This window comes from Homo sapiens, chromosome 6 (assembly GCF_000001405.40).
Source record: "Homo sapiens chromosome 6, GRCh38.p14 Primary Assembly".
NCBI lineage: Eukaryota > Metazoa > Chordata > Mammalia > Primates > Hominidae > Homo > Homo sapiens.
Window position 1 is genome coordinate 19,441,829 of NC_000006.12, and position 72,089 is coordinate 19,513,917.

Here is a 72,089-nt window from a genome sequence, read left to right on the forward strand (position 1 = left end):
CCTTTGTAAGGAAAATGCATACTCATGCAGTATTGTGAATGGATAAAGGAAGAGAGGAAGGATTCTATGCAGAAGAGAGATGATTTTACTCCTGCCACTTAGATAGATAGGTACAGAGATAGATATTTAAGTGCGTCCTTCAAGCATATAGACAGATATTTAAAATTTTATAGACAAGTTCTTGCCAACCTTTTTTTTTTTTAAGATGGAGTCCCACTCTGTCACCCACGCTGGAGTGCAGTGGTGCGATCTCAGCTCACTGCAACCTCCACCTCCTGGTTCAAGCAATTCCCCCACCTCAGCACCCCCTAGTAGCTGGGATTACAGGCGTGCGTCACCAAGCCTGGCTAATTTTTGTATTTTTTGTAGAGACGGGGTTTCACCACGTTGGCTAGGCTGGTCTCAAACTCCTGACCTCTGATGATCCCCCCCGACTCGGCCTCCCAAAGTGCTGGGATTACAGGCGTGAGCCACCACGCCTGGCCGCCAACCTCTTTTTAATGAAACATATAGTGAGTGTTTATTTGTGATAACACTGTGGCAAACCGCAAGGAGTGTGAAAACAGTTATTTGGAATTTGGTATAAAATATTATTTTATTTTACTGACATTGTAAAATTTTGGTAAGAAAAAGAAAATGCAACATATTAGGAAAGATATAGATTATTTCTAAAATGAAACTTCAAACACTTAAAGAGAAATTTGAGCCTGCTTTTATAATACTAGGTTTTAAGGTTGAAATGGTTCTACATGATTCCTAGCCAAGGTGTCACAATGATGATTTCCTCAGATTTTCAGTATTTGCTCTCTGAAATATTTCCATGTAAGTAAATAGTGTATATTTTAAACATTTCTGAAACCATTCAGTCATTTACAATAATTGATTTTTTTAATCTAATAATTCTTCCTTTTCTTATTTATCAGCTACATTATTGAAATTTTCCTAAGATAATGTATTTGGACTTTAAGCCCAAGTGAATTTTTTTTCATATTAAATGTTCCAGAAATAATGATGAAGTTTCAATCTGCAAAGCATGCATACATTTGCTAGGACAGCCACCTGGCAGCTAGCTCGTATGCTGCTAAAGAGCAGATCCAGCAAATGAACATCAAGTATATAATTTATGTAAAGGTAAGGATTCAGGGGCTGTGTAGCAATACATTCACTGTAGCTCCCCTCCTCTCATCCCTGATTTCCCACCCTCTACCTACAGGATTCCTTTGGGCTGAGTGCCACGTACTCTGTCTGTGCACTTTGTACATGAAATCTAGGAGGCCTTGTACCCTGGTTAATAGTGGGCTACCACAGACACTGCAGCTGGTATGAATACATATGTCCAGGTGCTTAATCATCTCCTTGGCTATGCTCAGCTGTCATGGTAGACTGGAATGATGGATGTTGCTCATGATCTTCTTTACAGTGGGGCTTTTCTGGTGGGCCTGTAAAGTGTTCCATTGGAGGGTCCAAGAATACAAGGAAGAACCTGCATGTGCTTAACCAGACCAGCCCAGGGCTCCATCTATATACTCTAGCTTCTTGACTTCCTAACCAAATGGACCAATGTCTAGCCTTAGAACACCCTTTTCTGTCCACAGACAAACCTGGGACTCTGAGGGTCTAGAAGCCACCTGACAGAGTCTCTGTAGAAGAGATGTGCTTCCAGCCAGTGTTAATGGGAAAGGAAGGGTTTCCTGTGCAGCCCGCAGACCAGGACCTTTTTTTGTGCAGGACAGGTCAACTCCTTTCCAGCAATTACACCTCACACTTACGCCAACTGACCACAATCTCAACCAGCGAAGCTTTAGTTACTTATTCCTGAGATTTCTCACCTGCCTGTCCCAAGCATGAGGCAATTGTAAAAAGAGAAAAACAGAGCTTGGTCAACATCAGATATACAACTCAAAGAACTAAATATTAGTTTTTGCTTTACAGGTAAATACATGTTAATGTTAAAAAATTCTCTTGAAAAAAAATTTTTATCTTACTGTCATAAAAACTGTGATCTTGGTGAAATCACTGAATGATAAAGAACTTTAAAAATGTTTCTGAAATAAATCACATCTCTTGCATAGATTTTGCTTTATCCTGAGATTTTTTTCAAAGAAATTTTACTTTGACCTTGGTTAACATGTTAGGATTGGCATTAAAAATATACGTTTTTCATGAGATAAAAATTAGATCACTAGTACTTCCAATTTTTAGTGTTTTCAAAATAATCATTAATATATGTAAATTACTTGTTAAAATGGTCCCCGTTCCTTAAGTTATCTAAACACCTAAATAGTTTGGTAGTAGAAAATTTAAGGTCATTTGTAAAGTATAAGATTTGAGGTACAATTCTATGAGACCAGGACAATTCACAGGCAACAAATCAAGCATTACAAACCTGATATATTTAGACAGCTACTTGTCATGTCTGGGTAGACATCACAGGTACCGTGGAAAACAGCAGAAAGAGCCACGACTACAAGGCTATGTTCTAGTTATTTGGTTACATAGATACAGCCATGGTCTAGCAATTTAAGCGGTAGTATTTAATAAAAGAGAAAGTAAATTAAAAATAAGTTGTATTGATAAATGTGATTAACTCAATTTAAATTTCAAGGCTTTAATATTTTAATAGGCTTAGTCTTTTGTTCTTAGTCACATGCATAATTACTTTTCCTCATGCTTTTGATTTAGTGACAGAAAAATCTGAATAATCTTTGTAGAAAAATATACAGTGGGAAAAACTGATCTAAATGAGAATAAATGTTGCCAAAGTCTTGTGGTTACATTGTATATGACCAAGTGCAAAAACAAACCATTATAATCTCACTGATTGTGGTTAAAAATAAATATCTCATTTCCTCTAAGTATGATGAAGCAAGAGAATGTTTATCTAGTTAGTTTTTAACTCTAATAGTTTATGTCAAAATTGAAACAGGAAAAAAAATTTCCAGCATATAAATCCCAGGATATAGGCTGGCTGCCACACAACTCTTTGTTTTCTCCCATTTTCTTAAGCACAGGATACGCTCAAATTCCACAGAACAGGCAAAATTCAATGGCTTCATGAGTAGTCTTTGAGAACATACTTCAATGGTTTATCATTGTCAAATTCAAAGTTCTCAAAAAAGCATATCAGAGTCACCAGGAGATGTCAAATTCAAAGGTTCTCAATAAAAGCACATCAGAATTACCAGGACAATAGCTTCCAAATACATATTTCACAAAAGATAAATTATGCAAATCAATAAATAGTAAACTTACCTCCAATCCACTCTAGTTTGGTGACCTATTAAACTCAAAAAGACCAATACAGGAACGCTCTCTATGCAGGTATGTTCTGAGATTGTGTGTGTGTGTGTGTGTCTGTGCACGTGTGATGTGACACACATACATATACCAGCTTCTGCAGAGATCCCAGACCCTGCCTTTATGCAGAAGGCATGGTTAGAATGGGGATTTGCCAAACACACTTTCTTCTGCTTCCTGGTTGTGTGATCATCACTCTGGCCATGTTTCCCTCTCATTCTGCCATGGAGCGTATAAGAGCCCAGATTGGCAAAGACAGAACCAGCACTTGCCCATAATAATTTGGGAAATTCTGTGGCCTCATTCAGAAACCTTCAAACATTCATGGGTTTTGGTAGCCCAGAGGGCGGAGTATAGGAAGGGGCCAAGATTTCTCTGTTTTCCCTGGAAACATGGATGTCTAAATATCAGAAATGGCAATACTGTCTTAATAATACCTCCTGTTCATGGACAAATTCTGTAAATTTTTATTTGTCAGGATAAGTACAGTCTATGAATAATTAATTATTATGCAGTTATTCTTTCCTGTTTTTTTTTTTTTTTTTTCTTTTTCCTTTTCTTCTAACCTAACACTCTCCGCCAGGGAAATCAATCACACTAAACATTTACTAACAGGATCTCCCACTTTGGCTACACATTGGGATCACCTAGAGAGCTTGTTAATATACTGGTAGTTGGGTCCTACTCCTGGAAGTTTTACTTTGATTGGTCTGGGATGGACCTGGGCATCTGGATTTTTTTATATCACCAAGGACCTTTTCTTTAACTTTTATTTTAGGTTCAGGGGTCCAAGTGCAAATTTGAAATACAGGGAAATTGCATGTCACAGGGGTTTGGTGTACAGATTTTATTTTGTCACCCCCTGGTAATAAGCATAATCCCCAATAACCAAGGAGGTGAAAGGCCTCTACAAGGATATTTACAAAACACTATTCAAAGGAATTAAAGATGGCAGGTAGTTTTTCGATCCTTACCCTCCTCCCATGTTCCACCCTCAAGTAGGCCCCAGTGGATGTAGTTCCCTTCTTTGTGTCTATGTGTACTCAAATTTTAGCTCCCACTTATAAGTGAGAACATGCAGTATTTGGTTTTCCGTTCCTGTATTAGTTTGCTTAGGATAATGGCCTCCAGCTCCATCCATGTTGCTGCCAAGGACATGATCTCATTCTTTTTTATGGCTGCATAGTATTCCATGGTATATATGTACCATCTTTTTAAAATCCAGTCTACCATTGATGGGCATTTAGGTTGATTCCATGTCTTTGCTATTGCGAACAGTGCTGCAATGAACATATGTGTGCATGTGTCTTTTTGTGGTAGAATGATTTACATTCTTTTAGGTATATACTCAACAATGGGATTCCTGGGTCCAATAGTAATTCTGTTTTAAGTTCTTTGAGAAATCAACAAACTGCTTTCTACGACAGCTGAACTTTACATTACCACCAGCAGTGTATAAGCATTCCTTTTTCTCTACAACCTCGCCAGCATCTGTTATTTTAATAATCGCCATTCTGACTGATATGAAATTATTTGTATTTCTCTAATAATTAGTGATCTTGAGCATTCTCAACAAACTAGGCATGAAGGAACATACTTCAAAATAATGAGTCATCTATGACAAACCCACAGCCAACCTCATATTGAATGGAAAAAAGCTGGAAGCATTTACCCTGAAAACCAGCTTGAGGCAAGGATGCCCACTCCTGCCACTCCTATCCAACACAGTACTGGAAATACTAACCAGAGCATTCAGGAAAGAGAAAGAAATAAGGGCATCCAAATAGGAAAAGAGAAAGTCAAACTATCCCTGTTTGCGAACAATATGATTCTATGCCTAGAAAGCCCCATAGTCTCAGCTCCCTGATCCGATAAACAACTTCAGCAAAGTTTTAGGATATAAAATCCAGGTACGAAAATCACTAGCATTCCTATACACCAACGTCCAAGCTGACAGCCAAATCAATAATGCAATCCCACTCACAATAACCACAAAAAGAATAAAATACCTAGGAATATAGCTATCCAAGGAGGTGAAAGACCTCTACGACAAGAATTATAAAATACTGCTCAAAGGAATCAGAAATGGCACAAACAAATGCAAAAATATTCCATGCTCACAGATAGGAAGAATCAATATTATTAAAGTGGCCATACTGCCCAAAGCAGTTTACAAATTCAATGCTATTTCTATAAACTATCAATGACATCCTCCAGATAATTAGAAAAAAACTATTTTAAAATTCCAATGGAACAAAAAAAAAAAGAGCCCAAAAGCCAAGCCAATCCTAAGCAAAAAGAACAGAGCTGGAGGCATCACATTATCCCACATCGAACTATACTACAAGACTACAGTCACCAAAACAGCATGGTACTGGTACAAAAACAGACTCATAGACCAATAAAATAGAATAGAGAGTCCAGAAACAAAGCCATACACCTACAGCCATCTGATCTTCAACAAAATTAACAAAAATAAACAATGAGGAAAGACTCCCTATTCAAAAAATGGTTCTGGGATAACTGGCTAGCCATACGCAGAAGACTGAAACTGGATTTCTTTCTTACACCATATACAGAAATCAACTCAAGATGGATTAAAGACTTAAATGTAAAATCTAAAAACTATATTAAAAAAACCCTGAAAGACAACCATTCTGGACATAAGACCTGGCAAAGATTTTATGATGAAGATGCCAAAGCAATTGCAACAAAAATTGACAAATGGGATCTAACTAAATTATAGAGCTTCTGCACAGCAAAGAGTAAACAGACAACCTAAACACAGGAGAAAATATTTGCAAACTATGCATCCAACAAAGGTTTAGTGTCCAGAAGGAACTTAAATTTACAAGCAAAAAAAAATTATTAAAAAGTGGGCAGGAGACATGAACAGACATTTTTCAAAAGAAACATGTATGTGGCCAACAGCATATTTAAGAAAGCACCTGAATTTTAAAAAGCTTTCTAAGTAATTCTACTGCAAAGCCAAGATTGAGAATCACTGTGCTACAGAGAAAATATTCTGTCTGGGAGTGCAACAAGTTTTTTTTTTTTTTTAAGTGAGTAAATCAACATGATCCTGCATTCTATTTCTGAAAAAAAAAAAAAAAAAAAGACACCTATTGCTCTAGGGGTAAATGATGGCCTAGTCACCTTAATTTAGAATTTGCAGCTTTGTTCACTGTTTTACAGTCTCCATGTTATTAATTTTCTGTTTCATAAACCTGACAAACATAATTGTTAATTACATACCTTACACTCCACCCTCACAGCAATGGTTTCTCTCAGAACCCTCATCTGATATAAAGCTATAGTACAATGCCCCACTATATTAAATTTCAATTTAATTATCTTTATTACAGCATCACCTCCTTGGAGGAAATTATTAACTCTGAGATGAGCTTATAATAACAGAGAAAGGTAATGCAGGGAGCCTTGCCCTAAAGCCTTGTGCTATATATAGGCTACAGTTACAGGCTCAAGAGCAACAATAAAATGGTTGAAAAAGAAGCTACTCTGCCATATCCTCGGCTCCCTGTGATGTGATCCCTCAAAGGTCCCTAGTGGCACACACAAAGCGAATGGCATGAGAAATAGGTCACACACACACACACACACACACACACACACACACAAATGCACAAGTCATTTGTGTGTGTGTGCGTGCACACTTTAGTTGAAAGCAGAGAATAATTCGCAAATAATTAGCCCAGGTGAGACCAGGAAGCTGTCCATGGACAGTACACATTCATTACACCATAGTTAATCTTTTAAGAGTTAAACTTTACTTAGCACCATGTACTTTAAAAAAAAAAAAAGCTTAGGGTGTTTTGCCTTAAAACATTACTTGAAGTGACTTTCAATGACTCTCTTTAAACTTGGTTTGAAAATTAAAAGAGCTAGAAGCCAGCAAGCTTCCCAAAAGTAATTAAGTCCCTAAATTAACACTAAGGGGCTTGAATCCCATGCAACTATGGTATTAGGTGACTGAGAAAAAATGAACTAGAAAATGGGATCACAGAGCTTTGAGACTGTGTTATTGAAGCAAAATAATAAAATAAACTTTATTATCACTTATTCGGCATTTAAATAACAAGTATTTACAAAAAGTACTTTGGGGTCAACCACTGTCAGGAGTGAAGTGTCACCATGCCACATACATGCCTCACCACTCCCGTTTTTGTTCTTTTTAAACATGTCAGGAAGTTTAGGCACAGAAAAATTCATTTGTCCAAACTTCAGACAATAGAGTCCAACATAAACACAGACAATAACAGTGACACTTGAAATAGTCAGTGAATTGGGCGATCAGTATGTAGCTAGGACACCAGCTTCAGCCTAAGTTGAACTTACCATAGGATATTGACATCTTTTGGGGTCCTGGAGACGTGGCGGGGAGAGGGTTCAAACTAAGAATGCTCCTTGATAAAGAGAACATATTGAGGGAGAACATGTTGAGATGCTTAAGTGAACAGCCAAAGGGGAAAGGGTTTTTTGAGTATGTGCTGTGCCTATTATTTGCATAACCCCACCCTCTGCTTAGGGAGAGAGGGTTGTAATAAAGAGCAAAACTTGAGTTAGACATGACACTAAAATTTCTGTGACAGACTGGGGCAAAAGCGCCTTATCTATTGGGGGTTCTAACAAGTAGAAATGACCAGAAAGGACTCTTTCCAGAATTAGTAAATATTGGAAGCTAGAGGAGGTAGGAAGTGGCTTCATGGCAACACTGCAGCTGTGCTTTTCATGATCATTAATGGATCTGATGGAATAAGACAGTGGAAAATGGTGAGTATTGGGCAGTAGCTGAGAGTTCTGTGTTAATGGGGGAAATGTGAGGGTATGAGAGGTGCTTGTTCTTATGATCAAATTGGTGTGAACTGAGTAAAGACAGCTGATTATTTAATATTTAGAATCCAAGGAAGATTCTCCCTGAATTGTAAATTGGCAGCCTCACTGGGCACACTGGCTGATGCCTATAATCCTAGCATTTTGGGAGGCCCAGGTAGGCAGGTGGCTTAAGCTCAAGAATTTGAAACCAGCCTGGGGAACATGGTGAAACCTCATCTCTACAAAAAATACCAAAAAATACCCAGGCATGGTGGTGCATGTCTGTAGTCCCAGCTACCCAGGAGGCTGAGGTGGGAGGATCATCTGAGCCCAGGAGGTTGAGGCTGCAGTGAGCCATGATTACACCACTGCACTCCAGCCTGGGTTACAGAGTAACACCCTGTCTCAAAAAAATAAAATTAAATTAATGAATAAATAAGTAAACTGGCAACCTACTTAGCCAAAATATACAATCTTTCTATTCTTTATTATTATTACAACTTTGTGTAACATGTTGCCTGTAGACATTTAATAATCTTGCTCATTAATTGAGACCTAGATGAACAAATAGTATCAAGTTCCCATGGTTCCTTATTTGGGCTTTCCCCTGCTGTGTGCAAAGGTTCTATATGGTTTTACTAGATCCATCAGTCAGAGCTCAGCCAGGAAGATTGAAACAACTTGAGGAATTTCTAATGCAGGTAACAATGTAGAAAATTGGTTACTTAATATTGGAGGATCTAAAAGAGCAAAAAGGAGAGGGTTTGATCAGTAACTGCAAGATGATACTTCTATCCTGTCAGTGACAAGACTGAAAGGGAAAATACTATTCAAGAGCCCATAATCTCTGCCATTAAAGCTGCTGGATAATCTCCGGCTGCTGTCAGAGCCACCATTGCCACTACTTGGCAAGACCATAGAAGTAACCTGCTTCTTCTGCTACTCTGCCTATACACTGCCTGAAGCCAAGAGAGGAAAAAATGCCCACAATCCTTAAAAAAAAAACAACAAAAAAAACTTTATTTTAAGATCAGGGGTATATGTGCAGAATGTGCAGGTTTGTTACACAGGTAAACCTGTATCATGAGGGTCTGTTGTACAGATGATTTCATCACCCAGTTATTAAGCCTAATACCCATTCGTTATTTTTCCTGACCTTCTCCCTCCTCCCACCCACCACCCTGAGAGGCCCCAGTGTGTGTTGTTCCCCTCTATGTGTCCATGTGTTCTCATCATTTAGCTCTCACTTATAAGTGAGAACTTGCGGTTCCTGTGTTGGCTTGCTGAGGATAATGGCCTCCAGCTCCTTCCATGTCCCTGCAAAAGACATGATCTCGTTCTTTTTTATAAAATGCTCTCAAGCTTATTCCCACCGTCCAATTTCCTGGTAGGACCTCCCGCTAGGAGAGTATAAGAAAGCTGCTTGGTAAGGAGGGAATCTTGTTAAAAATAAAGTTCGCAGACTTTCAGCTTGCTTATAAGAGAGAAACACAGATGCATGAGCCTGGAGCTGATAGCCAACAGACAAGCAATCAGCCCTTTGGGTTACCCAACTCAAAGTTAAGCAGGAAGCCAACAATATTGCAATAGTCCTGTTAGATTAAATTCCATTGCCAAATAGAATTTGTTTCATAAAAATTATAAGTGATTGCTACATAGTGTAACAGGTAACCACCAATTTTCTCCTCTTGTTTTGGGATCCATAGATATAGCTGTGAAAGGCTTGCTTCTATTTACAAAAATTTTAGTTGAAAAACATTTATAAAAACAAGAAAATATACATAGTATATTACAACCAATAATATACAGTCAGTATACATAACATATGTTTTATTAGATTAAGAAAAAGTGCAAGAAAGGAAATCTAATGTTTGTCACAGGGCCAAATACAATATCTGAGGATAAAATTTGATGAAAATAGCATTATGAAAATTCACTCCTATTAGATGATGGCTTTTTCATGTCAGCTTGATAACTTCCAGGAAATAAATGAAGGCATTTTAAAAATCAAAGTGATATAATCATATAAGTGGTGCCTTATAAAAATTCTTAATGGTACAGTATACCAGCTCCAAACTATGACAACATTAACCACATCAGGAGAAAGTAATGAATTATAATAAGTCTGGAGACAAGCAAAGAAATAATTAACATCTCTGAATCAATTTTACGGAGCTATTATCTTAATTTTGTGGTATTTTGAATAGAATACAAAATATTGAGTAATAAAAGCAAGATATTAATTAAACAGGGGTGATTTCTGAGACTTGTTAGTACACATGCTACCTTTTTTTGTTTCGTTGGAGACTGGAGTGTTACACTTCATTTTCGGACAAAGTAATCATCTACTTTTCCAAAGCAAGTTAGCAGTCAGGTAGAATCTAAATGACAAATACCATCTCTCCTCACAGGTGATATCTACAGACCACACATTTTACGAAAGAAGGATCAAGTCCAAATTATTACAATTTATTTATTCACACTGATAGACTATGCCACACACTAATAGGTGGTTCAAAGCAAAAGCTATATAATTGGTTTTGGATTTCCCAATCTCCTTTATTTCTAATCAGTATCTACTGTTCCTAGGCCAAGGATCCTGTCCTGTGAGGAAGCTAGTAGTATCACTCCTCCAAGCCCCAGAGATGACTCTGGTTTGGTGGAGACAGTGGATAAAATGTCTGAGCAGACAAGAGAGGCAGCCTCTAGACACACTCCCCCTGCAGGAGTTTAAGGGCCTGAGGCTGGGGAACAGCTACCAGCACCAGCAGCAATGCCCTGGAGTCAATCTTATGAAGCTTAGGAACTTTGAGCAATCACTATCATTCAGGTGATCCCTTGCAACAAACAACCATGATGTGCAGAGAGGGAAGGCACTGTAACTAGAAGAGAATATTGGATACGCTTGCCTTATTATGTAGTCTATTAGTAATCCCAGGACAGCCTCTAGCCAAAAAAAAAAAAAAAAAAAAAAAAAAAAAAAAAATGTCTTAAAGCTTAGTATACTTGATTTGGTATTTCACCTTTCCTGTGCCTGCCTCCCCAGTCAATCTAAGTGTTTATCCTGATTTCCTCTTAGAGAAGACATGTGCTTACTCTTTGCAATATTTGCTATGTTTATGAAATACAGGGTGCAAATTATATATTTCATAAAGGAGAGATACGTTTGTATTAACAGCATGATCTTATGCTTATAATCTCTCTTTAATCTGGATGTGAGTGATTATATGAAAGTGAGTGCATAATTTAAGTTGGTAATTTTTTTCTGTCTTATCGGTACACAAAGTGATGGCATATTTTACAATCTTTGGTGTTATAGATTAGATAAAATATGTAATTCACTTAGTAAATGTGAAATATTGCACAAATTTCAGACCCCTACTGCATAAAATGTGGAGGTCAACACTTAACTAAAATGATTTTTTAAAGTTTCTTCCGCTTTCAAAACCTGTCGAACTATTTACTAGATCTTCAGCAAAAAAAGGTACTTGGTAAAGAAATTGAGATACCAATGACAAATAATCTATCAAGCAAACTTAAGTTATTGTTCAAAATTAGTAGGCAGGAAATAGTTTAGTTGAGGACAAGACCAGGCTGCCAAAGACAGAGAGAGAGTGACCGAGAGAGAGAGAGAGAGAGAGAGAGAGAGAGAGAGAGAGAAAGCTTAAAAGCCCAGAATAAAACTGCATATACAATATTTAACATGTTTTAATATTTCTTGAAATGCACACACTGTATTACCTGAGCTGCTGAAGTGAGTAGTAGCCAACACAACCCTTCTCCATATCTCATATTTTAAAGAACTGAGAAGTTACATTCATAATTTATAAATCAAATTAGAAATTTTCTGATTGGAAAAAAGAAGAAATTTGGTGCCCCCCAAAAATGCCTGAGAATGTATCCCTGTGGATGTTGACCTGGGGAAAGCCATTTAGTCATTTCATCTATTGAAGATAAAATTATTTTGATCCTCTAAGCTATCTCAAAATTTGAATGTCTTCTGTGTTATGATAAAATGCCCTTTCCCTTTAGCCTTCTGCAACAGAGTGCACTCAGAAAGCCTGCTAGATGCATTACAGAGACACATCAGGCATTCTGCAAGCTGAAGATTCTCCACTTTGATCTCCCAGCAAGCTGACTGTGGCACAGTGTCCCCACAGAGTTGAATGCACTGCACAGGAGGGTCTTTTAACTAAAGTGCACACAGGGAAAATTTCATGAGGTTCTTATGAAGTGGTTTGTTTTAGCTCTGAATGGAGGAAAAGAAGTAGAGAGGAAAAGGGAAAATGGTCTTATGACATAAAGATCCAGTTGGACCTGGTGTGATTTTTATCATCTTAAAGCCTGTTTGAGAAGACTAACCTCAAAGTATGAGACTGTCTCAATACAGCACATAAAAAATGGAAGGCAAAAAGTAGCTGGTCTGTAAACAACCCACAAAGCAAATTGCCAGTTGATATTTTCTGAACTAGAATTCTTTGAGTTACAATGGGAACAGCTTCTCGGTATATACAGAGCATGAGTCTTCTCTTTGGTTCCAACGGAGCTTTGTTATGACTTGTAATGAGCTGAACATTGTAATGCATGTTCTAAAAAAAAAAAATTGACTGTGACTGTGTGTGCAAAAATACAATGCACATGCACCAGGATGTTAACAAAACAGCACCTGCACAAACTAAGATTGCAACTCTATTCTCAGCTTATCTTTGCTTTTCACTCACTGGGATCATTTCTCTTTCAATGGGAAGGAAAGCCGCACATGCAAGCAGAATTCCTACATTAAACTGGAGCTACCACTTTTATATGAATCAGAGCTCAGTAAACACAACAAAAATCTGAAAAATTTTAAGTCCAAATATTGTCTGTCACATAAATACAATAAGCTTCCACAATGTTAATAGCAATAGATGATAAGTAACACAGGCTTTTAAACCTGAGGTTGGAATTTAAGAGAGGTACTACACAATTATAGGCTATTTAAAATTGTTTTAAGTTGACTATACACATAAGAAGTATTTGTTCAAACTTTAAAGCTGTCCTTAAAAATAACATCATTAATAGAGTTATAGAAATTAATGTACAGATGAGTGAAAATACATAAATAGCAAAAAATGATCATGTTTATTTGTCCTTTAAAAATGCCAATAGTTAACACAGTTCTCTAAATCTAATCCATCATCTGTTCATGGTACACAAGTGACAGATTTGCTGATTGAGAACAGATAACCCAGGTAAACAATAAAAACCACCACAACAAATAGTGAATGCTCATATTCCTAGAAGTACTATGCCTTGTGCTAAATACTTTAAATTTTTATTTAGTCCTTCAGCGCTCTGTTGGGGAGGTACTTGTTGTGCTTTGAATTTAGCAGATGACCAACCTCAGGGTTCAGGTTTATGAACCTTGCCCCTGTCGCATAGCTAGTAAGCAGCAGAGCTGGGCAGTGTGGCATCCCACTCCTCCCCTAGATCTAGTCATCACATATTTCTCAGTCGCTATACCTATAATAGGAAAAGGGCAAAACGACGTTGAGGATGCCGTTATTTGGGCAAATGTACATTTTTTAATTGTGGGAAGTGAGAGTGCTTTCTATAGTAAGGCCAGTTGGAAGTGAAGAGTGAGTATCCCTAATCTGAATCATTACAGTATTACAAAATGAAGACTTGAAACAACCAAAGAACTTCATATTGCAAAGAGTATTAGAGGGCATCATATCCTACCCAACATAGTGGTTCTGTCCAGTGCATTCCTGACAGATGGCTGCACTTGAACACTTCCAGTGATGGGGCATTCACCACCCACTAGGCAGCTTATTCCAATTTTGAATGACTTGAATTTTTAGAAAGGGCATCACTACATGGAGCCAAAAATCAGAGCTACTATCACTTCAAGTAATTACTACATGCTGTATCACTTGATCATTGAAGAAACTATTGTCTCACTGTAAAATATGGGAGGTAAAGTATATACAAGGGGCAGCATATTTAATTGCATAAGTGGCATGTCCAGGTTTGGATTTCTTCCTCAGTTGTGTCGATGCCAGTGAAATCCAACAGCAAGCCTGGATTATACTGCATAACCCCAAATAAAATTTACCAGCAAACCAAGGGCATCCCACATCACATAATTATTGTACTTCGTTGTATCAGCTTAATGTCTATTGTGTTGGTAAAGACATATCAAATATCTGATTGAAGCCAGATTCAGAACTGGGCATGGTAGCAGCAAACATGCAGTAGGTCTGTGAACAGGTAATTGCCACTATAAACCCTCTAAGTGAGGCACGAAGGAGGACATGAGCTATAATTTATACATGTAGTGTGTAATGGAGGACACACAGACAGCTGATGGGTGACTGTGGCTCCTCACACTGCCAGCTTGCCTTAGAGGGCAGGGCTGCTGATGGAGCAAGGCATGGTGCCCATTGCACGTGCCCATTCCGTACATCCAACCAAAGAGACTAAAATTCAGGGAAAATATTTGCTCTCAAAGCAAACAGAATCAGCATACACTTTAATCTGTTCTATAGATACGCAGTGCCGCCTCTTAACCAAATGCCTTACTCTTGAGCAGTTCACTGCACTCTGTAACCAAACGTCAGACAGGACAGGAGAATGTAACTCCTTCATTTCTAGAGAGAAGTGCAAAGTTTGCTCATATTGCCCAATATTTTACATCCCTTGTGTCTAAAATTAAAATCCCAGCAGTGACCCAGGCTTGACTGTATTCTAAATAGAAGCTACATCAAAAGAGCTTAGGAGTCTGGCTTCCTAAGCCAGGGTCATGAATTGATACTTCACTGCTGACTTCTTCTGCCCCAATCTCTAAGAGAAGCTCTAGCTGGCCTCCAGAATTGGCAAAATTCTGTGATGTCTCTCTAAATCGAAAATCTATTGTTAAAAACAAACTTCTTTTAAGAGGTTGACTAATTTTTGTGAGTATCCATAGTTTTTATCAGCATCCATAGACATCCAATGTCTTCTGACATTAATTTTATTGAGTTTTTAACTCAAAAGTTATGTTAAATGCATGTTCTTGTCTTTTTGCATTTCAATCTATTTTTTAAAATATTTGAAAGTATTTGAATTTCAAAATAAGCTGTCACCTATTACAGGTTATCCCAGAAGTCTTAGTGGAGTTTTGAGCTTTCATAACTTAGGCAGAAACAAATGCTACAAACTTCCGAAGACCATTTGTCATATTTCTGGTTACCTTTCCTCTAGGCTCATGCAGTTTTGTGAATTTTTCAAAATCTGTTTTTAACTTTTTCCAGTTTCTCTTACTGAAAATGGTACACACTGACTAGAAAAATAAAATAAAAAAATCAGTTAAGATTCCCAAAATTGCATACATATTAAAAATATAAATAATTACTATTTTAAGAGACACTTGAACAAGACAGTACATTCATACTTCTGAAATAATTAAAGCTCAAAAGTGAATTAAGGGTTTTTGAAGACTCTGTATAATGTTCCAGTTCTGGAGCCCTGCAGAGACAGCGTATGTCAGGTGGGAATATAGCAACCCAAAAGCCATCTCTGTATTTACGCTTCTTTACTCACTGCCTGAAAATGAAGAAGCATAACATAGAAAGAGGACCCCCATCTTTAAGACGTCATTTCCACTTTGTGAATGCATAAATTAATGGTGGAGAAGTTTCAAAAAGAGCATCTTCCCCAGGTCAAACCCTGGGCTCTGCCCCACGGCACATGATTCAGATTTAGAGAGCAACATTTCACCCACCATATCGCTATCGAATCTAATCATAATGAAGACAGAAGAGATTTTCTTACTTGAGCACATAAAGTCAAAGCTTACAAAGAGTCTGCTTGGAGAGATTTGGGCATATATGCAGACTTGATTCATTCCTTCTACTCTCAAGACTAGAAAAATCTAAGAAAGTTGAGGGTTGCGCTCAAGTTTGTATTCCCCTTCTTTAGGCCCCTTTTCTGCCTCCTGCCTTCCCAGCTCCTCAAAGAGACACTGAATGTCACCACCACAGAAAAATCAAACCAGACTGTGAGAAGGCCAAAGAACTCTTTACCACTCAGTTTATATGAAATAGTCAAGCAGAAAACAATCTTTCAGCCTAGTCGCATTGACTCATTTCATGAATGAGAAAAAGGGAAGAACATTTTTATCATACTGTGTTTTATCAATCTTGGGATAAAAGTCTGAGCCGGAACTTAAGCATTCCCCTCTCAAAAGGGTACGGTGTCAAAGACACCACAGAGATAGCTTATGTTAACCACATAGACTGTCATCTAGCTGCAGGTAGGGACCATTCTATTCATTGTCCAATCACTACCACAGAGCTGGTACATGGACTACGATCAGCAGATGTTTGTTTCACAAAATGTAGCTCTCGGGACAATATAAATTTTTTTTTTGAGACGGAGTCTCGCTTTTTCGCCCAGGCCGGACTGCAGTGGCGCTAACTGGGCTCACTGCACTCTCCACCTCCCGGGTTCACGCCATTCTCCTGCCTCAGCCTCCCGAGTAGCCGGGACCACAGGCGCCCGCCACCGCGCCCGGCTAATTTTTTGTATTTTTAGTAGAGACGGGGTTTCACCGTGTTAGCCAGGACGGTCTCGATCTCCTGACCTCGTGATCCACCCGCCTCGGCCTCCCAAAGTGCTGGGATTACAGGAGTGTGCCACCGCGCCCGGCCAATATAAATTTTTATGTTATAAAAAGCTATTAGAGTATGTTAATCTTTTGCTTCCACATATTCTGGGTTGGATAAAAAAACAAGAATGTTTTTAGAGTAAAGGGATAATACTGTATTCTAATTTTGATGGAAAGAACAAATTCCAGGAAAGAATTGCAATCATTCTGGTTTAAATTTTTAAAGGAGGAGGAGGAAGGGGCACACAGGAAGACAAAGTGCGCTGAAAGAAGAAAGAAGCCTAGAAAATAGCACAGAATACTGAGAGACACAGAAGAGAACACGAAGAGATTGCAATGGGACTGGGACTTGGAACCACTTTCTGTACATGTTGTTTTAAGTATTAATTTTTGTGTAAATGGCATATAAGATCCTCATCCACCATCTACATAAAAGATTGTGGTGCCAAACAGGACTGCCCCGTGTGGGCTTTGTTTCCAAGTCAGCTTTCTCACAAGCATCTCTCCATTTTCTGACAAATGAACGGAACAAGTTCATTGGAACAAGGAGGGTGTATTGTCTCTATTTGCCGTTGGCTGGTTTGCTTCCTTGGGGGACTTAATGAAGGAGCAGCATTTGGACAGGAGGGAAAGAGCTTTGGAGTTGTCAAAAAGCACTAGTTAAAAAGCTTCAAACTGGGTCTTGCCAGTGTGTAACTGCTGTGGAAGAAAACATTTGAAAACAAAACATGCATTTTTAATAAATGGAGACATAAAAGTTATTTTTATTTGATCTGAGCCTGACATTATTCTGTGCTTCTAAATTCCTTTGGATACACTAGAAGTTTCAATTCCCATGTCATCTTCAGAGTGCTTTGAGGAATGTGAATATTGTGCAATTATCTTTTGGATGAATGGAAAGAAAAGGTAATCTTTCCTTGAATGATAACCTTTACTCAGCCTTAAATATACAAGAAATGCTTCATTTCTCACTTTCTTTATCTGACACACTGAAACAACACCAATAATTGTTTAGGCCTCTTGCAGAGATTCTCTGCTCCCTATTTTGTATCAGAAGTTTTTATAAATGTTTCTCACGTGAAGTTTAAATTGATCAGCATTTAACTAGGTAAATTGGAGACTTCTTTGTTTGCAATTCTTTCTCAGTCTTTTGCCCATAAATCAAGGAACTGAATGGACTTAAAGACCTCCCATCATTTTGTAGATGATGAAACTGAGACCCAGAATGTCTGATATTTGTGCAAGACCACCTTGCTAGTTCTGCAGACCCAAAACACACCCATTCTTCAAGACTTCCACTGTTTCTTCTGCTTAATAATAAAACATACACCATAAAAAGCAGTTGCTGTTTTTTGAGGCACAGTGCTAATGCTTTAAATATATTAAGATATTTTTCTTCATTATCTCCTCACAAGATAATTATTATTCTCTTCACTTAGATAAGAAAGCTGGTAAGAATCCAAAAAGGTAGCATAACTCACCCAATGTTACAAAGCTGGACAGTGGCAAAACCTGAACTAGAACACAGCTCAGACTGACCCCAAAACCAGAATAGCTAAGCTAACATATCCCTGAAATTCAAAATAGAATGAAAACCTGAATATGAAAATAGAAACAGAGGCACACGTCTCCTTGGGTACCGTAACAACAACAACAACAAAAGTGAAAATCAGGCTGTTTCTTGAACTAATGGGAAGAAATCCAATCTAGATATTAGAGTCCTTGCCAGTTCCATAAATCACCTAACTGAGGAATATTGGGAAAATTCAGCCTCACTGAGCCTTGGAGTCATGCTCTCTAAGGCCAGTGTTAATGCTACCTGCTCCACCTCCTTCACCAGACCACCGAGAGGTTCAAATGAGAAAGATAAATATGAAGACGTTTCCAAATAATTATCAGATAATTATAATTTTAAATTCTAAGACCCACTGGAAAGGGTCTCAAAATTATGCACTTCTTATTAATTGCAGAAATAAATAGATAGATGAATTAATACAAAAATTAAAAAATGAACATTTCTCCACCATGTTGCTTCGGGGAAAAATTACCTAAAAGATTTGCTTCTCTGATTTGAGAATCCTCTTGCTATTTATATGACGCCAAGAAATACTGAAAGCAAATGAGGGTGTACTTGGTTGATTAGTGTGCTCCCCGAATCATAGCTACCCAGAACCCCAGAATGTGACTTTATTAGGAAATAGTATCTTTATAGATGTAATTACTTAGAGATCTCGAGATGAAATCATTATTGGATTTAGGGGGATGATTTCCCTAAAACCAGTGACTGGTGTCCTTATAAGAGGATAGGACACAGAGACATACAAAAGAAGGCCGTGTGAAGGTGGAGGCAGGGATGGGAATGATGTTGCCATAAGTCAGGGAACACCAAGAGCCACCAGAAGCTGGAAGAGGCAAAAGATTCTCTCCTAGAAACCTCAGAACACATGTGGCTCTGCTACCACCTTGATTTCAGACTTCTGGCCTCTAGAACTGTGAGAGAACAAATGTCTGTTGTCTTAAGCCACCTAGATTGTAGCTGTTTGTTCCAGCCCTAGGAAACATATAGAAAAGGTAACGAGCCTTCATCAGTTATGTTCTCAAGTCACCAGGGAGGTGGCTTCTCCTCCATGCCCATCCTCGGATGCTCCCCTGAATGGGTGAGGCTCTTTGGACAGTACTGTACCAGTTGTTTATAGGCAATTTCCACTCCAATTGATCAGGGCTCAGCTGCTAAATAGGATAAATATCTTAAATATCCCCTCAGCTCACAGGTATTATAGGGAAGCAGTATTCAGTTGTAAATATATGATTCACTCTAGCTGCTTATCTATTATTATGTTTGATATAATTTTGTGTTCAGAGCTTTTCATGAATAGACATGCTGGATGGAGCTAGAAGCTCATCTGAGTCAAGAATGAAAATGTTGGTGATAAAAATTGCACATTTTAGATTTGAGCACATCTTATGGTCTCAACAGAAAAGGTCCCCGGGATGATAATTACTTTTACTTTTCACCTTTGCTACAAAAATAATATAAAAGATAGGAAATGGGAAAGAGCTGCTTCAGCTTATTAAAAAAGAGACGGTGGGCATATTTTTTAAACTGTTTACATATTAAGGGGCTTGAGATCACCACCATGGTCAAAGGGTACTGGGACTCTGCACAGAAGACCCTCAATTAATATTTGATGGAAGGACAAAGAATAAATGATTTTTACATATATCTTACCTTAGTAAAATTACTATAGGATCTGCTACAGTATGTGATCATACAGACTGAAATATTTGGCAAATTATAAAACATTTATTTGCATATAGGGCAGTAGGAGGTGGACATTTCTTAGGCAGGGTCAGTTCCGGGAATACCCTGCTCTTCTTCCCTTTTCTTCCTAAAAAAGTGAGTTCATGTTCTTTGCAGGGACATGAATGAAGCTGGAAACCATCATTCTCAGCAAACTAACACAGGAACAGAAAACCAAACACCGCATGTTCTCACTCATAAGTAGGAGTTGAACAATGAGAACACATGGACACAGGGAGGGGAACAACACACACCGGGGCCTGTCAGGGGGTGGAGGGCAAGGGGAGGGAGAACATTAGGAGAAACACCTAATGTAGATGAGGGGTTGATGGGTGCAGCAAACCACCATGGCACGTGTATACCTATGTAACAAACCTGCACGTTCTGCACATGTAGCCCAGAACTTAAAGTATAATTTTTTTTAAAAAAAGCATTTATTTGTATATAGGGCAGTGGGAGGTGGATATTTCTTAGGCAGGGTCAGCTCCGGGAATACCCTGCTCTTTTTCCCTTTTCTTCCTAATTCCTCCTATGTCACCAGTATTAAGGACATCTTAACCAGACAGATTAAAAGGCTAAATAACCATGAGGGGCTGTTGGGGAGAAGCATACAGCTTAACTGTAATGAAATTATAATGTTTAACACTCTTTACCTCACTGATCCTGTGACTATACCCTAAGGCCCCACCCCACGTATGTCTTCCCCAACAATAATGAAGGCAAAAGAATAGAAACAGGTGTTCCCCATGAATGCCTGGACCCCGAGGGCACCACCTGTGTCCGCATAAATCCAACGCAAACAGTATCCAGCACAGTTGTGAGCAAGGTTATAGGACTCATCATGGTCCCCTGCCAAGGCAGGAAAATGAGGACAGGTAATCTGGCTCTTTTAAGCATCAGAGATACACTGCCAAATACATGGAAGGGGACAAAATTCTCTTCCTTCTTGAAATTCTTAGCGAAAGAAGTAGAACTCAGCCAATACAAAATGAAACTTCTAAAAGTGGATTAAAAATATCAGGCTGGGCACGTGGCTCATGCCTATAGTCCCAGCACTTCGGAAGGTCGAGGCAGGAGGATCACTTGAGCCCTGGGCAACATGGTGAGACTACTTCTCTACAAAAAATTAAAAATATTAGCTGGGTGTGGTGGTACATGGCTGTTGTCCCACCTCCCCCAGAGGGTGAGGTAGGAGGATGACTTGATCCTGGGAGGTTGAGGCTACAGTGAGCCGTGATGGTGCCACTGCATTGCAGCCTGGGCGACAGAGCAAGACCCTGTCTCAAATATACATATATCAAACAGTTCTCAGAGTACACATGGCTTTATTTTACCATGTGGTTCATTCACAAGAATATGCCAAATTATACTCACCAGGAATTGAGGATACTATCAGCTCCAGAAATGGACATAGCAAGTTGCTGGTTGGGAGTCCTGTATTTCACAGGGCCCTTTTGTCCCCAGGTTTGGTGATAAAGCTCCCTTTCCTTGGCAACAGAACTACAGGAGAAGTGGCTGGACAAGTGTAGCTTGTATTTCTACCTTCAGTAAGGGAACCCCATATGAAGATGTGCCAGATCTTTTTTTAACACAGCTGGCAGCCTGAAGCAGCAATGCACGTGGATATCTAAGAGCGGGGAGACATTCAGGGAAGACAGGGCTAATGGAGCCACAGGGTGAAGTGTCTGATCTGCTCTAACAACCTTCTCAGTACCAACCAAAGCTATTTCTCCTCCCAAAGCAATCACACATGATTAAAATGCCATGTTCTTCACAATATTCTGGGGGAGTCACATTTACTGTGACTCTCAGACATTTTGCCTTTATTGGGCAAAAGTGAGACCCATTGTACCCCAGGCCGCCTGTTGAGTGGATGCTTGGGGGCTACAAATCTGATAGCCTACTGGGGGGATGGTTACCGTACTTTCATATGTTGAAAGTACGCTGCCAAGCTAGATGTGCCGAAAGAGCCATTTGGAAATGACACGCTAAGAACCAGAGAGCCTCCTTGATAACAGTCAGTCTCAGCATTGCCGGATTCAGGCTACTAGGAGTTACAGTTACAATTTCCCCAGGACAATGTTTCTTAGGAAATGTGTCCGATCTTTGGTATTTTTGCATGATGGATTTTCTTGACATAATGCTGGACCCAACACCTGGGCCTCATCAGCCCCACTGTTAATGATTTGTGAATGCTTTATGGTCTTTGGGCATATAAAGGTGTGCCCTCAGATACACCGTCTCTGTACACATCACGTCTTCCGTGCACAATCGTCAGTGTGTGGGAAGTTCCTGGGGCCTCTCCCCCAAATGCTGTGTGAGAAAATGAGATCTAGTATCATAAAAATTTTTTTAAAAGAACTCCCAAACTGTAGATCCCTTTTAAAACTTCATCATAGTGGTTCAAATCTGTGCTAGTGTATACAGTACTTAATATACTTTGTTCATTAAATTGGCTTAATTGAAAAATATTTAATTCATTTAGATACTGGCAAAGATCCATTTTTTTAATTTACAAAATCCCCTTAAAATATGAATCGTCTCAGTCTGTTTTGTTCCTACAGGTTTACCTTAACAGTTAAAATATCTTTTGTCATTTCTCCTGGTTTTAAGATATTTCTTTCCCATAACCAGGGTGTCAGCACACAGAACAAGCAGGTCAATGGTTTTCAAAGTGATTTCTAGCTGCACTTTTTTTTTGAGGCGGAGTTTCGCTCTTGTCGCCCAGGCTGGAGTGCAATAGTGTGATCTCGGCTCACTGCCACCTCTGCCTCCCGGGTTCAAGCGATTCTCCTGCCTCAGCCCCCCAAGTAGCTGGGATTACAGGCACCTGCCACCACATCCAGTTACTTTTTTTTTATATTTATAGTACAGACAGGGTTTCATCATGTTGGCCAGCCTGGTTTCGAACTCCTGACCTCAAGTGATCTGCCTGCCTCAGCCTCCCAAAGTGCTGGGATTACAGGCGTGAGCCACCGGGCCCGGCCTAGCAGTACTTTTATAGCAAATGGGACCCTTGGATGATAATTCCAATTGCACTGGAATGTTACCTTGCAAAATGTGTACAGATTAAAAAACTAAAAGGGGAAAAAAATGCTTGCCAAATGGTCACTGAAAATTGCAGAAATTAAATGCTCAAGACAAAATTCCAAGCATTTAATATAATCAAGTGGCAGCGGGGTTTGTCTACCGCACTGCCACAGACTAATGGCTCAAGTTCCTGCTTTGCAAATCTGATTTCTTGCTCAGAATGTTGCTCATAATTGGCTTCTAGGCCAGGATGCCCATTGAGATGTAGGAAATAGCTGTTGTTGATATTTTGATGCCGAAAAGGGTCAGATTTTTCTTTCCTGTAACCACTCACTTTCTCTTTGCCTCTTGTCACATTTCCCCCCATCTCCTGCTCATTTTACCCACATTAAAGCTGTAAGTAAATAAATGACAGGCTGTGGCCTATCATCAGGTGACAGATCATCCTGCCTGGGCTCTGAAGAACGGAGACGTTGTCATCTGTCTGGTCCCCCTCACATTCCCTGTCAGCCTCACCGCATCCGGGTGGCATGTCACAGTCATCGGAGCAAGAGGAATACAGCCGTGTAAACATCAGCTTGGGAGCCGAGTCAATCAAACACGGGACTCTAACTGCACAGAAGCCCTTTGCTGCCGGAAAAGAAAAGCACTCAGAGAGAAAGAAATGCCTTTCAGTGGCCTGTTTCTGCTTCCGCTGCTGCTACTTATTTCTTAATTGAATTTAACAGGTTGTGGGTTTTGTTGAAAGGGAAAAGTCATAATTTTTCCCCATCAAGAGTAGGGGACTTAACACAAATCTCGCTGTTTTAGAGCTGATCAATAGTTATTGGATTTGCCCAATCAGCCAAAGGAGAGGAGAGGCAAATCAAAGCCATAGGCCACAAGGACTCTTACAGAGCTTTACAGCCTCCACCAAGATGAAAGTTAGGCAAGTTGCAAGAAACGACAACAAAGGAGATGATGAAACATCTCCTCGGCTGAGCTCAAGTGGCATTTGGAAGAATAATTTGGAGGGTTGTTCCAAAACAAATAATGAACCATGTATTAAAATAAACAAAGTCATAAAAATGTCAGGAGGAATGCCAGAATAATAATGACTTCCCAGTGAGAGAGAAAAGTCAAAGGAGGATAATGCAACCTCTTCCTGAATGAAAACAGCCAGTGCTCTCTGTCCCCATGGACTTTCCATCTCCTTCTGGATACGGCTTAAGAAGCTTTTGGAGCTGCCATTTTAGAAGCTGTCTTTCATGGTACATAAGGAGAAAAAGTGGATGGATCCTTCCCTTGTTCTGTTAAAAAAGTAACTGTCCACCATCACATAGCTTTCTCATGTATCTGCAGTGCATGTGGAAAGACTCTTATGAGGAAGGTACCTTCTGCTGAGATTTCCTGAATACCCTGACCCTCACCTTGGGAGCAGCCATTGACAAAACTTGTACTATGGGAGGCCCTTTGGCTAAGCATTGATGATTTCTGAAAATGGGGTCGCTTTGTTATTTCTCTGTCAAAAGGACTTATGTAACTATCCAGCAGTATAAAGCATCAGAGTAATAGTACCGATGAGTCCAGAATTATCCCAAACCATAGGGATTCTGAGGCAACAACAATTGCAGAGTTCATATGTAGCATTAAACTAAAAGCCACTGAACACTGAGTTGATATCCTATCCCTAGGTTCCTTGATCTACCACTGAAGACCCTGAAAGTCCTGGTCCCAGCCTAAATTTTCAGCCACATTTCTTTTTCTTTTCTTTCTTTCTTTCTTTTTTTTTTAGATGAAGTTTCACTCTTGTTGCCCAGTCTGGAGTACAATGGCACAATCTTGTCTCACTGCAACCTCCACCTCCCGGGTTCAAGCGATTCTCCTGTCTCAGCCTCCCAAGTAGCTGGGATTATAGGCACCCACCACCACGCCTGGCTAATTTTTGTATTTTCAGTAGAGATGGGGTTTCACCATGTTGGACAGGCTGGTCTTGAACTCCTGGCCTCAGGTGATCCACCTGCCTCAGCCTCCCAAAGTACTGGGATTACAGGCCTGAGCCACCACAGGTGGCCTACACTATTTTTAGGAAACTATATTACTATCAGTGGCCTGTACTTTCCTGTATTTGGGATATTGCTTTTATTACCCCCACCCCTGGAATATGTCTCATCTTTCCATGTATCCATCAAACATACACACTGGCCTAGAAATTCCATTTCTAGACATTCATCAGCAAGGAAACAAATTTCCTTCAAGATTCTCTTTTCAGTATGTTTACAATAAAAAAAAGATAGCAACCCCAAATTCTCAACATTATATAATACTTAAATAAATTATAATACATCCATATGTAATAATGTAGTATTCAGGCAATAAAAAATGATACCATAGATTAATATTGATTCTCATGGAATAATATTCATGATATATATTTTTGATGGAGAAAAATAAGCTACAGAACCAACCTGTACAAATGGTTTTGCTTTTATAAAAAGCAACATATCTATATATGTATATATTCATTTATATCCATATTCATAATTTTATTGAGAGTGTAGAAATACACACCAATGTATACATGTGTTATTTATGGATCAAGAAATTGTTTTGTGTGTATGCATGTCATTTAATTTTACAACCTTTCAAAAGTAAACATGAATTACCTCGATATAGAAAATAATTTTAATGTAAACTATCCTTCAAACTCTAGCTCAAATGCCTTTCTTCCCACACAAAGCTTTACCTAAAACTTCATCAGTAAGCTCTTCTTTTTCTGAACTCTATCTGTATCTATTTTATGCCGTTTAAATTTCATCTTGGGTTAAATACATTCGTGTATTATTAAAATATAAACTGCATGAGAGTAGCAGTCCTTTCTAATTTATTCTTGCATGTAAACTTGTAGCAAATGTTTACAAATATCCATTGTATGAATAAATATTGTGTGCCTAATCAGTAATTCTAAAATTTAGCTGCATATCAGAATTACTTTGAAAGTGTTTTAAAAGCACAGAGTCCTGGGCCTATCAATGCTTTTAGGTCAGAGGTGGAGAATTACGGTCCTACCGTTCCTCCTAGACAATTCCAGTTTAATCTAGGAAATTATCCTTCCACCTGGCATGCTCATACTACCTGTCCACATACTTGAGCTTTGGGTCGTTAACGCCCTGAATTAATTCCTGCCCTTGCAAAAAGTATATAAGCAATCATTAACTGATCAGACTTAATAATCAAAGTGCCCGGAATATTACAAGTGTTTTAACAAATGTTTGTTAAATGAATAGTTATATTCTTCTGCCATGTTCCTAAGAGCTTGTACTTGTGACTTCCTCCAGAGTTCTCTCTCTGATTGCCTTGATTTGCCCCTTTTCTGTCTCCCCGATACTCCTCTAATTGTCTTCTTGAGAGCTGATTCACCTCTTAGCCTGATCATAATATTTTTGTAAGTACAGATTTTTCAGCCAGGTTGGCACAGGAAAATTAGCTGTGCACATGAAGGAAGCTTCAAGATCAACATCAAAAGTTCTTCGGTGGGTAATGGGATCTGGGGTTGAGTACTTAGTAATGGGATTAATCCATGATCTGAGAGGTGAGTCAGGGGCAGTTGGGAGCAGTGAAAATCATTATCTGGTGGTAGAGAGATGGGAAGAGAAGGAAATCTAAAAAAGGATATTCCAACAGCATTAATTCAGGGAGAGAGCTGCACATTGGGTACATGGCAATTCCATCAAGAACATTTAAGTAGGGAGACAGTTCAAAGAATTTGTCCGTATACTTTCTCTGCCCATTTGTCATTGTCACTTATTGTCACTGTTGTTTATAAGCTTTGCTCTTCACTCATCATTTCTCCTAACCTTTCACTTGCCTGGTCCTAAATCCCAGGATCCTTTCAATTCTCTGGCATGTCTTAGTCAGTCCAGTCCTAGGAGTCATTGTATGTATCTGACCATAGAAAAGATTGAGGTAGAAGGTGCTGATGGGAAGATAAACAAAATATGAAATTGAACATGAATTGGTCTTTAGACCATTGCATTGCTATAAATCACCCTTCACCTGTGTAATCATTATATTGAAACAATATAGCACATACAGTGTCATCTATTGCAACGTTATCTAACTGCAAATCCTTCTCTGTAGAGGTCAAATTTACCTTTTCTGGGTACTCATGAATTGTAGGTTTTTAAAAGCCCATTAGCAAGCACTGAGATCTGTCGTCTCAAGTTTTCTATTTGAAACCAATATATGTGGCAAAAATATGTTCCAATTTTTATTTTTAGTAACAATGAAGAAGATAATTTGGTAGTTAGAATGTGTGTGGATGTGCATTAATATCATTACCGCACTTTTGACTTTCCAAATGTGCCCTGTTTTTAATTGAAATAAAACCACTATCAGACACTTCGGAAATCATTTTAGAATAATTTTGAAGACATTTGTTCATAGAAAAAAATGAGTCTTACTATCATATGATTTAAGTATTTAAAAACAAAGTCTAGTAACTTTTAAGGAAATTAAGTAATTTTAGCTTCGAGAGCATCTTTCTCCAAAAGCTAGTTATCTGGGAAATAAAATTGCATAAACCACCATTCTGGATACTTCTTTTGCATGCTTAATTGACTGAAGGATGTAAGATTTTCCCTAAAAAATATGTATATTTACCTTGAATTATCATTTGATGCCTCTTACTCCAGACCTCTCTCTTTTTGAGCATCTGGTCTGTGGTCCTTGGTCTCAATTTTGTTTCTGGATTCTCTGTAGAGACCTGTCACTCAGATTTTCATAGTAAACATACTAATACCTTTTTTTCTCTTTATGAATTATATTTTATAAAAATCTTAAATTTTCTCAAATTTGTCTACCACCCTTCCCTTTTCTTTACCAAGATAGAAAATATGATGAATCCATAGAAACAACATCCACATTAATTATAAATTTATTATTTTCCTCCTTCTCAGGTGAAAAGACAGGCACACAGAAAAGCACCCTTTTAACCTTTACTGCATGCACGACGAGGGTCAAATGCAGAGAGACTATGTACACACATCCAAGGCAAAGGGAGGGAGAGTGAGAGGGAGATAGAGACAGAGACAGAGAGACGGGGGGGAGAGAGAGAGAGAAAAGAGAGAAAGAGAATGAGAACAATGAAGAAAAAGAATGTAGCATACCTACGAACACTAAACCAGAAGTGAAAAAATATGCCATTTAAGAGTGTAAACTCTGAGGTCTGAAGTCCAAAAGAAGGAAGTCCAAGGGGCTTTGACGGTCAGTGAGATCATATCTGTGCTATTACTGAGGGTCCACCTCTAATCAGTTTACGAATGTTTTTCTTTCTCCTGCCTACTCCTGCCCATTCACACACACACACACACACTCTCCCACAGACACACACAGACTCACACATACACACAAATTCACACATACACACACTCACACAGAGATGCATACAGTCACACATATGCACACATTGACAATCACACATATATACGCATACACTCACACATACACACCCTGGCACACACATTTGCACGCTCACAATGCACATTCACACACTAACACATACACACACACATACACAGACACACACACATACACGTTCACACACATACACACATATACACATTCACAGTCACACGTACATACACAAACATACCCCGACTCACACATACACACACATTTGCATGCTCACACATATATACACGTTCACATACACATTCACATATACACAGACTCACACATCCACACACTCCCACACACATACATGCATACACACATTCACACATATGCACATTTACACACACATACACACTCACACATTCGATTCACTCACACACATACATGCATACACACACTCATACATACACACACTCACAAACAGAGGTGACCATTTCAGAGGAGCAGAGTGCACCCCCTGCGCCTGGCCCACTTCTCCCAAGATAGAGAACAATTTGGCATGAGGAAACATTTAGGTCTAAGAGTCTCCTGCTTTGAGAAAATCTATTTTACAAAAATACAACCACACAGCACATATACATGGGAGTATCTGATGACTTCACCCAAGAATCCTTCATATTTTAGAAGGATCTGCCGCAAGATTTTTCTAAGTAGCAAATATCATTAAATCATTTATTTAAAATAACATATAATTTATAAATAAATGTTACAAAAGCAATTCCAACATCATAAATTCAGGCATGGCTCTCCAGATTTTGGAGGTACCTTCACTTTTGAACCATATTTCTTTGTAATTTTATACAAAACTATGAAAAAATAACTCCCATGGGAGTCACACATAGCCTTATAAAGATTCTCAAATGTCGGTTCTGGATAAGTACTTTGGCTCTAATCTGTTATATTTCTCTTCCACTTTCAGCTAGTGTAAAGTTATAAAAGTTTACTCTAAAAACTAAAATAGTTAATAGAGAAAATTTCAAGGAACTTTCATAAGGAACGGCATACATATCTCTACAATAAACCCCTTAATGAATAACGTTATCAGAGTTATTTAGGCTAAAATTAATTAACCTAAATTTTCAAATTGAATCCCAAAAACTGTGGATGCTGCCTTTCGTGTTGGCATGCAAAATTAAGCCTGCATCTGTTTCCATTCAAAAGTTCCATCAATGGGCACTTTCAATTGGCTTGCTCCATAAGTAATTCAGAAGGTGGAACAGCAAAAAGATAAGAGGGTTCATTAAGTGATTAAAGTCACTGGAATTGATAATTTTTTTATATCAAAAGATTTCACAAAGAAAATGCGACTGTAGGGAAGTTTGGATTAATTTTTTTTTTTTTAACCTTGGGGGAAAGGGAGAGAGTACAATTAAATTAAGGGAGGTTCACGAATAGTGTGGAAAGTCAAGATTCTAATTTACATGAAGCTCTTCAGGGCCTCATAGGGGTCATAATAAACATGATTTGGGGGATAATCATTTGACTTGAGTTGACCAGAATTAACTTGCTAGAATAAAGGGAGACTGAGGCTTTCCCAGCTTCCGCTTGGGTGGGGAGCTTGTACCATTATTTGAATGAGTTATGCATAGCCTGAGAGTGCTTTTTGAATTTGACAAAAGGCATCTTCACACAAGTGCCCACCCAGTCAACTTTTCCATGCTTCCAAAGTCTTATAATCACTAGTGAAAGAGAACGCTTCTGCACCAGCACTGCAAGGGATGAGGACAGCACGTGTTCAGGGGAGAGAAGTAGTCAGTGGCTCCTGCACCAAGAGGCAAAGGACAAACATGCACCTCAGCATCTCAATCTTCACCAAACCATGAGAAAATTCTCAGTGCCTCAGAGCTTCCACTTTCTTTTCTTAAAGAAGGCTATCGCTTTACAGATATTTCCTAATGTATTTCTAGGAACCCTTCAGGGGGGTCTATGAGTCATGCATCAGACCTGTCTTTTGCACACATCTGTGGTTGGCCAAGTCAGGGCTCTGCTGCCTTAGAATGCAAGAGTTTCCCAAGGAACCTGGGCTGCACTAGAATTCTTCCCTCACTGCCTGAGGCATTGTCATGACCTTTGAGTAAGTGAAGAGAGACTAGAACGTTATTACCTCTGTATGCGATGAACCTCACCTCATAATACACTCCATGGCCATGGTGAGTCAGAACACCACTGCAGCTTGGCGCTAGTGAGCTTAATGATACAGGTCCATATCACTACTTTTGTAAAATAAGAAGTACATTTCCTCCATTGCAATTAGGAATTAGGATAAGGGAACCAGAAAACACTGGTTTGGGGGCTCAAGCTCCCAAACTTTACAGAAAACTTACTAATAAAATAATTTTGTCCATAGGGTGTAAAATGCTGTTAGAATGGCTGATCCAGAAAAATTTTATTTTTCAGTTGCGACACTGTACCTACTACTATCACTTTCCTCCATTTGGAGAGGGATGGGATGAGATATATATATATTTTTTTTTTTTTCCATATTTCCATCCCTGGGGATAAACTCAGTAGGCTAGAGTATAGAAATAATATTCAATATTTACATTGATATACATTTTTAAAAAATAATATCAACCACACAGAAATTATATGAAAGGAGTTTGGGCAGAGAAGTGACACAATAGACACAATTTGATTCAGGCTTTGTTTTTAGTCCAGCCCTGCAGTTCCCAAACTGTGCGCTGAGGGCGCCCTGGTGCTGCGGTGATTCATATGGGCACTGCAGGATGGACTACATTTTAGAGGAAAACATAGTGACATTTGTCAAATACCACATGAGCTATTATTACCACGACTTTTCTTGGACATAAATCAACTTAATAAGCAGGCTTGGACCTAAACTCAATTAATAAATGGAACTATTAGGTTTAGGGTGTTTTTGTTTTTGTTTTGTTTTGCTTTAGCTAGATGCACTTTGAAAAAGAGCTAAGACATTAAAGATGCTGTGAATGGAGTAAGTTTGGGAACCCATGGTCTAGCCAAGTGATGATGGCTGGCATTCCTGTGCTCAATCTCTGGCAAGAAAAACAAATATGGCCAAGTCCTATTGCTTGGAATGGTTTGGAAATAACATAATACTTTCGCAAAAACTAGTTTTCCTAAAATATGGGAAATTTTGACTTACTTGCATATTGATATGGTTAGGCTTTGTATCTCCACCCAAATCTCATCTTGAACTGTAATTCTCATAATCCCCATAATCCCCATGAGTCAAGGGAGAGACCAGGTGGAGATAATTGAATCATGGGGGTAGTTTCCCCCATGCTGTTCTCATCATAGTGAACTCTCACGAGATCTGATGGTTTTATAAGGGACTCTTCTCCATTTGCTGGGCACTTCTCCTTCCTGACGCCTTGTGAAGAAGGTACCTTGCTTCCCCTTCGCCTTCTGCCATGATTATAAGTTTCCTGAGGCCTCCCCAGCCATGCTGAACTGTGAGTCAATTAAACCTCCTTCCTTTATAAATTACCCACACTCCAGCAGTTCTTTATAGCAGTATGAAAGCAGACTAATACACATACTTACATTGTAAAAGTAGTTTAATATAGATGAAAAATACAGTCAACTAGCACTTCTTCCTTGTTTTCTTATTCAATAAGTTAGGACTTAGAAAAAGTTTCGAGTTCACAGATTGCCTAAATATCTTCTTCACTCATCATTCAAAAACTGGTGGCTCGTGAAAATGGTAGTATGAACGAGACATGCCCACCCGTGAGAAATCATGTTTCTTCGTATGATAGGTCATGGTAGGAAACTAATCCTAAGCAGGAAGACATGTTCCTGGATATATAATACAGGCTTCTCAGAACCATTCACATGAAATTTGACCCTAAAGCAGCAGTCCTCAACCTTTTTGGCACAGAGATTGGTTTTGTGAAAGACAATTCTATGAACCAGGGTGGATGGGTGTGTTAGCCTATTTTCACACTGCTGATAAAGAGATAACTGAAACTGGGAAGAAAAAGAGGTTTATTAATTGGACTTACAGTTCCACATGACTGAGGAGGCCTCAGAATCATGGCAGGAGGTGAAAGGCACTTCTTACATGACATGAGAAAAAAAAATGAGGAAGATGCAAAAGCAGAAACTCCTGATAAAACCATCAGATCTCGTGAGACTAATTCACTATCATGAGAATAGCATGGGAAAAACTGGCCCCCATGATTCAATTACCTCCCCCGGGTCCTCCCACAACACATGGGAATTCTGGGAGATATAATTCAAATTGAGATTTTGGTGGAGACACAGCCAAATCATATCATTATGCCTCTGGCCCCTCCAGATCTCATGTCCTCACATTTCAAAACCAATCATGCCTTCCCAACAGTCCCCCAAAGTCTTAACTCATTTCAGCATGAACCCAAAAGTCCACAGTCCAAAGTCTCATCTGAGACAAGCCAAGTCCCTTTTGCCTATGAGCCTGTAAAATCAAAAGCAAGTTAGTTACTTCCTAAACACAGTGAGGGTCCAGGTATTGGCTAAATACAGCCACTCCAAATGGGAGAAATTGGCCAAAACGAAGGGGTTAAAGGGCCCATGCAAGTCCCAAATCCAGCAGGGCAGTCAAATTGTAATGCTCCAAAATGATCTCCTTTGACTCCAGGTCTCACATCCAGGTCACGCCGATGCAAGAAGGTGGGTTCCCATGGTCTTGAGCGGCTCCACCTCTGTGGCTTTGCAGGGTACAGCCTCCCTCCCGGTTTCTTCCACGGGCTGGCATTGAGTGTCTGTGGCTTTTCCAGGTGCACTGTGCAAGCCATCAGTGGATCTCCCATTCTGGGGTCTGTAGGACGGTGGCCCTCTTCTCATGGCTTCCATTAGGTGCTGTCCCATTAGGGACTCTGTGTGGGGGCTGTGGACCCACATTTCCCTTCTGCACTGCCCTAGCAGAGGTTCTCCATGAGGGCCCAGCCCCTGCAGCACACTTTTGCCTGGGCATCCTGGTGTTTCCATACATCTTCTGAAATCTAGGTGGAAGTTCCCAAACCTCAATTCTTGATTTCTGCATACCTGAAGGCTCAATACCATGTGGAAGTTGCCAAGATTTGAGGCTTGCACCCTCTGAAACCATGGGCCAAGCTGTTCCTTGGCCCCTTTTAGCAATGGCTAGAGTAGCTGGGATGCAGGGCACCAAGTCCCTAGGCTGCGCACAGCATGAGGACCCTGGGCCCAGCCCATGAAACCATTTTTTCCTCCTAGACTTCCAGGTCTGTGATGGGAGAGGCTGCCATGAGACCTATGACATGCCCTGGAGACATTTTCCCCATTGTCTTGAGGATTAACATTAGGATCCTTGTTACTTATGCAAATTTCTGCAGCCAGCTTAAATTTCTCCTCAAAAAAATGGGTTTTTCTTTTCTACTGAATTGTCAGACTGCAAATTTTCTGAACTTTTATGTTCTGTTTCCCTTTTAAAATGGAATGCTTTTAACAGCGCCCAAGTCACCTTTTGAATGCTTTGCTGCTTAGAAATTTCTTCCACCAGATACCCTAAATCATCTCTCTCAAGTTCAAAGTTCCACAAATCTCTAGGGAAGGGGCAAAATGCAGCCAGTCTCTTTGCTAAAACATAACAAGAATCACCGTTGCTCCAGTTCCCAACCAATTCCTCATCTCCATCTGGGACCACCTCAGCCTGGACCTTATTCTTAGTATCACTATCAGCATTTTTGTCAAAGCCATTCAACAAGTCTCTAGGAAGTTTCAAGCTCTCCCACATTTTCCTGTCTTCTTCTGAGCCCTTCAAACTGTACCAACCTCTGCTTGATACCCAGTTCCAAAGCTACTTCCACATTTTCAGGTATCTTTTCAGCAACACCCCACTGTATTAGTACCAATTTACTGTATTTGTCCATTTTCACACTACTGATAAAGATATACCCAAAACTGGGAAGAAAAAAAGGTTTAATTGGCTGGGCACGGTGGCTCACGTCCGTAATTTCAGCACTTTGGGAGGTCGGGGTGGGCGAATCATGAGGTCAGGAGATCGAGACCATCCTGGATAACACAGTGAAACCCCATCTCTACTAAAAAATACAAAAAATTAGCCAGGCCTGGTGCCTGTAGTCTCAGCTACTCAGGAGGCTGAGGCAGGAGAATGGTGTGAACCTGGGAGGCGGAGCTTGCAGTGAGCCAGGATTGCACCACTGCACTCCAGCCTGGGTGACAGAGCAAGACTCCATCTTAAAAAAAAAAAAAAAAAAAAAAGAGAGAGAGAGAGAGAGAAAGGGGTTTAATTGGACTTACAGTTCCACGTGGCTGGGAAGACCTCAGAATCATAGCAGGAGTTGAAAGGCACTTCTTACATGGCAGCAGCAAGAGAAAAAGTGAGGAAAATGCAAAAGCAGAAACCCCTGATAAACCCATCAGATCTCGTGAGACTTACTCACTATCACAAGAATAGCATGGGAAAAACTGGCCCCCATGATTCAATTACCTCCCCCTGGGTCCTTTCACAACATGTGGGAATTCTGGGAGATACAATTCAAGTTGAGATTTGAGTGAGGACACAGCCAAACCTATCAGAGGGGGTATAGAGGAGGAATGGTTTCAGGATGATCCAAGTGCATTACATTTATTTTGCACTTTAGTTCTATTATTATTACATTGTAAAATATAATGAAATAATTATACAACTCACCATAATGTAGAAACCTTGGGATCCCTGAGCTTGTGTTGCTGCAACTAGAAAGTCTCATCTGGGGGTGATGGGAGACAGTGACAGATCATCAGGCATTAGATTCTCATAAGGAGTGCACAACATCGATCCCTCCTGTGCACAGTTCAAAATAAGGTTTATGCTCCTATGAGAATCTAATGCCACTGCTGATCTGACAGAAGGTGGAGCTCAGGCAGTAATGAGAGTGATGGGGAGTGACTGTAAATACAGATGAAGTTTTGCTCACTTGCCTGCCACTCACCTCCTGCTATGCAGCCTGGTTCCTAACAGGCTACAAAACTGGTACTGGTCTGTGGACCAGGGGCTGGGGACCGCTGTGCTAAAGTATTTACTTCACTACAGTTTTTGATACTGGATGGCCTTGGAGAGCAATGCCCCAAAATGAAGGCTGCAGAAGCAGCTCTCTCTGACCTCCTGCCCTCCTGTCTCTGACCTCTCATTCTCCCCTGAGGCTAGCAATAGAAACTAGAATCCCTCTTCCCCAAGTCAGGTCATAGAATCTAGAACCCCTTTTTCCCAAAGCCGGCCACATAACCTAAAAATGTTGTTCTAACTTTTCCTTTATCTTTCTGTGTAAAAACTGACGGTAAATAAATTAATCTGACTTACCTTATTTGACTGTAGGTCATAAGACTCTCATTCTAGAGAGGGTTATGCCCCATACCCAGAAGGAAGGAATGCTGCTTAGAGAGGCCAAGAAGAATCTAGACAGACAGGACTTGCTGCATTTTCCCACTCAGTCTATTGGTATTAGATGACACCCTTGTTGTCCAATCACAGTTCTACATGGCAGTTCATACTTTATTGAACCTAAGCATATAAATGGACAGTTTCCTCTGTACCTTTGGGTATTCATTTTGAAGGCACTCATGGCATGTAAAACTATGACCAAGTAAATTTCTATGCCTTTGCTCCTATTAATATGCCTTTTGTCAATTGAGAACCTTTAGAGGTTGAAGTGGAAGATCTTCCCGTGGCTCCTTTAATACTTTGAGTACCATTTGTCAAAAAAGTAAATATGTATAATATTGTGAGCTACACGGTTTCTGTTAAGAAGCTATTTAAAGACTGTTGAAAATATCTAAAACCTTACTTACCATTATTTCTTCCCAAGACAAATCTTTCCAAGGCATTTTTTGCAGGGAGGAGTTACTAATACAGAGTAGAAATAACCCTTTTCTATAGGATGTCTCCGTTGTCTCAGTTAAGTTCTGCTGGAGTTTGTGGTGGGTCAACTTGAGGAAGATAACACCACATAGACTTGAATCCCCTTCCCTGTATAATTCTAGTTTCAAGTAGACTCCAAAGAGGATATGGAGCAGAAGTGAGGCAGCGGCCAGTACACTCTGAATGAAGTGGTGAGAAGTAGATGCTGGTGTTCCCAGCTCATCTTCACTCTTCTCTATTCTGTGTCCAGTTCCTCTGTCCCAGTGGACACTGTTGACCAACGGCAGCCTGGGGCCCGCCAGCAAATGTTTGGCAGCAAACTCACAGAAGCAGCTGCCACACAGAGGCACGCTCCCCAAGGCCCTGCATGGCCTCCCCTTCCCATCCACCTCAGACTTCCTGACCACTGACTCTTCTGATGCCCCCACTCCTGCCTTCCCCCACTCCCCCAGCTCCTTCTACACTGGAAAAGCTCTCATTCCTGTAATAAACCCCTGGTCCCGTGGCTCACAGTGGTTCCCTGACTGATACAGGTACATACTGTAGACACTCCAAGTGACGAAGAAAACTTGAAAAATGATTCTCCAGTAAATGTGATTTTTCTTGTAAGTAATTTCCTTATGGGAACATTGAACTGGAATACAAAGTATCTGTCATTAATTAGTTCTGTTTTTTAAAAACATCCTAGACCATTGCTCCTTAAATCCTTTTATTAATACTAAAGAAGACTTGGGGGTGGGGAAACAACACATATATGCATAGATTGTCTAAAATGCATTAAAGTTACTCAAATTTCTTATGGACTTTTCCCCCTGAGGAAGAAGAAAATGTTTCTATAGTCAGGGAAGTAGTCCTATTTGGTGTAGCTTTCTCTTTCAGTCAAGCAGTTTCTTTCCAGATTTAATAAACAGCTTTCAAAAGGGGTATAAAAGTGTCTGCTCAAAAGCCTGCAGTCTGTTATTTGTGGAAGTGCCTGTGGATTCACAGACCTGTTTCCAGAGGGTTGGATTATCATCTTGTGATAACTCATTGCTCAGCACTGAGTAATACAGTTCTGTGGGCAAACAAAAAAGCCATTCTTTTTTGGTGACAAAAGATGAAGCTAGTTATTAACAATTTGATACAAAAGAAGTAAAAAGGACTGGAAATGAGGAGTCAAGCCAGGTTTGGCATCTATTATTCACACAAAACCTTCTAGTAATGACAACTACCCCAATCATAGAAAACTCCTATTCAGAGGACTCATTATCTTGCTTCACTGTCAAAAGTATAGATGATAGATAACATCCAATGACTGTCAAAATTAAAATCAAATCAATTTTAATGAAAGAAAATAGACCATTTCTGTCTGTTGATTCCAGGGAAAATGTAGGATGATGAATTTCTGAAACCCTTAATTTATCATTTCACCCTAAAAAGTACCTGTTTTTGCAAATACTTTCTATATTGTCAACATCCTTTAAGAAAAAAAAAAAAGAAGTATATCTGCTTAAATACTAAGCACTATTTCTCTGAATTCCAGTCTACTGAGTTTATTCCCAGAGACATTTTTTTCTATATTATCTCAGAGTTGCAGGCTTCATCAAAGGTCATCAGATCCACTGATTTTTGTCAAATATCCCCATGTTATTTCATCTGATAAACTATAATTTGCTATTGGCCTTTTGAAATTTTAAAGAATGGGAAACAATAGCTGTTTTTTTCTAAAATAAACAACAACCTCCACTAAAAATTAAACAAAACTCAAACAAATAAAAATCAAAGGAAAAATATGAGAAGCTCACAATTCAGAAGGCTTAATCTCATTTAATAGTTAATCTGTATTTCTTTTTATTTATTTTCCACGTGAATACGGGGCCAAATTCTCCATAAACGTTAACATAATGAGAACAAAGGAACACATGTGACAATTTCCTTCTGAAGTTAATATTTTAAAAATGAATTTATCTCATATCGCAAAGATCATACACTATTTACAAACAGTGGAAGGCTGAAGCCAACCATGTCTATTAGCCAGATGTTATTTTACTATTCTTTTAAAGGAATACTTAATTTTATGACACCACTGTGGCCCTTCAGAACTGTGGAGGACATGAATGTATTAATATAATGCATTTTTCTGTTTCTTGAAATATGTAGAAAACAAAACACCAAAATAAGTGAGTATCAGATGGCTGGGCCCACGGTTCCATGTGCCTTACCACAGCAGATCTGAACCCTAAGCAGCATTTTATTTATTAGTGTCATTACTTTATTTATCCCTAGTATGGCTCAGGAACAAATACTTTGATGTTTTCACATTTCCACAGCAGATAAGTGACCAGCATGGTTCTTGTCGAATGAAAGGCAGTCAGTATATACTGGCAAAAAAAAATGGATCTGAGAGAGAAAGCAACCAAAATAAACTAATTTGAATAACACCCTACATTGCTCCCAGTCATCTCAATGTCTTCGTTTTTAAAAGGGCTAGTACCCCATGTTTGGTGATTGCAGCCTATGTCTCGATACCCTCTGTCCCTGAAGGTTCAGACAACCTCTGAAGCTACTATTTACTGCGAGCACTTGGCTTAAAGATGTAGCAAAAGGTTTGGCTAAAAGTTTATCTGAATCAGCTATTTTAGAAATAATTTATGAGTAAATACCTACTCTAATGTTTGTGTAATAAAATGTATATATATATTTTCCATGTTAGAAGCCTACCAAGGGGATCAATGCTAGTGATTTAAAGACACTGAGTTTCAGGAAGCTCCTATAAATCTGTTACTATGACACTAGTACTTCAGTAGGAAAATAAGGAAAGGGCATTAATGGACTGGTTACTGAGGAGTAAAAAAAAGTACAGTGTAGTTCCCATATTACTTTTCTGTGCAGATGCTACATATAAAATGAAATAGTCAGTTTTGCCAGTAATAAAAATCATAAATAAAAGCAAAATACAATTTTTGGATAACAGAATAGCAAGTGATTATTTTCTTTTTCCCTTATTTTTCCTCCTTTCTTCCTTCTTCCTTCCTTCCTTTTTCCCTGCTATATTTTTCTTGCTTTTTGTTGATAGATGGAAACTAAGTTGGTTCAAACTTTTTGAATAGTCATTTAACATCTTCCAAAAGCTTTTAAATGTTCATCATTACAGGTGAAAATGGGCATTCGAATACTCTATTCATCAGAGTATAACATTAAAAAAAACTTCAAAAATGAAAATTTAGAAATATATTTTAGTACTTCAAATGTTTACATCTATTGAACATTTCCACTTACATTAGTTTTTTCTAAAAGAAAATAGTCTCGCAAATGTGCAAGGGTACATAATGGAGAGAATCTGATAACAATCCCAACATCTATCAATCAGTAAAGGAAGTGTTAAATGAAACTCTAGTTCATCCGTAAAATGTAATAGTAGGCAGGGATTATGAAACTAACACATCTGAGTATATTGATGGAAACATTGTTCAATATATAATGGCAAATTGAAAAATAAAAAGTAAATTGCAAAACAGTATCCTAAAGGTAGTCTAATTTTTAAATTTTAATATTAAGAATAATAGGGGGAGGTTTCAAGATGGTCGAATAGGAACAGCTCCAGTCTACAGCTCCCAGCATGAGTGATGCAGAAGATGGGTGATTTCTGCATTTCCAACTGAGGTTCCAAGTTCATCTCACTGGGGCTTGTCAGACAGTGGGTGCAGGACAGTCGGTGCAGCCCACAGACCATGAGCCAAAGCAGGACGAGGAGTCGCCTCACCCAGGAAGTGCAAGGGGTAGGGGAATTCCCTTTCCTAGCCAAGGGAAGCCGTGACAGACGGCACCTGGAAAATTGGGTCACTCCCACCCTAATACTGCGCTTTTCCAATGGTCTTAGCAAACGGCATACCAGATTATATCCCGTGCCTGGCTTGGAGGGTCCCATGCCCACGGAGGCTTGCTCACTGCTAGCACAGCAGTCTGGGATCAAACTGCAAGGCCGCAGTGAGGCTGGGGGAGGGGTGCCCGCAATTGCTGAGGCTTGAGTAGGTAAACAAAATGGCCAGGAAGCTCGAACTGCATGGAGCCCACTGCAGCTCAAGGAGGCCTACCTGCCTCTGTAGACTCCACCTCTGGGGGCAGGGCATAGCTGAACAAAAGGCAGCAGAAATTTCTGCAGACTTAAATGTTCCTGTCTGACAGCTTTGAAGAGAGTAGTGGTTCTCCCAGCATGGAGTTTGAGATCTCAGAACAGACAGACTGCCTCCTCAAGTGGGTCCCTGACCCCTGAGTAGCCTAACTGGGAGACACCTCCCAGTAGGGGCCGACTGACATCTCATATGGTCAGGTGCCCCTCTGAGTTGAAGCTTCCAGAGCAACAATCAGACAGCAACATTTGCCACTCTGCAATATTTGCAGTTCTGCAGCTTCCGCTGGTGATACCCAGGCAAACAGGGCCTGGAGTGGACCTCCAGCAAACTCCAACAGACATGCACCTGAGGGTCCTGACTGTTAGAAGGAAAACTAACAAACAGAAAGGACATCCACACCAAAAACCCATCTGTATGTCACCATTATCAAAGACCAAAGGTAGATAAAACCACAAAGATGGGGAGAAACCAGAGAAGAAAACCTGAAAATTCTAGAAATCAGAGCGCCTCTTCTCCTCCAAAGGAACGCACCTCCTCATCAGCAATGGAACAAAGCTGGACAGAGAATGACTTTGACGAGTTGAGAGAAGAAGGCTTCAGATGATCAAACTTCTCTGAGCTAAAGGAGGAAGTTCAAACCCATTGCAAAGAAGTTAAAAACCTTGAAAAAAAATTAGACGAATGGCTAACTAGAATAACCAATGCAGAGAAGTCCTTAAAGGACCTGATGGAGGTGAAAACTATTGCACGAGAACTACGTGAAGAATGCACAAGCCGCAGTGGCCGATGTGATCAACTGAAAGAAAGGGTATCAGTGATGGAAGATGAAATGAATGAAATGAAGTGAGAAGAGAAATTTAGAGAAAAAAGAATAAAAAGAAATGATCAAAGCCTCCAAGAAATATGGGACTATGTGAAAAGACCAAATCTACATCTGATTGGTGTACCTGAAAGTGACGGGGAGAATGGAACCAAGCTGAAAAGCACTCTGCAGGATACTATCCAGAAGAACTTCCCCAACCTAGCAAGGCAGGCCAACATTCAAATTCAGGAAATACAGAGAAAGCCACAGAGATACTCTTCGAGAAGAGCAACTCCAAGACACATAATTGTCAGATTCACCAAAGTTGAAATGAAGGAAAAAATGTTAAGGGCAGCCAGAGAGAAAGGTCAGGTTACCCACAAAGGGAAGCCCATCAGACTAACAGGAGATCTCTCAGCAGAAACTCTACAAGCCAGAACAGAGTGGGGGCCAATATTCAACATTCTTAGAGAAAAGAATTTTCAAACCAGAATTTCATATCCAGCCAAACTAAGCTTCATAAGTGAAGGAGAAATAAAATACTTTACAGACAAGCAAATGCTCAGAGATTTTGTCACCACCAGGCCTGCCCTAAAAGAGCTCCTGAAGGAAGCACTAAACATGGAAAGGAACAACCAGTACCAGCCACTGCAAAAACATGTCAAATTGTAAAGACCACTGATGCTAGGAAGAAACTGCATCAACTAATGAGCAAAATAACCAGCTAACATCATAATGACAGGATCAAATTCAAAAATAACAATATTAACCTTAAATGTAAATGGGCTAAATGCTCCGATTAAAAGACACAGACTGGCAAATTGGGTAAAGAGTGAAAACCCATCAGTGTGCTGTATTCAGGAAACCCATCTCACGTGCAGACACACACATAGGCTCAAAATAAAGGAATGGAGGAAGATCTACCAAGCAAATGGAAAACAAACAAAAGCAGGGGTTGCAATCCTAGTCTCTGATAAAACAGACTTTAAACCAAACAAGATCAGAAGAGACAAAGAAGGCCATTACATAATGGTAAAGGGATCAATTCAACAAGAAGAGCTAACTATCCTAAATATATATGCACCCAATACAGGAGCACCCAGATTCATAAAGCAAGTCCTGAGAGACCTAAAAAGAGACTTAGACTCCCGCACAATAATAATAGGAGACTTTAACACCCCATTGTCAACATTAGACAGATCCACAAGACAGAAAGTTAACAAGGATATCCAGGAAATGACCTCAGCTCTGCACCAAGCAGACCTAATAGACATCTGCAGAACTCTCCACCCCAAATCAACAGAATATACATTCTTCTCAGTGCCACATCACACTTATTCCAAAATTGACCACATAGTCGGAAGTAAAGCACTCCTCAGCAAATGTAAAAGAACAGAAATTATAACAAACTGTCTCTCAGACCACAGTGCAATCAAATTAGAACTCAGGATTAAGAAACTCACTCAAAACCGCTCAACTACATGGAAACTGAACAACCTGCTCCTGAATGACTACTGGGTACATAACAAAATGAAGGCAGAAATAAGGATGTTCTTTGAAACCAACAAGAACAAAGACACAACATACCAGAATCTCTGGGACACATTCAAAGCAGTGTGTAGAGGGAAATTTATAGCACTAAATGCCCACAAGAGAAAGCAGGAAAGATCCAAAATTGACACCCTAACATCACAATTAAAAGAACTAGAGAAGCAAGAGCAAACACATTCAAAAGCTAGCAGAAGACAAGAAATAACTAAGATCAGAGCAGAACTGAAGGAAATAGAGACACAAAAAACCCTTCAAAAAATTAATGAATCCAGGAGCTTGTTTTTTGAAAACATTAACAAAATTGATAGACTGCTAGCAAGAGTAATAAAGAAGAAAAGAGAGAAGAATCAAATAGATGCAATAAAAAATGATAAAGGGGATATCACCACCAATCCCACAGAGACACAAACTACCATCAAAGAATACTATAAGCACCTCTATGCAAATAAACTACAAAATCTAGAAGAAATGGATAAATTCCTGGACACATACACCCTCCCAAGACTAAACCAGGAAGAAGTTGAATCCCTGAATAGAACAATAACAGGCTCTGAAATTGAGTCAATAATTAAGAGCTTACCAACCAAAAAAAAGTCCAGGACCAGATGGATTCACAGCCAAATTCTACCAGAGGTACAAGGAGGAGCTGGTACCATTCCTTCTGAAACTATTCCAATCAATAGAAAAAGAGGGAATCCTCCCTAACTCATTTTATGAGGCCAGCATCATCCTGATACCAAAGCCTGGCAGAGACACAACAAAAAAAGAGAATTTTAGACCAATATCCCTGATGAACATTGATGCAAAAATCCTCAATAAAATACTGGCAAACCGAATCCAGCAGCACATCAAAAAGCTTATCCACCATGATCAAGTGGGCTTCATCCCTGGGATGCAAGGCTGGTTCAACATATGCAAATCAATAAACATAATCCATCATATAAACAGAAGCAAAGACAAAAAGAACATTATCATCTCCATAGATGCAGAAAAGGCCTTTGACAAAATTCAACAACCCTTCATGCTAAAAACTCTCAATAAATTAGGTATTGATGGGATGTATCTCAAAATAATAAGAGCTATGTATGACAAACCCACAGCCAATATCATACTGAATGGGCAAAAACTGGAAGCATTCCCTTTGAAAACTGGCACAAGACAGGGATGCCCTCTCTCACCACTCCTATTCAACATAGTGTTGGAAGTTCTGGCCAGGGCAATCAGGCAGGAGAAAGAAATAAAGGGTATTCAATTAGGAAAAGAGGAAGTCAAATTCTCCCTGTTTGCAGACGACATGATTGTATATTTAGAAAACCCCATCGTCTTAGCCCAAAATCTCCTTAAGCTGATAAGCAACTTCAGCAAAGTCTCAGGATACAAAATCAATGTGCAAAAATCACAAGCATTCTTATACACCAATAACAGACAAACAGAGAGCCAAATCATGAGTGAACTCCCATTCACAGTTGCTTCAAAGAGAATAAAATACCTAGGAATCCAACTTACAAGGGATGTGAAGGACCTCTTCAAGGAGAACTGCAACCCATTGCTCAATGAAATAAAAGAAGACACAAACAAATGGAAGAACATGCCATGCTCATGGATAGGAAGAATCAATATCGTGAAAATGGCCATACTGCCCAAGGTAATTTATAGATTCAATGACATCCCCATCAAGCTACCAATGACTTTCTTCACAGGATTGGAAAAAACTACTTTAAAATTCATATGGAACCAAAAAAGATCCCACGTTGCCAAGACAATCCTAAGCCAAAAGAACAAAGCTGGAAGCATCACACTACCTGACTTCAACCTATACTACAAGGCTACAGTAACCAAAACAGCATGGTACTGGTACCAAAATGGAGACATAGAAAAATGAAACAGAACAGAACCCTGAGAAATAATACCACACATCTACAACCATCTGATCTTTGACAAACCTGACAAAAACAAGCAATGGGGAAAGGATTCCCTGTTTAATAAATGGTGCTGGGAAAACTGGCTAGCCATATGTAGAAAACTGAAACTGGACCCCTTCCTTACACCTTATACAAAAATTAATTCAAGATGGATTAAAGACTTAAATGTCAGACCTAAAACCATAAAAACCCTAGAAGAAAACCTAGGCAATACCATTCAGGACACAGGCATGGGCAAGGACTTCATGTCTAAAACACCAAAAGCAATGGCAACAAACGTCAAAATTGAGAAATGGAATCTAATTAAACTAAAGAGCTTCTGCACAGCAAAAGAAACTACCAACAGAGTGAACAGGCAACCTACAAAATGGGAGAAAATTTTTGCAATCTACTCATCTGACAAAGTGCTAATATCTAGAATCTACAAAGAACTTAAACAAATTTACAAGAAAAAATCAAACAACCTCATCAAAAAGTGGGTGAAGGATATGAACAGACACTTCTCGAAAGAAGACATTTATGCAGCCAACAGACACATGAAAAAATGCTCATCATCACTGGCCATCAGAGAAATGCAAATCAAAACCACAAGGAGATACCATCTCACACCAGTTAGAATGGCGATCATTAAAAAGTCAGGAAAGAACAGGTGCTGGAGAGGATGTGGAGAAACAGGAACACTTTTACACTGTTGGTGGGACTGTAAACTAGTTCAACCATCGTGGAAGTCAGTGTGGCGATTCCTCAAGGATCTAGAACTACAAATACCATTTGACCCAGCCATCCCATTACTGGGTATATACCCAAAGCATTATAAATCATGCTGCTATAAAGACACATGCACACGTATGTTTATTGTGGCACTATTCACAATAGCAAAGACTTGGAACCAACCCAAATGTCCATCAATGATAGACTGGATTACGAAAATGTGGCACATATACACCATGGAATACTATGATCCATAAAAAAGGATGAGTTCATGTCCTTTGTAGGGAAATGGATGAAACTGGAAACCATCATTCTCAGCAAACTCTCACAAGGACTGAAAATCAAACACCGCATGTTCTTACTCACAGGTGGGCATTGAACAATGAGAACACATGGACACAGGGTGGGGAACACCACACACTGGGGCCTGTCGTGGGGTTGGGGGAGGGGAGAAGGATAGCATTAGGAGATATACCTAATGTAAATGACGAGTTAATGGGTGCAGCACACCAACATGCTACATGTATACATATGTAACAAACCTGCATGTTGTGCACATGTACCCTAGAAGTTAAAGTATAAGAATAAAAAAGAATAAATTTAAAACAGAATAATACATAGTAGCATGTCTATTTCTGAAACATTTAGATTTTTAGAAATTTATATTTCATTTATAATTGGGGAAAATGTGTGTGTGTGTGTGTGTGTGTGTGTGTGTGTGTGTGTGGGTGCGCTGAAGAATTTGACTCAGAAATTCCATTTCTAGAAATTTTTTCCTAATAATGAATAATATGCTTCTTACAAGAACTTATTTAAGTGGAGAATGAGTTGAATATTGCATGCATATACTCAAATTCTATTCAGTAAATTTCAGTGATGTTTTAAGATTTTTTGAAATTAAAATTATATATATATTTATTTATATATATATATTTATTTATATATATATATATATATTTTTTTTTTTTTGACATGGAGTCTCCCTCTGCAGCCAGGCTGGACTGCAGTGGTGCGATCTCGGCTCACTGCAACCTCCATCTCCCGGGTTCAAGAGATTCTCCTGCCTCAGCCTGCCGAATAACTGGGACTACAAGCACGTGCCACCAAGTCCAGCTAATTTTTGTATTTTTAGTAGAGACGGGGTTTCACATGTTGGCCAGGATGATCTCTATCTCCTGTCCTCATGATCCACCCACCTTGGCCTCCCAAAGTGCTGAGATTGCAGGTGTGAGCCACCGTGCCCAGCCTGATATATTTTTAATTTAGATGGGTTATAAGGTTTACGTCTACTGTGACATCCTTTTTGCAGACAACTTCTATAAATGTTCCTTATGTTTGTAAGCAAAATACATACGTGAACATAGATAAATGTATATACACATGCAAATAAAAACATCTGGCAGAATGTGAATGGTGGTTAATTTTTTTGTTGTTCCAGTTATGAATACTTTTTTCCATCTTTGTTTAATGATAATTTCATTTTTTCCTCAGAAGGCATATACAAATTTAAAATTTTTTAAACACATGGATAGAAACTGACAATGACAGTAATAGAAATACATGTCTAATAAATAAGGTATATGTATTAGGATAATCAAAGAAATATAAATTAAAGCAATAATGACATGCAAATTTCCACTATAACACTGGCAAAGATTTCTGAGAGGACTCACTGGTGGCACGAGTTGAGAGACTGCCCTTGCATTGCGCTTGAAGGATAGATTGGTCTAGACCTTCTGGAAAGCAATTCAGCAATAGTTACGAACCTTCAAAATGCTCACAAGTTGGGCCATTAACTTTGCTTCTGAGAATATAACCTAAGAAAGTAACGAGTTAAGGGTAAAGATGTATGACATTTGGCCATTTAAAATTGTGAAAAATAAGAAATAAATGAAGTACTCAATCATGGGGGACATAGCTAAATCATAATCATATCTGACCTACTCATAATTAGGAGAAAAATTATGTATGTATGTGTGTTAAACCACTTAACATGATTTCAAATAAGTTGGATAATGATCATGTTATAATAATGTGAAGTGGAAAATAAAGAGCCAGGACTACAAATTATACACGTAGCATAATTTTTAAAAATGCAAGAAAATACATTAACATGTAATATTTTTCTCACTCACTATTTGTGGAATAATTGAAAGTAGTTTGCATGTCTATCTTTTTACTCTGTATGTTTTAAAAAAAATGTGTCTTTAAGAATTATTTGAAAATTCATTGAGTGAAAGGCAAGGGCAAACACAAAAATTTATACATGATGCAGGCTCCAGGAAACATATGGGCAAAGGGTTTTCACGATACACACTGGGCCAGGCTCTTGCCATCCCACGTACAGCAGCCCTGGGCCAGGTATGGCTGCATACACCATGCTTTGTGCTCCTCTAGAGCAACCCTAAACCCTTGTGTGATATAGAAAAACAGATATTTGATCTTCATTTCTTGGCCCACGATTCCTAAAATCCTTGTAATCTTCAAAGCGACAAGTGGCTTTTTGTATACTAGTGAGTTGACCAGTGGCTGGCCCTAGGTATCTTTAGGATGGTGGCTTTTCACTGGAAAGACCAAGACAGGATTTGAGGGTTGGGACTTTCAGCCCCACTCCCCAATTTCTGGGGTGATCACCAATGGTTTGATCACCAATGGTTTAATCAATCATGCCTACATAATGAAGCTTCCATAAAAACACAAAAGGACTATTCAGAGAGCTTCCAGATAGCTGAACACATGGAGGTTCCTGGAGCAGGAAGCCTGGGGAGGACATGGAAGCTCTTCATCCCTTCCCATATACCTCACCCTATGCATCTCTTCATCTGTATCCTTTGTAATATCCTCTGCAATAAACCAGTAAATGTAAGTAAGTATTCACCTGAGGTCTAGGAGCCACTCTAACAAATTAATCAAACCCTGGGAGGCATTATGGGAATCCCAATTTATACCTGGTCAGTCAGAAAAACAGGTGAAACAACCTAAAGCTTTAAATGGGCAGCAGAAGTGAGGATTAGTCTTGTGAGACTGTAGCTCAACCTGTGGGGTCTGAATGCTATCTCTATTGGAATTGAACTGGAGGACACCCCGCTGGTGACTACTGCAGAATTGATTGCTTACTTGATATAGAGGGTGAAAATCCCCACACATTTGGTCATGGAAGTCTTCTGTGTTGATTATTTTAGTAAGGGTATAGGAGAAACTGAGTTTCGTTTTTTCCCTGTATCCTCAGACCTTGCCACCTCACATATTTATACAGGAGTTGTGAGAGGCAGCAGCAACCAATCAATGAAGAAGAACCGGAGGTTTACCATTAAGGTTTCTGCGATCAGAAGTGTGGTCCCTGCATCAGCAGCATCAGAATCACCTAAGGACTTATACATGTAAATTCTCAGGCCCCACCCCAGACCTATGGAATCAGACACTCTGGAGGTGGAACCCAGCAATCTATGTTTTGAAAAGTCTCACAGAGATTTGGTGCGTACTGAAGTCTGGGAACCACTGGCTTTGCTGATGTGAGAAACCTTCTGTCCTCAGGAGGACAGGGCTGAAATTATGCATATCTGTGCTGGTTTTGGCTGCAAGCATTGAAGCTAGAGGATCTGAAGGAGAGTCTGGGATCTTTCACTGGGCAAATTGCTGGTCTTGCCACAAACGTCATGGCTTCAAATGGCTTTAAAACCAAAGGCAGAATGTTGCTTATTGTGTTTGCTTTGGTTCTGAAAAGGAATTGGGAAATGGTCTGATTTCTACATTTTTAAAGAAGAGAAAAAGACATTCAGCAAGGTGAAGTGATTTGATGGGGCCTCATCATCAGACAGAATCTGTACTGAAGTCAGCTATCAGTTTTAAATCACACATTGTTGTCTACCAAGCAAAAAATCATAATGGGAGTCTTTCACATTTATTCTTCTAAAAAGTCAATATTCTTTTATACCCCAAACAAATGAATAGAAACATTTATTTTATTTAATAATATCCCCAGTGTATCTTCCAGTCATGCTGTCGAACATCTGTCTATTTTGAACGGCCCTGTGATATTATCTATTCAAAACATAGCTAAAGAGATGCTGTGAGTTGGAAAAAAAAAAACTGGGAGGCCAAATAATTCATAGTTGAGGAAGCTAAAATACATAGAGATTATTAAATTATGTTAATATTTTAAAATTGTGAGTCCACTAGGATCTTGTTATTCTTAGTCTGGTCAGTGGTGCAGATAGCATTGACATCCTATTTAGGATGGTAAAAAGGCAAGAAATAGCCATTGTGTATGCAACTGACAATGTTGGTTTTTTTTTTTTTTTTTTGAGACGGAGTCTTGCTCTGATGCCCAGGCTGGAGTGCAGTGGCACAATCTCGGCTCACTGCAAGCTCCGCCTCCCGGGTGACAGTGTTGATCTTAAAAGGCATTGGTAGAATTTACCAGCCCTGCAGGTCCAGGGAATGTTGATGATTAGTAACCACAGTCCCTAAGCCAGGAACTCTCAGCCACATCATGAAGACCTGTGTTCATGATTAACACCTTGGTTACCTCTGATGCTTTAGTAAATATAATTGTTCAGTGTCAAAATGGTCTTTCTTCTTAAAATGATGGTGATAATAGATGATAGATGCAGCTTCCCCCCTTCCTTGCAAATGTAAAAGCTAGCCACCCAATGTCAGCCCCTCATATTTTCATTAATAATTTCACTGGCCAGTGAAATTTCAAAATCAGTTTGTAAGGCTCAGTTATGGCATTGACCATCTCTCAACTAAAGTGTTTATTATTAACATGATTATGAAACTTTCAGAATGGAAGAAACATTTTGAGAGCAATATTAAGGAGGTTTTAAAGGTGAAAAATAAATCATGTCAACTTTCTGCACCTAACATAATAAATATTTTCACATGGGGGATATTCCTTTCCAGTCTTTGTTCACATGATTACATATTTTAACACAAATATAATCATGGCATAACTGTAATTTTGAGTCCTGTTTTATCACTTTAGTGCCATATTGTAAACATTCTCATTAGAATGCCATTTGAACAAGAAGTGTTCAGGTGAAAGATATTAAAGCAATGAACCCCCTGAAAAACTGACAACCACGTGAAAAGTTTCTGTTAAAGTCCATATATTTTAAACCACTCAGGAATTGAAGAAAGTGTTTCTTTTGCTTTAAATTTAGCTTTTATTGACAATCCAAAATCAGTAATCATGCACTAAAGCCCCTAAAAAATATGGCGCTGATTTTCAAAGAGAAGATATGCATTGCAAGAGGCAAAAGGGCCTTTTGGATAAAGAAAAAATACTCTCCATTCTTTGCTCTTATTAGGGATTTTGTGATTATGCACATTCTGGTATTTGATGACGTTTCATGGATCTGCAGTGTTAAAAAAATTAAAATGGAGGCAACAGTTTAAATGTACCCCAAGTCCAACCACCCATAACCACATAGGCAAAATTTGTCATCCTGAAAAGCCAGCTCTAATTATAAACAAAACACAAAGCATAAGCTTTACACCCTTGTCAGAATGATTCAGTGAAATGAAACCAATCAGCTAGAAACAAATCAGCTTACACAGCTCTGCTTGCCTTACAAAGAATGTTAATGTATAATAGCCAATTGCAAAAAAGGTCAAAACACTTCCTCCTTTATGCTTTATAAACTGGCTGTAACTGCCATAAGGAGAGCTTCTAACCATCTACACTTCAAAGTCTCCCAGTTGGCAAACAGCTCTTTTGTATACACAATAAAATTTTCTAACTTGATCAGATTTTATTTTTGACAGTAGAAATACTTGACACATTAGGCTAAAATGAGATGTGTGTCTGTGTTCTAAATGGAAAAAATGCTAACTATGTCCAGTCATTCCAACTGATGGTCAAGAGTGAGAAAGATAAACAGATAGCAAGGGACTTGTGGCAAATGACATTTCCCTTTCTTTCTGTTCTCAGAAGCGCACAGGTCATTGTTCCACCAGGATGCTGTATGTAGAGGAAAAAGCCTCACATATGCAGTGTGGATTCTGCTGCCCAGTTCCTGAGCTTCCTCAGGCTATCATCCTTCACACCTTATTCTCCCACTAGACCATGAGCTCCTAAGTCACATATGAGTGCTTTCTTCTTCCTTCTACTCTAAGCTCTAACCATAGTTGTGAACAATGTGGTGCTCACTAGATACTGACTGAATTTCTAAATTAATCATGAAACAAATTCCATGACATTTTTTAAGACAACAGTACAGTTGGCCCTCTGTATTTGTGGGTTCCACATGCAGGGATTCAACCAACTGCAGATCGAAAATATTTGGGAAAAGACAATAAAAAATAATATAACATTTTTAAAAATACAAATAAAAGCAATAAAGTATAACAACTATTTACACAGCAATTTCATTGTATTAGATGTTGTGTATAATCTAGAGATGATTTAAAGTATACGAGAGGATATGTGTACATTATTTGCAAATACTACACCATTTTATGTAAGGGACTAGAACATTTATAGATTTTGGTATCCTTGGGGTCCTGGAAACGATCTTCCGTGGATACCAAGGAACCACAGTATTCATTGACTGTTTTTTAAACCTGTGTTTTCTATCTATGGACCCTCTCCAAGATGCTTCCTTCATCAAAGGGCATATCTAATAAATTGCCTCTCTGATTCAATGTGGCAATTTGTTAAAACAGAAGAACACTTTGAGACCACAAGAGCACCATTTCATCAATTGCCCCTTTGCTCCCACTGTGAAAGCTTCAATGAGCATACTTACAGGCATCATAAAATACCAACTGTGTGGCTTCACTGGGGAGCTGTGCCATTGTCTCAAAACTAACTAGTCTGGATTAATTGTTGTGTGATAGGAATGGAGGAAACATTTTCAGAGGAGCAGTCACTCACAAACACCAATGATGAGAGTATTGACTGGCACAACCTTTCTAGGGGAGCAGGCAACACGTCCGAAAACATCTTGGCACACACAAAAAAATGCACTTCCAGGAATTTGGTCTCAAGGAGTATTTGGGGAAATACACAAAATCTTTTAGTAATATTTATGGTAGTAAAATTTACAGATCTTTTACGAGAATGCTGATCATTTTAATATGTGCATGACACTGAGTTTCCTAAAATCACAGAAATTCAGTGGGGTGGAGCCTGTACCTTTTCCTTCCTGAAGAGGTGTTTTCTATGCAAAGGGGGAATCTGATACATGACAGAGCCCTCATGAATCAGGATGTATCAAATGCTGCATTTGGGAAAAATGAGGGAACACTGGGGTTTCAATTACCAAAGCAACAACTTTTTCTCCTCTAAATTTCCAGACATCTACTTTTACCTAATAGCCAGGAAAAATCAACAGTTAGAAGTTACATGTTAATAGGATATTTGTTTGTTGCCATTGGACAAATACATACTAAGCATTATAAATCAACATAAATATATATGTGTGTGTGCATGTGTTACTATATGTGTGTGTGTGTATACACACACATACAAATATATATAAAACACTTCTTGTTTTTTGTTTGAGATGGAGTCTCACTCTGTGGCCACGCTGCAGTGCAGTGGCATGATCTCGGCTCACTGCAACCTCTACCTCCTGGGCTCAAGCAATTCTCCTGCCTCAGCCTCCTAAGTAGCTGGGATAACAGGCGTGCACCACCACACCTGCGTAATTTTTGTATTTTGTAAATTTTGTATTTTTAGTAGAGACAGGGTTTCACCATGTTGGCCAGCCTGGTCTCCAACTCTTGACTTTAGGTGATCTGCCCACCTCAGCCTCCCAAAGTGCTGGGATTATGGGTGTGAGTCACAGCACCCACCCTATATACAGCACTTCTGCAGGCAATTAAAAATAACTTAAAAGGAGGGTGGAGCCAAGATGGCCAAATAGGAACAGCTCCGGTCTACAGCTCCCAGTGTGAGCAATGCAGAAGATGGGTGATTGCTGCATTTCCATCTGAGGTACCGGGTTCATCTTGCTAGGGAGTGCCAGACAGTGGGTGCAGGTCAGTGGGTGCAGCGCACCGTGTGCGAGCCGAAGCAGGGCGAGGCATTGCCTCACTTGGGAAGCACAAGGGGTCACGGAGTTCCCCTTCCTAGTCAAAGAAAGGGGTGACAGACGGCACCTGGAAAATCGGGACACTCCCACCCTAATACTGCGCTTTTCCAATGGGCTTAAAAAACTGCACACCAGGAGATTATATCCCACACATGGCTCGGAGGGTCCTACGCCCACAGTCTCGCTGATTGCTAGCACAGCAGCTGGAGATCAAACTGCAAGGTGGCAGCGAGGCTAGGAGAGAGGCGCCTGCCATTGCCCAGGCTTGCTTAGGTAAACAAAGCAGCTGGGAAGCTCGAACTGGGTGGAGCCCACAACAGCTCAAGGAGGCCTGCCTGCCTCTGTGGGCTCCACCTCTGGGGGCAGGGCACAGACAAACAAAAAGACAGCAGTAACCTCTGCAGACTTAAATGTCCCTGTCTGACACCTTTGAAGAGAGTATTGGTTCTCCCAGCACGCAGCTGGAGATCTGAGAATGGGCAGACTGCGGTTCATGAAAATCTGCTGTTCTACAGCCACCGCTGTTCTGCAGTCACCGCTGCTGATACCCAGGCAAAAAGGGTCTGGAGTGGACCTCTAGCAAACTCCAACAGACCTGCAGCTGAGGGTCCTGTCTGTTAGAAGGAAAACTAATAAACAGAAAGGACATCCACACCAAAAACCCATCTGTACGTCACCATCATCAAAGACCAAAAGTAGATAAAACTACAAAGATGGGGAAAAAACAGAGCAGAAAAACTGGAAACTCTTAAAAAGCAGAGCGCCTCTCCTCCTCCAAAGGAACGCAGTTCCTCACCAGCAATGGAACAAAGCTGGACGGAGAATGACTTTGACGAGTTGAGAGAAGAAGCCTTCAGACGATCAAACTACTCCGAGCTACAAGAGGAAATTCAAACCAATGGCAAAGAAGTTAAAAACTTTGAAAAAAAAATTAGATGAATGTATAACTAGAATAACCAATGCAGAGAAGTGCTTAAAGGAGATGTTGGAGCTGAAAGCCAAGGCTCGAGAACTACGTGAAGAATGCAGAAGCCTCAGGAGCCGAAGCGATCAACTGGAAGAAAGGGTATCAGTAATGGAAGATGAAATGAATGGAATGAAGCGAGAAGGGGAGTTTAGAGAAAAAAGAATAAAAAGAAATGAACAAAGCCTCCAAGAAATATGGGACTATGTGAAAAGACCAAATCTACGTCTGATTGGTGTGCCTGAAAGTGACGGGGAGAATGGAACCAAGTTGAAAAGCACTCTGCAGGATATTATCCAGGAGAACTTCCACAACCTAGCAAGGCAGGCCAACATTCAAATTCAGGAAATACAGAGAAAGCCACAAAGATACTTCTCAAGAAGAGCAACTCCAAGACACATAATTGTCAGGTTCACCAAAGTTGAAATGAAGGAAAAAATGTTAAGGGCAGCCAGAGAGAAAGGTCAGGTTACCCACAAAGGGAAGCCCATCAGACTAACAGCGGATCTCTCGGCAGAAACTCTACAAGCCAGAAGAGAGTGGGGGCCAATATTCAACATTCTTAGAGAAAAGAATTTTCAACCCAGAATTTCATATTTAGCCAAATTAAGCTTCATAAGTGAAGGAGAAATAAAATACTTTACAGACAAGCAAATGCTCAGAGATTTTGTCACCACCAGGCCTGCCCTAAAAGAGCTCCTGAAGGAAGCACTAAACATGGAAAGGAACAACCAGTACCAGCCACTGCAAAAACATGCCAAATTGTAAAGAGCATCAAGACTAGGAAGAAACTGCATCAACTAATGAGCAAAATAACCAGCTAACATCATAATGACAGGATCAAATTCACACATAACAATATTAACTTTAATTGTAAATGGGCTAAATGCTCCAATTAAAAGACACAGACTGGCAAATTGGATAAAGAGTCAAGACCCATCAGTGTGCTGTATTCAGGAAACCCATCTCACGTGCAGAGACACACATAGGCTCAAAATAAAGGGATGGAGGAAGATCCACCAAGCAAATGGAAAACAAAAAAAGGCAGGGGTTACAATCCTAGTCTCTGATAAAGCAGACTTTAAACCAACAAAGATCAAAAGAGACAAAGAAGGCCATTACATAATGGTAAAGGGATCAATTCAACAAGAAGAGCTAACTATCCTAAATATATATGCATCCAATACAGGAGCACCCAGACTCATAAAGCGAGACCTGAGTGACCTACAAAGAGACTTAGACTCCCACACAATAATAATGGGAGACTTTAACACCCCACTGTCAACCTTAGACAGATCAACGAGACAGAAAGTTAACAAGGATATCCAGGAATTGAACTCAGCTCTGCACCAAGCGGACCTAATAGACATCTACAGAACTCTCCACCCCAAATCAACAGAATATACATTCTTCTCAGTGCCACATCACACTTATTCCAAAATTGACCACATAGTTGGAAGTAAAGCACTCCTCAGCAAATGTAAAGAACACAATGTAAAGAACACAATTTCTTTACAGCAAATGTAAAGAAACTGTCTCTCAGACCACAGTGCAATCAAACTACAACTCAGGACTAAGAAACTCACTCAAAACCGCTCAACTACGTGGAAACTGAACAACCTACTCCTGAATGACTACTGGGTACATAATGAAATGAAGGCAGAAATAAGGATGTTCTTTGAAACCAACAAGAACAAAGACACAACATACCAGAATCTCTGGGACACATTCAAAGCAGTGTGTAGAGGGAAATTTATAGCACTAAATGCCCACAAGAGAAAGCAGGAAACATCAAAAATTGACACCCTAACATCACAATTAAAAGAACTAGAGAAGCAAGAGCAAACACATTCAAAAGCTGACAGAAGGCAAGAAATAACTAAAATGAGAGCAGAACTGAAGGAAATAGAGACACAAAAAATCCTTCAAAAAATTAATGAATCCAGGAGCTGGTTTTTTGAAAAGATCAACAAAATTGATAGACTGCTAGCAAGACTAATAAAGAAGAAAAGAGAGAAGAATCAAATAGACACAATAAAAATTGATAAAGTGGATATCACCACCGATCCCACAGAAATACAAACTACCATCAGAGAATACTACAAACACCTCTACGCAAATAAACTAGAAAATCTAGATGAAATGGATAAATTCCTGGACACACACACCCTCCCAAGACTAAACCAGGAAGAAGCTGAATCTCTGAATAGACCAATAACAGGCTCTGAAATTGTGGCAATAATCAATAGCTTACCAACCAAAAAGAGTCCAGGACCAGATGGATTCACAGCCGAATTCTACCAGAGGAGTAGAATTCTGCCAAATTCTACCAGAGGAGTAGAATTCTACCGAATTCTACAAGGAGGAGCTGGTACCATTCCTTCTGAAACTATTCCAATCAATAGAAAAAGAGAGAATCCTCCCTAACTCATTTTATGAGGCCAGCATCATTCTGATACCAAAGGCTGGCAGAGACACAACAAAAAAAGAGAATTTTTAGACCAATATCCTTGATGAACATTGATGCAAAAATCCTCAATAAAATACTGGCAAACCGAATCCAGCAGCACATCAAAAAGCTTATCCACCATGATCAAGTGGGCTTCATCTCTGGGATGCAAGGCTGGTTCAACACACGCAAGTCAGTAAATGTAATCCAGTATATAAACAGAACCAAAGACAAAAACCACATGATTATCTCAATAGATGCAGAAAAGGCCTTTGACAAAATTCAACAACGCTTCATGCTAAAAACTCTCAATAAATTAGGTATTGATGGCACGTATCTCAATAAGAGCTATCAATGACAAACCCACAGCCAATATCATACTGAATGGGCAAAAACTGGAAGCATTCCCTTTGAAGACTGGCACAAGACAGGGATGCCCTCTCTCACCACTCCTATTCAACATAGTGTTGGAAGTTCTGGCCAGGGCAATTAGGCAGGAGAAGGAAATAAAGGGTATTCAATTAGGAAAAGAGGAAGTCAAATTCTCCCTGTCTGCAGATGACATGATTGTACATCTAGAAAACCCCATCGTCTCAGCCCAAAATCTCCTTAAGCTGATAAGCAACTTCAGCAAAGTCTCAGGATACAAAATCGATGTGCAAAAATCACAAGCATTCTTATACACTAATAACAGACAAACAGAGAGCCACATCATGATTGAACTCCCATTCACAATTGCTTCAAAGAGAATAAAATACCTAGGAATCCAACTTACAAGGGACATGAAGGACCTCTTCAAGGAGAACTACAAACCACTGCTCAATGAAATAAAACAGGATACAAACAAGTGGAAGAACATTCCATGCTCATGGATAGGAAGAATCAATATCGTGAAAATGGCCATACTGCCCAAGGTAATTTATAGATTCAATGACATCCCCATCAAGCTACCAATGACTTTCTTCACAGAATTGGAAAAAACTACTTTAAAGTTCATATGGAACGAAAAAAGAGCCCGCATCACCAAGTCAATCCTAAGCCAAAAGAACAAAGTCGGAGGCATCACGCTACCTGACTTCAAACTATACTACAAGGCTACAGTAACCAAAACAGCATGGTACTGTTACCAAAACAGAGATATAGATCAATGGAACAGAACAGAGCCCTCAGAAATAACGCCGTATATCTACAACTATCTGATCTTTGATAAACCTGAGAAAAACAAGCAATGGGGAAAGGATTCCCTATTTAATAAATGGTGCTGGAAAAACTGGCTAGCCATATGTAGAAAGCTGAAACTGGATCCCTTCCTTACACCTTATACAAAAATTAATTCAAGAAGGATTAAAGACTTACATGTTAGACCTGAAACCATAAAAACCCTAGAAGAAAACCTAGGCATTACCATTCAGGACATAGGCATGGGCAAGGACTTCATGTCTAAAACACCAAAAGCAATGGCAACAAAAGTCAAAATTGACAAATGGGATCTAATTAAACTAAAGAGCTTCTGCACAGCAAAAGAAATTACCATCAGAGTGAACAGGCAACCTACAAAATGGGAGAAAATTTTTGCAACCTACTCATCTGACAAAGGGCTAATATCCAGAATCTACAATGAACTTAAACAAATTTACAAGAAAAAAAACAAACAACCCCATCAAAAAGTGGGCAAAGGATATGAACAGACACTTCTCAAAAGAAGACATTTATGCAGCCAAAACACACATGAAAAAATGCTCATCATCACTGGCCATCAGAGAAATGCAAATCAAAACCACAATGAGATAACCATCTCACACCAGTTAGAATGGCAATCATTAAAAAGTCAGGAAACAACAGGTGCTGGACAGGGTGTGGAGAAATAGGAACACTTTTACACTGTTGGTGGGACTGTAAACTAGTTCAACCATTGTGGAAGTCAGCGTGGCGATTCCTCAGGGATCTAGAACTAGAAATACCATTTGACCCAGCCATCCCATTACTGGGTATATACCCAAAGGACTATAAGTCATGCTGCTATAAAGACACATGCACACATATGTTTATTGCGGCACTATTCACAATAGCAAAGACTTGGAACAAACCCAAATGTCCAACAACGATAGACTAGATTAAGAAAATGTGGCACATATACACCATGGAATACTATGCAGCCGTAAAAAATGATGAGTTCATGTCCTTTGTAGGCACATAGATGAAACTGGAAATCATCATTCTCAGCAAACTATCACAAGGACAAAAAACCAAACACCGCATGTTCTCACTCATAGGTGGGAACTGAACAATGAGAACACATGGACACAGGAAGGGGAACATCACACTCTGGGGACTGTTGTGGGGTGGGGGGATGGGGTAGGGATAGCATTAGGAGATATACCTAATGCTAAATGACGAGTTAATGGGTGTAGTACACCAACATGGCACATGTATACATATGTAACAAACCTGCACATTGTGCACATGTACCCTAAAACTTAAAGTATAATAATAAAATAAAATAAAATAAAAAAATAACTTAAAAAAGAAATAAGAAATGTATCTCTGTCACATTATTTAAAGTTCTATGAGAATGGAACATCTCTGACAGTCCAAACATTTTAACACCGTCTTAAACTTAGCATCACCTTCTTTTATGTGTCTCTTTAAAATACTAGTTATACTATTACTTTCAACTTTTCTGATTGCTGTATTCAAGCTATGTTTGTGGTAACTATGATCTACAAAGCACTATATATGTAAGATTTTTTCCTGAATATATAAAAAGATCTGATTTCCATACCAAGGATTTTGACATCTAATTTGCACAAATAAAACATTAAAAGAGTTTAAACCATACCTCCCCCTACCCCAAAAGGAAAAATCAAATCATAGACATCAACCTGTTTATTGTGAAACCCAAGATTTAAAGAAAAAAAAAAGCAAAAACAACAGAAAAGTTGAAATAAATTTTGTTTGATGTTAGACACAATACGTGGGACTCTATCAACAATTCCATTGCAAGAGGAAAAATCAAATTGGATGTATTTTTTATTAAGATTTTTTCATTCTTAAAAGGCTTATAGTGACTTCAAACTATGAAGGTTTCAATATACTTAATGAACAGAAAACACATTTAATCATTCTTCCTGTCTACTTCCAACAGTAAGGCATTACCTCCTCCAGCCACTAGGCCCAGAGTACCTTCTCTCCACAATATTTTCCCTCTAATGTGGACACAGAATAGTCCATCAAATTCCTCATTTTTCACCCTAACACAACTTAAAAGAATCGGCAAACCAATATTTTGTTTCATGGTCCCTCGTAGCCACAGAAAGCACCCATTGTTCATCTTCGACTTTTCCTTCTGCTTCAGCAATGGTTGATCCTCTGCAGGGGGCAGTGAATGATGGCCCTCAGGCCAAATCTGGGGAATAACCTGCTTTCAATAAATATTTAGCTAAGAAAGCACATAACATAAATTTCACCATCTTAACAATTAAGGATATATAACACATTTCAAGTATTTTTCATCTTGCAAAATGGAAACTCTACGTCTATTAAACAACTCCCTGAAAAACTAAAACTCTGCATCAATTAAACAACTCCCCATTTCTTCATTGCTCCAGCCCCTGGAAAGCACAATTCTACTTTCTGTTCCTGTGAATTTAACTACTTTCAATGCCTTATATGAATGGAGTCATACAATATCTGTCTTCTTGTGACTGGCTTATTTTCAAGGTTAACCCGGGTTATAGCATGTGACAAGATTCCTTCTTTTTAAAAGATGAATAATGCTCCATTCTATGTACATGCCCCATTTTCTTTACTCTTCCGTCCATGGACATTTGGATTGCTTCCACTCTTGGCTATTATGAATCATGCTACAATACACATGGCTATACAAATATCTGAAATCATGCTTTCAGTTCTTTTGAATATATATCCAGAAGCAGGATTGCTGAATTATATGATAATTCTACTTTTTATTTTTTGAGGAATCTCCATAATATTTTCCATAGTGGCTACATCATTATACATTCCCTCCAACAGTGCACAGAAGTTCCAATTTCTGCACATCTTCTCCAACATTTGTTGTTTTCTGTTTTGTTCTTTGTGGGTTTGTTTGTTTTTTAATAGTGGACATCTGAACAGATGGAAGATGATACCTCATTGTGGCTTTGTTTTGCATTTCTCTAATGATTTATAATGTTGAGAGCATAGTTTCATATGCTTGTTGACAATTTCTTTGGAGAAAAGTCTCCCAAATCATTCACTCATTTTTAAATTGGTAACTTTTTTGGTTTTTCTTGAGTTGTAGGAGTTTTAGTATATTCTGTGTACTAACCCCTTATCAAACATGATTTACAAGTATTTTCTCCCTTTTTGTAGGTTGTCTTTCACTCTGAAAATCTAAATTTAATGCCACGAAACTTTTCTCCTGTTTTCTTCCAGGAGTTTGATATTTTTAGGTCATACATTTAGGTCTTTAATCTATTTTTAGCTAATTCTTGAATGTAATGAAATGTAAAGTCCAACTTCATTCTTCATTATTTTGCATGTGGCTATCTAGTTTCCCAACGCTATTTTTTTAAAGAGACTGTACCTTCCCTACTGAGTAGTCTTGGTGCCATTAAAGAAAATCATTTGAACATATACATGAGATTTTATTTTTGGACTCTCCATTCCATTAGTCTACATGCCTGTCTCTATGCCAATACCACATCATTTTAATTACTATAGCTTTATAATATGTTTTGAAATAAAAGAGCTTTGTTCTCTTTTCTTTCAAGATTGTTTTTGCTATTTGTGGTCCCTTATGATTCTATATAAATTTTATAACTTTTTTTCTATTTCTACAAAAAATGCCATTGGGATTTCGTTAGGGATTATATTGAAGCTGCAGATTGCTTTGGGTAGTTTGGACATTTTCCAAACATTAAGCCTTTCAATCCATGAACACAGGGTAGCTTTCCATTTGTTTGTGTCTTCTTTAATTTCTTTCAGTAATATTTTGTAATTTTTATGTATAAACCTTTCATCTCCTTGGTTAAGTTTATATTTAATTATTTTATTCTTATGCTATTATAAATAAAATTGCTTTCTTAATCTCCTTTTTGGATACATTGTTGTTAGTGTATAGAAACAAATGATTTTTGCATGTTGGTTTGTACCCTGCAACTTTGCTCGACATGTTTATTCATTCTGACAGGTGTGTGTGTGTGTGTGTGTGTGTATGTGTGTGTGTGTAATCTTCAGAGCTTTCTATATACAAGATCATGTCACCTGTGAACAAAGATAACTTTTACATCTTCCTCTTCCATTTGAACCACTTTTATTTCGTTTTCTACCCTAATTTCTCTGGCTAGGACTTTACATACTATGAGTATCATTGACTTGTTCCTGATCTTAAAGAAAAAGCTTTCAATTTTGCACCATTGAGTTTCACCACTAAGTTAGCAGTTGGCTTTTCACATATGATCTTTATAATGCTGAGGTTGTTTCCCTCTGTTGTTAGTTTGTTAAGTGAGTTTATCATAAAGAGTATTACATTTTGTCAATGCCTTTTCTGTATCAATTGAGGTGATATTAGGTTTTTATTATTCATTCTGTTAAGGTGATCTATTACTTTGATTTCCATATGTTGAATCATTCTTGCATTCTAGGAATAAATCCACTTAATCATGGTGTATAATCCTTTTAAGGTGGTGCTGAATTTGGATTGCTGTTATTTGGCTGAGAATTCTTATACCAGTATTTATTAGAGGTAATGGTCAGTAGTTTCTTTTTCTTGTAGTATGTTTGGCTCTAGTGTCAGTGTAATACTGGCCTCATATAATGAGTTTGGAAATGCTTCCTCCTCTTCAATTTTTTTAAAGAGTTCCAGGAGAATTGGTATTAATATTTTTTAAATATGTGATAGAATTCTCCAGTGAAGCCATCTGATCTTGGGTTTTCTTGTTGTGTTGTTTTGTTTTGTTTTGCTGGGGGGAGGCTTTTGTTTACTGATTCAGTCACCCTACTAGTTATAAATCTATTCAAATTTTTTATTTATTCATGATTCAATCGTGGTAGGCTGTGTTTTTATAGAAATTTATCCATCTCTTCTGGGTTATCCAATTTATTAGTATGTAATTATTCATATGTTCTCTTATAATTCTTTTGAATGCTGAGGCATCAGTAGAAGTGTCCATTCATTTTAAATTTCAGTCTTTTGAGTCTTCTTTTTTGTTTGTTAATCTAAGACTTTGTCAGTTTTGTTCTTTCTGAATATTCTTTGTTTTGTTGATTATTTTCTATTGTTTTTCCATTATTTATTTTATTGTTTATGCTGTAATTATTTTTCCCTTCCTTCTGCCAGCTTTGGGTTCCATTTGTTCTTATTTTTGTGAATTCTTTTTCGGAGTTCTCTCTTCTTTCTTACATGAGCATCTATGTCTATAAACTTCCTTCTCAAAAGTGCTTTCACTATCTCTGATAAGTTTTGGTACATTGTTTTCATTTCATTTATCTCAAGATCTTTTCTTTTTTAACTTTTATTTTCAGTTCAGGAGTACATGTGCAGGTTTGTTATATAGCTAAACTCGTGTTATGTGGGTTTGTTGTTCAGATTACTTTGTCACCCAGATATTAAGCCTAGTACTCATTAATTATTTTTCCTGATCCTCTCCTTCCACTTTCCATAATCAAGGTCAGTCCAGTGTCTATTGTTATCCTCTATGAGTCCATGTATTCTCATCATTTAGCTCCCACTTATAAGAACATGCAGTATTTGGTTTTCTATTCCTGTGTTAGTTTGCTAAGGATAATGGCCTCCAGCTCCCTCCATGTTTCTGCAAAGTACATACTCTCATTTTTATATGGCTGCATAGTACTCAATGATATATATGTACCACATTTTCTTTATCCAGTCTACCACTGATGGGCATTTAGGTTGAACCCATGTCTGCTATTGTGAATAGTGCTGCAATAAGCATACACATGCACGTGTCTTTATGACAGACTGACTTATATTACCTTAGGTATATACCCAGCAATGGGATTGCTGGGTCAAATGGTAGTTCTGTTTTTAGGTCTTCAAGGAATCACCATACTGTTTTCCACAATGGTTGAACTCATTTACCCTCCCACCAGCAGTGTATAGGCATTCCTTTTTCTCCACATTCTCCCCAGTACCTATTATTGTTTGACTTTTTAATGATAGCCATTCTGACTGGTGTGAAATGGTATCTCATTGTGGTTTTGATTTGCATTTCTCTAATAATCAGTGATGTTGAGCTTTTCTTCATATGATTGTTGGCTGCATGTATGTCTTCTTTTGGAAAATGTCTGTTCATGACCTTTACCCACTTTTTAATGGAGTTGTTTTTTTTCTTATAAATACAAGTTTTTTATAGATGCTGGATATTAGACCTTTGTCAGATACATAATTTGAAAACATTTTCTCTCATTCAGTAGGTTGCCTGCTTACTCTATTGGTAGTTTATTTTGCCATGCTGAAGCTCTTTAGTTTAATTAGATCCCATTTGTCAAGTTTTTTTTTTGTTGCAATTGCTTTTGCCTCCTCATCATAAAATCTTTGCCTGTTCCAATGTCCAGAAAAATATCATTTAGGATGTCTTCCAGGTTTTTTATAGTTTTGGGTTTTACATTTTAGGCTTTACTCTATCTTGAGTTAATTTTTGCATACAGTGTAAGGAGGGGTCCAGTTTCAGTTTTCTGCATATGGCTAGCCAGTTACCCCAGCAACGTTTATTGAATAAGGAGTCCTTTCCCCATTGCTTTTGTAAGGCTCATCAAAAATCAGATAGTTGTAGGTATGCAGTCTTTTTTCTGGATTCTCCATTCTGTTCCATTGGTCTATGTGTCTGTTTTCATACCAGTACCATGCTGTTTTGGTTACTGTAACTCTGTATTATAGTTTGAAGTCAGGAAGTGTGATGCTCCCAGCTTTGTTCTTTTTGCTTAGGACTGCCTTGGATATTTAGGCTCTTTTTTGATTCCAAATAGATTTTTAAATAGTTTTTCCCAATTCTCTGAAGAATGTCAATGGTAGTTGGACAGGAACAGCATTAAGTCTGTAAATTTCTTTGGGCAGTATGGCCATTTTAATGATATTGATTTTTCCTATTCATGAGCATAAAATGTTTTTCCATTTGTGTCATTTCTGATTTCTTTGGACAGTGTTTTGCAGTCTTTCTTGTACAGATCTTTCACATCCCTGGTTAGCTGTATCCATAGGTATTTTATTCTTTTTATGGTAATGGTAAATGGGATTGCATTTCTCACTTCACTCTCAGCTTGACTGTTGTTGGTGTATAGGAATGCTAGTGATTTTTGCATGTTGATTTTGTATCCTGAAACTTGGCTAAGGTTGTTTATCAGATCAAGGGACTTTTGGGCCAAGAGTATGGGGTTGTTTCAGTTTATGATCATGTCATCTGCAAACAAGGATAGTTTGATTTCCTCTCTTCCTATTTGGATTTGCATGCCCTTTTTTTCTTTCTCTTGTCTGATTGCTCTGGCCACAACTTCCAATATTATGTTGAATAGGAGTAGTGAGACAGGGCATCCTTATCTTGTGCTGGTTTTTGAGACAGAGTCTCTCTCTGTCACCCGGGCTGGAGTGCCGTGGAGTGATCTTGGCTCACTGCAAGCTCTGCCTCCTGGGTTCACACCATTCTCCTGCCTCGGTCTCAGGAGTAGCTGGGACTACAGGCACCCACCACCATGCCTGGCTAATTTTTTGTATTTTTAGTAGAGATGGGGTTTCACCATGTTAGCCAGGATGGTCTCTATCTCCTGACTTTAGAATGCTTCCAGCTTTTGCCCATTCAGTATGATGTTGTCTGTGGGTTTGTCATAGACAGCTTGTACTAGTCAAGGTTCTCTATAGGGACAGAATTAATGAATATATATGTGTGTGTGTGTGTGTACATATATATATGCGTGTGTGTGTATATACATATTTCTATAGATACATAGGAGTTTATTAAGTATTAACTCACATGATCACAAGGTCCCACAATAGGCCGTCTGCAGGCTGAGGAGCAAGGAGAGCCAGTCTGATTTCCAAAATTGAAGAACTTGGAGTCTGATGCTCGAGGGCAGAAAGCATCCAGCACAGGAGAAAGATGGAGGCTGGGAGGCTTGGCCCATTTTGTCTTTTTCACATTTTTCTGCCTGCTTTTTATATTCTAGCCATGCTGGCAGCTGATCAGATGGTGTCCACCCAGATTAAAGATGGGTCTGCCTTTCCCAGCCCACTGACTCATATGTTAATCTCCTTTGGCAACTCCCTCACAGACACATCCAGGATGAATACTTTGTATCCTTAAATCCAATGAAATTGACACTCAGTATTAACCATCACACAGCTCTTACTGTTTTGAGGTATATTCCTTCAATACCTAGTTTATTGAGAGTTTTTAACTTGAAGAGGTGTTAAAATTTATCAAATGCCTTTTCTGCATCTATTGAAATAATCATGTGGTTTTTATCTTTAGTTCCATTGATGTGCTGAATTATATTAACTGATTTGCATATATTGAACCAACTTTGCATCCCAGGAATAAAGCCTACTTGACTGTGGTAGATAAGTTTCTGATGTACTGCTGGATTTGGTTTGCCAGTACTTTCTTGAGGATTTTTGCATTAATGTTTATCACAAATATTGGCCTGAAGTTTTTTGTTGTTGTTGTGTTTCTGCTGGCTTTTGGTATCAGGATGATTCTGTCCTCACAGAATGAGTTAGGGAGGAGTCTCTCCTCAATTTTTTGAAATCGTGTCAGTAGGAATGATACTAGCTTTTCTTTGTACATCTGATAGAATTTGGCTGTGAATCCATCTGGTCCTGGGATTTTTGTTTGTCTGTTTGTTTGTTTTTGGTTGGTAGGCTATTTATTACTGATTCAATTTCAGAGCTCATTGTTGAATTGTTCAAGGATTCAATTTCTTCCTGGCTCAGTCTTGAGGGGGTGTATGTGTCTAAGATTTCATCCATTTCTTCTAGATTTTCTAGTTTATGTGCATAAAGGTGTTCAGAATATGCTCTGATGGTTATTTGTGTTTCTGTGGGGTCAGTCGTAATATCCCCTTTGTCATTTCTAATTGTTTAGTTGGATCTTCTTTTCTTATTCATTAGTCTACCTATTTTATTAATTTTTTCAAAAAATCAACTCCTGGATTTCTTGACCTTTTGAAATGTTTTTCATGTCTCAATCTCCTTCAATTCAACTCTGATTTTGAATATTTCTTGTCTTCTGCTAGCTTTAGGATTTGTTTTATCTTGGTTCTCTAGTTCTTTTAGTTGTAATGATAGGTTACATTATATAACCTATCATTTGTAACCTATCAGTTGTAATGATAGTTTACATAATGATAGAAAAATGAGATTCTTCTAACTTCTTGGTGTGGGCATTTAGTGCTGTATGTTTTCATTTTAACATTGCCTTAGCTGTGTCCCAAAGATTCTGGTATGTTGCATCTTTGTTCTTATTAGTTTGAAAGAACTTATTGATTTCTGCCTTAATTTCATTATTTACTCAAAAGTCATTCAGGAGCAGGTTATTTGATTTCCATGGAATTGTATGGTTTTGAGTGAATTTCTTAATCTTGATTTCTAATTTCATTCCACTGTGGTCTGAGAGAGTAGTTTTTATAATTTCAGTGTTTTGCATTTGCTAAGGAGTGCTTTGTGTCCAACAATGTGATCAATTTTAGAGTATGTGCCATGTGGCGATGAGAAGAATGTATATTCTGTTGCTTCTGAGTGAAGAGTTCTGCAGATGTCTATCAAGTCTATTTGATACAGTGCTGGGTTCAGGTTTTGAATATGTTTGTTCGTTTTCTGCCTTGATTATCTGTCTAATAATATCACTGGGGTGTTCAAGTCTCCCACTATTATTGGGTGGGAGTCTAAGTCCCTGAAGGTCTTTGAGAACTTGCTCTATGAATCTGTGTGGTCCTGTGTTGGGTGCATATACATTTAGAATAGTTAGATCTTCTTGTTGAATTGAACCCTTTACCATTATGTAATGCCTTTCTTTGTCTTTTTTGACCTTTGTTGGTTTAAAGTCTGTTACGTCTGAAATTAGAATTGCAATCTCTGCTTTTTTCTGTTTTCCATTTGCGTGGTTAATTTTTCTCCACCTTTTTATTTTGAGCCTATAGCTGTCCTTGAATATGAGATGGGTCTCTTGAAGACAACATATCAATGGATCTTGTTTCTTTACCCAGCTTGCCACTCTGTGCCTTTTAATTGGGGCATTTTGCCCATTTACATTCAAGGTTACTATTGATATGTGTGGATTTTATCCTGTCATCATAATGTTAACTGGTTATTATTCAGACTTGTTTATGTGGTTGCTTTATAGTGTCACTGTTCTTTGTATTTAAGCATGTTTTTGGTGGCTGCTAATGGTCTTTCCTTTCTGTATTTAGTGCTTCCTTCAAATGCTCTTGTAAGGCCCATCTGGTGGTAACAAATTCTCTCAGTATTTGCTTGTCTCAAAAGTATCTTATTTCTTTTTCACTTATGAAGCTTATTATGGATGGATATGAAATTCTTGGTTGGAATTTGTTTTTTGTAAGAAGGTTGCGTATTAGCTGGCAATATTTTCTGGCTTGCAGGATTTCTGGTGAGATGTCTGTTGTTAGTCTAATGGGCTTCCCTTTGTAGATAACCTGACCTTTCTCTCTAGCTGTCTTCAACATTTTTTCTTTCATTTCAGCCTTGGAGAATGTTAATTATGTGTCTTGTGGATAAACTTCTTGTGAAGTATCTTACTGAGGTGCTCTGCATTTCCTCAATTTGAATGTGGGCCTCTCTAGCTAGGTTGAGGAAGTTCTCATGGATGATATCCACAAATATGTTTTCCAAGTTGCTTGCACTGTTTCATCTCCTTCAGGGACACCAATTAGATTTGGTCTCTCTAAATAATCCAATATTTCTCAGAGGTTTTACTTGTTCCTGTTCATTCTTTATTCTCTATTCTTGTCTGCCTGTCTTATTTCGGAAAGCTATTCTTCAAACTCTGAGATTCTTTCCTCAGCTTGGTCTATTCTTCTATTAATACGTTTGATTGCATTATGAAATTCTTGTAGTGTGCTATTCAGCTATGTTAGGTTAGTTACATTATTTTCTATACTGGCTATTTTGTCTGTCTGCTCCTGTATCATTTAATTGTGACTTTTAGCTTCCTTGGATTGGGTTTCAACATACTCCTACATCTTAATGATTTCCATTCTTATCCATACTCTGAATTTTATTTCTGCCATCTCAGACATCCCAGCCTGGTTCAGAACCCTTGCTGAAGAGGTGGTGCAGTCATCTGGGGGAAAGAAGGCACACTGACTTTTTGAGTCGTCAAAGTTCTTGCACTTGTTCTTTCTCATGTTTTGGGGCTGATGTTTCTTTAATCTTTGAAGTTGCTAACCTATGGATGGACTTTTTTTTTTTTCATTTTATCCTATTTAATAAACTTGAAGGTTTGATTGTGGTATAAAGTGGATTCAGCCAACTGGCTTTGTTTCTGGAAGATTTTAGGGGGCCAGTGCTCAGCTCCCAAGTCCTGGACTACATGCTCAGACTCTGGGGGACTTGCATAAGGCCCCAATTTTGTTGTCAGGCTCCTATAGGTTAAGAATCCACTGTGCTGGGGAAGGGGGCTGCTGACAAGGTGCTCCTGGACCAGCGGTCACTACACTCCAATGAGTGGTGTCAGCCAAAGCATTTCATAGTGCAGTAGCAGAAGGATACATCTTTGTTTGCATGTGCCAGCAGCAGGAGCAGCATGAAGAGGTGCATATTCATTGGCTGCAGCAGAGTGCTTGCCAGTGCTGGGGTGCCTGCCTCTGCATGTTCATTCACCACAGTGGAGTGGGCAGCATGGCTGCAGGGTGCAGGGGGCTCCTGTTGGGGACTGTGCACTCGATTAGGCTGATAGTGGTGTTAGCACATGAGTGGGGTATTCACTATTTCCTAATTTACCTTGTGATTTCTTTTTTGACCCATTGGTTTTTAAAGAATGTGTTTTACAATTTTTTCATATTTGTAGACTTTCCAGTATTCCTTCAACTGGTAATTTCTAGTTGCATTGCATTGTAGTTGGAAAAGATACCTTGCATGATTTCAATTTTATTAATTTGTTAAGATTTGTTTTGTGACCTAAAATGTAGTCTGTCCTGGAGACTGTCACACATGTGCTTGAGAAGAATGTGTATCCTCCTGTTGTTGGAAGAAATGTTCTGTACATGGCTGTTAGGTACAATTGGTCCACAGTAGTCCGCCCTTATCCTTGGTTTCTCTTTCTGTGGTTCTAGTTACTCATGGTCAAACGAGGTCTGAAAATATTAAGTGGAAAATTCTGAAAATCAATAATCAAAAGTTTTAAATTGTGCATCATTCTGAGTAGCATCTTGCTCCAACCTGTTTGGAACATGAATCATCCCTTTCTGCAGCATATCCATATTTTAGATATATTTTTCTATCTTTTCCCTTATAGCTTATGTGTGTCTTTAAAGTCTGTTGTAGACAGCATATGGATGGCTCTTGGTTTTTTGTTGTTTTTAATTTTTTATCTATTCAGCCAATCTATGTATTTTGATTAGTTTAATTCATTTACATTTAAAATACAGTTGACCTTTCTACAACATGAGTTTGAACTGTGTGAGTCCACTTAGGTATGGATTTTTTTTCAATAAATATTACACCCTGTGCCTGCCTCTCCTGCCTCCCCTTCCACCTCTTCCACCTCTTCCACCACTGCCACCCGTGAAACAGAAAGACTAACCCCTTCTCCTCCTACTCCTCCTCAGCCTACTCAATGTGAAGACAATGAGGATGAAAAACTTTATGGTGATCTATATCCACTTAATTAATAGGAAATGTATTTTCTCTTTTTCAGAATTTTCTTTCTAGAATTTAAAAGTGAATGTATTTGTACAATTTGATACTTTCATTAGCCAGCGAACATTTGGAAAAGTACAGAACAAATTGCTAACATAAGGACATAAATAACCCCACTGCTTGTTATTGTCAACTTTGTTGAAGATCAGATAGTTGTAGGCGTGTGACTTTAATCCTTGGTTCTCTATTCCATTCTATTCTATTGGTTTATGTGTCTGTTTCTGTACCACAGAAACAGGGGAGGACTTACTATTGTCATTTTTTAAATATCTTTTGGCTATTTCATTTGTCTTTTCCTCTCTTATTGCCTTCCTTTGTTTTCACTAGCTTTTTTTGTACCATGCTGTTTGGTTACTGTAGCCTTATAGTATAGTATAGTTTGAAGTTGGGTGATGTGATGTCTCCAGCTTTGTTGTTTTTTTTTTTTAGGACATATGCTGGTTTTACATCCTTACACTTCACTGAAGCCATTTATCAGCTCAAGGAGCCTTTTGGCAGAGCCTTCAGGATTTTCTAGGTATAAAATCATATCATCAGTGAAGAGAGATAATTTGACTTCATCTTTTATTATTTGGATGCCTTTTATTTCTTTCTCTTGCCTGATTCCTCTGGCTTTAACTTCCAGTACTATGTTGAATAGTAATGGTGAGAGAATGTTCTTATTAACATTTTCTATTATGTAGCTTACTTTATTGTAAGGGTACAGTACTAATAGATATAACAAACAAATATGTGTGAATTGACTATTAATGCTATTTTTAAGGCATCCAGTAAATCACAGGCTATTAGTAGTTAAGTTTAGGGAAGTCAAAAGTTGTATGCAGATTTTCAACTATGTGGGAAATTGATTCCCCTAAGCCCCATGTTGTTCAAGGGTCAACTCATTACCGATAGGGGAGGACTTACTATTGCCATTTTTTAAATATATTTTGGCTATTTCATCCGTCTTTTCCTCTCTTATTGCCTTCCTTTGTTTTCACTCACTTTTTTTGTAGTGATATGCTTTGATTACCTTCTTATTTCCATCTGTTCATCCTCTACAGGTATTTTCTTTGTGGGAACCATGTGAATTACAAAAAATATCTTAAGTTTATAATAACCTATTTTAAACTGTTAACAATTTAACTTCATACTAGTACTCTTCCACTTTACATCTCTGCCTTCCCACCCTACACACTTTATGTTATTAATGTCACAAATTGCATCTTTTTATACTGTGCATTCATTAACATCAATTTAGAGTTATTTTATGCTTGTCATTTAAATTTTATACAAGAAT

At 38.7% G+C, this 72,089-nt stretch overlaps 1 long non-coding RNA gene across 1 annotated transcript, besides 1 other annotated feature; it reads left to right on the plus strand.

The window, feature by feature from the left end:
• The first annotated feature begins 7,992 nt into the window (after window positions 1–7,992).
• On the plus strand, window positions 7,993–17,520 carry LOC105374960 (uncharacterized). The gene is made up of 2 exons (NR_134615.1): window positions 7,993–8,088; window positions 16,986–17,520. It is a non-coding gene; the product is annotated as an uncharacterized LOC105374960 (long non-coding RNA).
• Window positions 65,422–65,586: a silencer, noted in NCBI's record as "fragment chr6:19507481-19507645 (GRCh37/hg19 assembly coordinates)". NCBI's record gives its function as "represses an EF-1alpha promoter that drives an FKBP-Casp9 reporter gene in an ReSE screen in HepG2 liver carcinoma cells {active_cell/tissue: HepG2}" and the evidence as "EXISTENCE:reporter gene assay evidence [ECO:0000049][PMID:32094911]".